The sequence below is a fragment of the Lactuca saligna genome, chromosome 5, assembly GCF_052625555.1.
Source record: "Lactuca saligna cultivar CGN05327 chromosome 5, ASM5262555v1, whole genome shotgun sequence".
Lineage (NCBI taxonomy): Eukaryota > Viridiplantae > Streptophyta > Magnoliopsida > Asterales > Asteraceae > Lactuca > Lactuca saligna.
The window spans coordinates 278,357,785-278,429,873 of NC_136421.1; the positions used below are offsets into that span (position 1 = coordinate 278,357,785).

General features: G+C 35.6%; 3 protein-coding genes and 1 long non-coding RNA gene across 4 annotated transcripts; all 4 read right to left on the reverse strand.

Annotated features, from left to right (window-relative positions):
• Window positions 1-32,485: 32,485 nt before the first annotated feature.
• On the reverse strand, window positions 32,486-34,122 carry LOC144998283 (uncharacterized). The gene is made up of 2 exons (XR_013660227.1): window positions 33,811-34,122; window positions 32,486-32,645 (listed from the first exon to the last, which is right to left on the reverse strand). It is a non-coding gene; the product is annotated as an uncharacterized LOC144998283 (long non-coding RNA).
• Window positions 34,123-34,745: 623 nt separating this feature from the next.
• Window positions 34,746-39,151, reverse strand: LOC145047967 (serine hydroxymethyltransferase 3, chloroplastic-like). The gene is made up of 12 exons (XM_078996341.1): window positions 38,934-39,151; window positions 38,152-38,366; window positions 37,259-37,454; window positions 37,009-37,183; window positions 36,805-36,922; window positions 36,600-36,712; window positions 36,375-36,497; window positions 36,108-36,212; window positions 35,941-36,027; window positions 35,753-35,860; window positions 35,398-35,470; window positions 34,746-35,253 (listed from the first exon to the last, which is right to left on the reverse strand). The coding sequence occupies exons 2-12, from the start codon at window positions 38,363-38,365 to the stop codon at window positions 34,976-34,978; spliced, it is 1,590 nt and encodes a 529-aa protein (XP_078852467.1). The 5' UTR covers window position 38,366; window positions 38,934-39,151; the 3' UTR covers window positions 34,746-34,975.
• Window positions 39,152-47,986: 8,835 nt separating this feature from the next.
• LOC145047968 (nascent polypeptide-associated complex subunit beta-like) lies at window positions 47,987-49,530 on the reverse strand. The gene is made up of 6 exons (XM_078996342.1): window positions 49,412-49,530; window positions 49,015-49,082; window positions 48,696-48,844; window positions 48,558-48,614; window positions 48,392-48,430; window positions 47,987-48,303 (listed from the first exon to the last, which is right to left on the reverse strand). The coding sequence occupies exons 2-6, from the start codon at window positions 49,080-49,082 to the stop codon at window positions 48,128-48,130; spliced, it is 489 nt and encodes a 162-aa protein (XP_078852468.1). The 5' UTR covers window positions 49,412-49,530; the 3' UTR covers window positions 47,987-48,127.
• A 19,140-nt stretch (window positions 49,531-68,670) lies between these two features.
• LOC145047969 (nascent polypeptide-associated complex subunit beta-like) lies at window positions 68,671-70,221 on the reverse strand. The gene is made up of 6 exons (XM_078996343.1): window positions 70,113-70,221; window positions 69,706-69,773; window positions 69,415-69,563; window positions 69,263-69,319; window positions 69,099-69,137; window positions 68,671-69,001 (listed from the first exon to the last, which is right to left on the reverse strand). Exons 2-6 carry the CDS (start codon window positions 69,771-69,773, stop codon window positions 68,823-68,825), a joined length of 492 nt encoding a protein of 163 aa, XP_078852469.1. The 5' UTR covers window positions 70,113-70,221; the 3' UTR covers window positions 68,671-68,822.
• Between the last annotated feature and the right edge of the window lie 1,868 nt (window positions 70,222-72,089).

Here is a 72,089-nt window from a genome sequence, read left to right on the forward strand (position 1 = left end):
AGTCCTTTCGGATCATTAAGCACAAACACATGGAGTTTGGTGTTTTAGGTTTTGAAAACCACCACTTAGGGACAAAAAGGGTATATAATGAAATAGTGATCAAGGTAGGGACTTTTCTACTTGAATGGAAGCCTCTTGCAGGGTAGATGTCGGATCTACTTCTCCTCCTTGCACTCTTCCACCTCCTTCTTCTCTTAAGCTTCAAACTTCCTTCACAAGGCCAAAATCACCCACAAGGACACAAAGGGGCTAGGGTTCCGCTCTACAGCTCTTTTGGAAGTGTTAGGGACAAAGGAGGCCGAGTTAGAGTGCTTAAATAGGGTGCAAACACTCGGGTTAGGGTTTTTTCCCAAACAAGGCCTACTCGCCGAGTCCGGGAACCAACTCGTCGAGTCCGAGGCTCAGACCCCGCGTCTCATCCCGCTCCTACTTGGTGAGTTGGTCCTTCAACATGCCGAGTCCAAGTCAATTTGCATGAATTAAAAATTATTAATCACAAGGAATACGTACCAGGAACCAGGTGCTACAGTATCAGGTCGCAAGATAGTCGGGTGCAAATGGATCTTCAAGAAGAAGACCGACAAGGATGGGAAAGTACACACATATAAGGCGCTACTGGTCGCGAAGGGATTTACTTGAACTCAAGGAGTTGACTATGATGAGACCTTCTCACCAGTAGCTAAGATTAAACATATAAGGGTTATGTTAGTCATAGTTGCATTTCATGACTATGAAATATGGCAAATGGATGTCAAAACCGCTTTCCAAAATGGAAAGTTGGCTAAAGATGTTTACATGAGCCAGCCATAAGGTTTTGTTAATGCAAAGTAACCTAATAGAGTGTGTAAGCTTAAGAAATCCATTTATGGATTGAAACAAGCATCTCTCAGATAGAATATTTGTTATGATGAGAAAGCCAAAGACTTTGGATTTTCGAGAAGCGAGGATGAGTCTTGTGTATATGTCAAAGCTAGTGGGAGTATAGTTAGCTTCTGGTGTTGTATGTATATGACATATTTCTCATAAGAAACGACATTCCAACCTTGCAGGAAATTAAGTCTTGGCTTGGAAAGTGTTTCGCTATGAAGGACCTTGGAGAAAATGCCTATATTCTAGGGATAAGGATATTGAGAAATAGGAGTAAAAGACTAATAGGAATTAGTCAAAGTACCTACTTGGACAAGGTGTTGAAGCGTTCCAACATGGTGAACTCACCCTGATGTGGGCTTTTCTTTGAGCACAGTCAGCAAATATCAAGGGAATCCTGGTAAAGCTCACTGGACTACAGTAAAGAACATTCTTAAGTACCCGCGGAGGAATAAGGACTGGGTTCTTACCCTCGGTGAGAGTGATGACTTGAGAGTGACATGGTATTGTGACACCGGTTTTCAGACCGACAATAATAATTTGCACTCTCAGTCAGGCTAGGTGTTTACCCTAAATGGAGGAGCAGTAACTTGGAAAAGTTCCAAGCAGGAGACTGTAGTTGATTCAACGTGTGAATCAGATTACATAGCAGTGAGCGAAGCATCAAAAGAGGCGATATGGTTGAAAAACTTCATCGGAGACCTTGGAGTTGTACCATCCATAAAGGAGCATGTGGAGATTTTCTGCGATAATGAAGGGGTGGTTGCCTTAACCAAGGAACCGAGAGATCATGGTAGATCCAGGCATACCGATATAAAGTACCACTTCATAAGACATCAAGTAGAAAAAGGACACCTCGTTGTGAATAGGATATCGTCAGAGGACAACCCAGTAGATCCCCTCACGAAGGGGCTAAGTAGGGTTAGGCACTTGCAGCATGCAAGGGGCATTGGGCTAACGGACGATATTAGTTTTAGTGATTAGATAAATATTTAGAAACTTGTAATAGCTAAATTGTAATTGAAATTTGATGATTGAATAAAAGGAGTTTTATTTATAAGTAAAGTTACAATCTTGTGTCAATTATTTAGTATTGTTTCACTTTTGCATGTTTTGACTTCCAAAATAATAGGATTATTCAAACTATCCATAGTCGATCATACTTTGGAAGTAGGTTATGAGGTTAGACTGTCATGAATTGGCTTGTAGATTGTCTAAGGTGTTAGACATAGCAAAAGTATCCTACGAAGTTCATGAGTGCTCTTGAAATAAGATTTGAGTATTGGATTAAACTCACGCTCATATGAATCACTTCATGGAATTTATCATGAGTGATTGTGAGACGATAATATCATATAATCTTCAAACCAAGATATATGAGTTATTGACTATGAGTTGGTTGTGCATTGATGATATGAAAACGCATTAGTAACTTGATGTTATAAAGCATATTGTTGTGCATGATTTAACGAGTAGTTAGTACAAGCATATAAGTCAAAGTTTATCTGTTCCTTTTATCCTAATAGGTTTAAAAGCGATATCTTGGGCCCCTCAATGATTTTGTTTTGACTTATGTGTCGGGCCCGGTCAAGACTAAATTGATGTGTTCAATTATGTTCTATGTTAGACAAATCGGAAATCGGGAAACAAACTGCAAGACAATAAGTATGACTATGTTCCATGTATTTGTCTGCACAATATCTTGTAGAAAAGAGGATTATACGATCCCTTATCTAAAGGATGCGTCACTGACTAGGTCAGAGTTCGACAACGGATTTTGAAAGCTACGATTGCTAATCGGATTTTGAAGTTACATTGGCAGTTATAGTTATTAGACTTTTCCAAGTGGGAGACTGTTGGATTAGGTGTCTAAGCCCATAACCATAACTGATATGTACTTGACCCGATAGTAGCAATTTGATAGAATGGACTTTTGAGAGAAAGGTTATTTGTGATTTATTAATATATTATAAGTATAATATATTAATTGAGAAATCATATTATTTAATTAGTATTGATTAATACTTAATTTAGAATTAATTTAGTGATTAAAAGAGACTAATTAAATATACGGGGACTGATTAAGTAAATCAATGATTCTTATAGTGTAGGCTATTGATCCATGGTTGATTAGGATGGTCTAAACCAATATGATAGTCCATGGAGGTTTAACCCATGGAGCCTAAGATATATGAAGGGTCATGGTGCATTAGGGTTTGCATGGATGAAACTCTAGCCTTTGTTACACTGTAAAAGCAAATCCTAACCCCAAAATCGGTTGTCCATTCATTCTAAGAGAGTGATAACTGATTTTGAGCTAACTAGCCTACTCTCTAAAGCCTCCTTTTGCATTTGATGTTTGTGACACATTAGAGGCATCACACTTGAGGTGCTAAAGCTTTTTAAGGCCATGAACTACAAACTACATCAAGAGGTATTCATCTAACTTGGTTTTTATGCTGTATATCCTCTATTGTATGCTAGTTAGGATGTATGCTTTGGAAAATTGAAATTGCATGTATAATTAGAGAAAACATAGATCCAAAGCATATAGGGTTGCATGTGCACCATAAGAGTATTATAGTGTTTAAAACCCAACAGTTAAACGTAAGTGTACTTTCAGAGTAGAGGAAGGGCAATTCCTTGGGTATCAGATATCCAAGGAAGGAATTCTTCCCAATCCCACCAAAATCCTAGAGTTCCTTGAGTCGAAAACTCCTCACAACCTCAAGGGTATGCAGGAGATCAATGGTAGGTTGATAGCATTAGGAAGATACATTGCCAAATCCGCAAAAAAAGTGTTCCCTCTATACCAAACACTTTAAGGGTGCATAGACAAAAAAAACAGTTCAAGTGGATAGAAAAAGCGGATGCAAAATTATAACAACTGAAAGATGCCCTACACCAACTACTGGCTCTCACCTGACCGCTATCAGGGGAAACACTACAGATGTACCTAGCAGCTTCCGAAGAAGCTATATCCTCTGTGTTAGTGGTGGAAAGGGAAGGCAAATAGGTTCCCATCCATTTTGTTAGCAGGGTCGTACAAGGACCAGAGGTCAATTACCTGGCCTTAGAAAAACTGGTCAACTTCGTGGTATACATTTCCAGAAGGCTACAGAGGTAAATTCGAGCCCACAAGGTGGATGTTCTGAGTAGTTATCCAATAAAGCAAGTGTTTCTAAGGCCGGAAAAGTCTGGTAGCCTGGCCAAGTGGACCATAAAATTAGGTAAACATGATATCCATTAGCACCCCAGACTAACATCAAGGCCTAGGCCCTTGCATACTTCCTGGTTGAAATTCCAGATACCATTAAGGGAGTGCCGATGACAATCTACGTCGACCCACTCGATCTTAAAGCCGGCAAAGAAATTCGGAAGCTATATACCGATGATGCAGCAAGCAAGGAAGGTTCAAGCGCTAACAGATCCTACAAAGCCCTAAGGGTGAAGAGATCACTTACGCCTTGTGATTTGACTTCCAAGTATTAAACAACGAGGTAGAGTACGAAGCACTCTTAGCAGTTCTGAGTCTAGCCAAGGAGGTTGGCACAAAACAACTAGTGACCCTTAGTGATTCGTTACTTGTCACAAACCAAATAAACGGAATATATGAGGCAAAGGACCCCAGGATTCAGAAATACCTAGATGCAGTCCGTAGCTTAACCAACAAATTCAAAAGTTTTTCAATAAAACAAATCTCCGGGGGAAAAAATGCAATGGCAGACGCTCTCATCAAACAAGCCTCTAGTTCATATGATCACCTAACAAAGAAAGTGTTAGTCAAAGAACTCCCGGAGATAAGTATCAATAACCAAAAGGTCGATATAATATCATCTCCTCCAGAATGGACCAAGCCCTATGTTGATTACTTGCGCCATGGTGTGCTCCCGGACGACCCAGAGGATGCGAAAAAATTCAAAATCAGAGCACTGCATTTTGCAATCAGGGATAATCAACTATACCGAAGAGGGTATTTAAGCCCATGGCTCAAGTACATCTCTAAAACAGAGGGCATACGTTCCTTGAAGAAAGCCATTCCAAGGATGCAACAACACACGAAGGCGCTCGCACACTCACAGGCAAAATACTCCGCCTAGGGGTATATTGGACAGGCATGTACAGCGATGCCGCAACCCTAACCAAGAAATGCAAAGAGTGCCAAGTATTCGCCCCTTTCCAAAATCAACCGGCCATGCCATTAACCAGCATCACGAGCCCCTGGCCCTTCCACTGGCACCAGGGGGCGTGAAGTTTTTGCTTGTAGCCGTGGATTCTTTTACCAAATGGATAAAGGCAGAACCACTGGCCACCTCCACTGGCAAGCATATGATAAAATTTATAACCAAGAACATCTTGGCCTGTTTTGGCACTCCGAGGATCCTCATAAGTGATAAAGACACACGATTTGAAGGAATTCCCTTCAAGGAGTGGTGCAAAGACAAGAAAATTCACCGCCGATTCACGTCAGTGGCGCACACTCAGGCCAACGGAAAAACTAAGATATCAAAAAACCATAGTTAATGGTTTGAAGAAAAGGTTACTTAGATCAAAGTATGCCTCGGTGGATAAGCTCTTACAGTGTTGTGGTCATATCGTACCACAACAAGGTTAAGCACGGGAGAAATGCCCTTTAGTCTAACCTATGGGATGGAAGCAATCCTGCCATTGGAAATAGTAGTCGGCTCCCTGTGAACAACGAGTTTTAAGGAAGCAGCCAATGAGGAAGTGTAACATCCTGTTTTCAGATCATCCGTGATTTAGGGTTCGTGGGCTGCAACCCGGGCACAAGGAAGCCTTGGGGATGCGACGAGTTAGTAGAAGCGTAGGGCATCTCGCCACCTTTTCGTAGATATGAGGTTCATTAGAAACAAACTTATAACGAAGAAGCTATGATGGTTTGAAGTTTTTTCAAGTTTAGTCCCTTATTTGAGAAAAGGTGGCAGCTGAGTATGAGGGGCGTACGTATACGTACACTTAGTGTACTAATGTGCGTGATTTGGAAGCGGATCCACCTAGTACATTGGGCGCACTAGGCACATGGTGAAAACCCTAAATGAGGGGTGTGTCCCTATTTAAAGAACATGATGGCCTCATTTTTGGCCACGATTTCCAACCTTCAACCCTCTCAAAACCCTAATTTTCGTTCCTTTAGCTTGAGTGTCTATTTTTGAGCTTCTAAGTGTTCTTTTAGTACCCTTGGAGTGAAGAAGGAGCATTGAAGAGAATGGAGTTGGATTCCAAGCCTTGGATCTGAGCTTTTTCTGTGGTTGGAGCATCATTTGAAGGTATAAAGCTCAAAGCTTCCTCATCCTTTTTTATTTGAGCATATTATGGTCCATTTTAGGGTTTTTGATCCCAAAGCTTGAAGCATTATGAGTTGCATAACTCCAAATCCTAATATTTGTCCTTTTAAGTGTATATAGTGGAGATGAATCATAAAAATGAGGTCTTAGAAATTAAAGCTACCACATGCATGATATATGAGCATTTTTGGGTGTAAAGAGTGAGTGTATTTGGGTTTGATACTTTATCAGCCATCCAAAGGCTTAAAGTCATGAACTTTATGGAGTGTGAGCCTTTAGGGAGTTCATATCTGAGAGTATAGCTATGGTCTTAACGAGTTAAGACCAAGAGAGTGGGAAAAAGCAAGTCTGGACGTACGTCGAGCGTAAATCCAGTACGCCCCGCGTACTCGTCAAGTGACCCTGATCAGGGTTCATGCATACGCTGAGCGTACCAAGGGAGGTATGTCACACATAACCTTGTTGTGGGCTTTTTGGGCTAAAACTCACATTGGGCCTTAAGTGTTGGACCTAGGTTTTAGGCTTATTATGTTGGAGATTTTAATCATAGAAATATTCTATATGTCTTGGGCTATTGTGTTGGACTTTCCATTTGGACTTAAGTTTAAGAGTTAGGCATTGGGAGAGCCCATTTAGTATTCGGCCTTGGCGGGCCCAATGGCTTGAGTTAATTGTGGGCCGAATAGTGTGCTATCTTTTAAACCCAAGGAGTGAGATTTGGTCTTAGATCTTAATTGGGTTAATTGTGGGTTTTGGTTCAGTATTAGATGTCGGTGTGCAGCAACAACATCTATAGGAGTTGTTCATCATCCAAGGTGAGTTTTATCACTATACTTACCTAAAGTGGTAACCTTTGTGTGACCGGAGGGTCTGGTGTGTATATATTGGGTATTGTGGTATCCTGCATTATGTCTTTGTGATTTATGTTGTGTATTATGTTGAGTTTTACTGAGTTAGGACCGGAGGGTCCCCCCGAGTTGTAAGACCGGAGGGTTCCACTGAGACACATTAACTGGAGGGTCTTATTCGAGATATAGTCACGAGAGGCTAATGATATATGTGTGGTATTTTGGGGAACTCACTAAGCTTTGTGCTTACCGTGTTATGTGATATGTGTTCCAGGTACTTCTCAAGATCGCGGGAAGGTGCCAGCTTGATTGTACACACGAGATGGAGTTATGTTTTGAGGATCCCGGATTTTCATTCAATGATTTAAGGATATGCGTGTTTGGATAATTTGATACTTTGGGGTTTTTGATGAAATGTGTTAATGAAAATAATGAGATTTTAAAATGAAAAAATTTGTTTGAAAATTTACGATGTTAGAGGAAGGGCGACACCAAGACCTAGACATGCTCGATGAAAAGTGTGAGGCGGCACAAATGCGTCAGGCACTATACAAATCACGAACTGAGAACTATTACAACCACCAAGTTCGGGTCAAGAACTTCAAATTTGGAGAATGGGTGCTAAGAAAGAACGATTCTAACCATGTTAAACCATTGGGGAAACTCAGTGTCACGTGGGAAGGACCGTACAAAATCTTGGAAGCCCATAAGAATGGTGCTTATGTCCTAGAAGCTCAGGACGGGCATGCCTTTCCAAGAACGTGGAATGTGTAGAGCTTGTGTCACTTTTACTCTTAAAACGAGTGTTAAAGATAGATTCAATGCTAGCAAAAGCATTGTACGTTAGTATTGACATGTAAATTACTTACTACTATCCGTCTTATAACACTTTAACAACAAACACTATAATAAACAAAAAGGGCAATTCAGATGCTCCTTATTTTCAAGCTTGACAAGTAAAATAAAGAGGCTGTGTACGTTTACCGTGCGACAACAAGGACTGGTCATCCAACGTCACACGAGCGAAACCACTACAAGGAGGCAGCTGGGGGGTTTGTATAAAAAAGGCTCATAAACTACCCCCTAAAACATGTTCATCAATCACATCATAGAAAACATAAAAAAGAACATATGACATGAGTGTAGAAGAGTCATAACCTTCCACTAATGAGAAAAGCATAATCGGGTGAGCCTTAAGATGACGATTTTGGCTACACCTAGGGTCTTTAAGCAGCAAATTAAAACAAATTTCTCAAATTCTAGCTTTAGTAAGGCATAAAGAGTTCACCAGTCCGAGAACTTAAACCAGGGGTACAAGCGAACCCTGCGTAAATACTATATGATGGCCAACATAAACCATACACAAAGCAACCAAACAACAATAATACATGAGGCAGTGAAAAAAATTCATACCCAATAATTGAAAGTAAACATTGCCATTGAGGGCAGCAAAGACAAAAGATAAAGAAAGAAACAAAAAAAATTGTTCACTGCAATTACATCACAACACATCAAGCAAGCAGCACTACTCATAGGCAGGGGTGTTACCATCACCAGGGGAAGGGTTGGGCCAGGGCCCGATCTGTCGCTATGAGCATCTTGGCAAAGGCCACGAAGCCCGATTATGTCCAGACTACCCAGGAGAAGATAGCAAGAAAAATCTGTTATAGTAAAAGCAGCCATGGCGCCTTCCATCTCGTGGGTCTTAATGGCCACGTCCACCTAAACCTCTAGATTAAACTCCCAAACAATCACTAGCTCCTTCGGAGCACTCTTTCCCTGCTCTACACCCGCCGACACACAAGCGGCTTGCACCTGAACCAAACCCTGAAGGAACTAAGGGCTTTCGATTACCCTATCCACCACCCAACTGTGCTCGTCGCTAAGGATCCACAAAATATCCTTCTCTAGCTCTCCTTTTACAACGTTGTCAACAACCAGATCAACTTCTAGTTCTGCCTTCCGCTCGCTCAGACCAACATTCCCCAAACTTAGGGCTCCCACTCGATCATTCAAGTGCCTCACCTCTTCCTCCAGCTTTGCCACTTGCTCTTTTAGGCTTGCCTTCTCGAGTAATGCCTCCTCCTGCTTGGCCTCCTAACTACGCTTGTTGGCTTCTATATTGGCCACCTGGTCTTTCAACTCTTCACATTCAATGCTTTTCCTATCAGAATCAGACTGGATGGTCTCCATATCGGAGATACGTTCAGTAGTTGCGACCAAGTAAGATGACACTTGGATGGTGGCGTAACGCAAGCAGTCGGCCATGTGCTCATCTGACAGTACAGTCAAGGCCTCAATTGTAGCAGGAGGAAACACGTGCCGACACCACTCAAGAGTGGTGTCGTGATCGAAGACAAGGTCTTGGGAAGTTGGCCTCTAAGATTGCGTGTGGGCACCCGATTGAGAACCTACAAAATGGGGGATGGTAGCGGTTTTACCCAAAGAAGTTGATGTGAGACCCTGGGAAGGCAAAGATAAAATATATTGTTTTGTCATAACTCTTTAGAGGATAATAATTACAGGTCTCCTAAGTTGATTGCAGGAGATAAAAAAAAAAATTATCAACCGGTTATGTATAATATGAAGTGTCAAAGAATCATACTGTGAATAAGGAGATCGATTGTGGGAAGGATTGCAAATGGGTATTTCTCTAATTTAGTTATAATAAAAATATTTTTTAAATTTTCATATAGATTAATTATATGATTAAATTAAGTATTTGGATGTGTGTGTGTGTTTGTGTGTGTGTGTGTGTGTGTGTGTATATATATATATGTGTGTGTGTGTGTGTGTTTGTAACTGTGTGTGAGTGTTTGTGAATGTGTGTGTATGTGTGTGTGTGAGAGAGAGAGAAAAAAAAAAGAGATTATAAGTTTTATATGGATATAAACATAATTATTAAACTTTATAAAAATATAAACGAAATTCTCTTTAAAATTTTGGTTATTAATAAAAGCTAGTATATCATAAAATCCTTTACATTTGAATATTTTGATGGCACTTTTCGACTCTCTCTCTCTCTCTCTCTATATATATATATATATATATATATATATATATTTACTATCTTATAAAAGAAATCTCACTATTTCTATAAATAGATTGAATAAAATAATAATATTTTTTAAGACGTCCAAACCATTAAGCTAATAGTACAAGTAACTGTTAATAAAATAATATTAAAATTTAACATTATCCTTATTTATATTAAATTGTACAAAAAATAATACAATTTATACAACTGGCCGATGCATGCTTTTCATAGAATCCCTTAATCTCCTGATAATCGAGTCTACGTGTGATTCCTGAGATCTCCCCAACTATCCCCAAATCTTGTGACTTTCTCCATTTTCGTGATCTCAATTTCAAAATCGAAAACCCTTTATGAAGAGCTCTCATCTTCAATCTAAGAAACCATAGCCCCAACACACCATGTCCACCTCTGATCTTCCTCTCCCAATTTCATGCTCAAAATCTTCATGCATCGCCACAATCCACTGCTTCCCTCAATATGTCTACCATCCAAACCTGTCCTCGTCTCCACCATCGACGACTTTCACCATTGCTCGACAGTCGGAAATCGTTGCTACCGCACGTCGACTGCAATGACCACAACCATCACCATCAAGACCAAAACCTTCACCACCATTGTTCCTCTACACGACAACCTTATCCACCACTAATTATATTCTCTTTAAAAAACCCAAATCCCAGGCCAGTAACCCTAGACTTCACCAGCATCCCTGTTCATTTCTTGATTAATAACCATTTATTTAACTCAAAATCGTAGATGTTTTTCTCCTTGCAGTTTGTAACATTTGCAGACATTTACATATAGTGAAATGGGATTTGGAGTTGAAAAACAAAATGACGAGGTTTGTATGATGACCTTCGTATGTGACTTTTTATCTATTTGCTTATAAAGATGTGAATTTAATTTGTATGATGAACTTCCTGTGCGTTTACTTTTTTGTATGTGTATTTAGTTCGTCTGGATCTTGATCTCTATGTGTGTTTAACTGTTTGGTGTCAGGAAGGAAGGATGGTGTCTTGAAATAATGGTATTCTCTCCTTATCCACACGGATCTAGGTAATAAAAAAATTCTATAAGTTTTCTGAACAAAGTTTAGAGTTTCTTATCTATTGCGGTGGTTTCATTTGGCGTGGGGTTTCAATTTTATCAATTTTTTTACCCTGTTTCGAGGAAAATATGAAGTTGATAAAATATTTTGGTGAGTATGATGTTATTTTGGGGGGTTCAAGATAGTTGTTTGTGGTAGATATGATGTTGTTTTGGAACATATGGGCTTGAATTGCAGACATTTGATTTATTTCAAGCTATGTGTTTGTATGTGTATGTTATATATTATGGTTTGAGACTGTGTGTGTGCATATATTATAGTGTGTGTATGCTAACCTGTGTTTGTATGTGTAGCTAACTAGCTATTTGTCATTGACACTTTTTTGGGTAGGTACCGATCTTGGAGAAAGTTGCTGGAAAAATGGTGTCATAGAATAAATCTTTCAACATGGGTTGACTGTTTGTTGGCATTGGCTAGAGAGGGTGGTCACATAAAAGTTGTAACAGGTAATGAACACATTATCTCCTTTTTAGTGTTTTTCATTTCTTTAATAAATCCTTTATGTTTGATACTAAATTTCTATACATCAAGTCAAAATGAAACACTAACTAGACTAAGGGGTTGTTTCATTTTTAACCTAACGAGCTTAGTAGGTTAAGCTGGCACTTAATCTTGATATCTATGCATGGTAATGTTATTTCTTTGACTTAATCTTGGCATAACTGACTTTGTTGACATGTTTTTTTTTTTGTAGGTTGATGTTAATGTTGGTTCTTCTACTGTAGCTGATGGGTTTAATACAAACAATCCTATGTGTGCATGCAACCCTAGTATTGGATCTATGTTTTCACTATTAGTTATACAGCTTTATGAACACCAAAAGAAACCTGGCATGCTACTATAATTTTCGAAATTCATATATAAAACTATAATACATACCTTTTGTTGTTATATAGCAATAACAACTAGTTCCTTGAATTTCCTTAGCTCTTGAAAGCAAGTACCACAAGTGTAGTACCTCTAATGGAGTCACAAACACCATATGCAACTTGGATGAAGAGGAGAAGAAAAGGAGGCACCAAAAACGACTAGAAACCCTAGAGAATCAGTTGTCCACGTTTTTGGGGCCTAAGGGGTCCTTTATATACTTGTGTGGGCTGCTAGGGTTTCAGTCAAAACCCTAATGGACAGCTTAAACTCTAAGCAGCCCATGGAACCTTTTGGACAAGGCTATGGACGAAAATATGATGGGCTTCCATCATAATTTCGTTCACCCCTTATTCCTTTAGCATTCCTTAGCCCAATAACTCAATTATCTAATAATTGCAGTCCAGTTCCCTATATTTAATTAATCTCTTTTAGTCACAAAATTAATTCTTAATTAATTATTGACTAATATTAATTAAACAATATGATTTCTCCTTTAATATATTATTCTCATAATATATTAATAAATCATATTTAAACCTTTCTCTCCTTAAATCATCCTACATATTGCTATGGTGAAGGCAACCCAAAAGGACCATGCTCATAATCGGGTCAAGTACATACCAAAATAGTTATGGACTTAGACACTAATCCAACAGTCTCCCACTTGGATAAGTCTAATAACTATTTTCCGTATGACTTTAGAACCTGATCAGCAATCGTAGCTTTCAAAAGCCGCTGTCAACTCTGATCTTATCAGATAACGTGTCCTTTAGATAAGGGATTATATATTCCTCCATTCTCAAGATATCGTATAGACATAAGACATGAATTTCAATCATTCTCTCTATACTGTTTCCCGACTTCCGATTTATGACGACTGATAACAGACTACAATTGAACACATCAACTTAGTCCCGGCTTGGCCAAGCGCTTAGGTGTCATCACTAAATCATCGAGAGGCCCACATATATCGCTTTTATCCCACTTTGGGTAAAAGGAATGTATAAACTTCGACTCAAATGCTCGCTTGCATTTACTGATCGAATCACACACAACAATAAGTTTTATAACACCAAGTTACTGGTGCGTTTACTTATTATCAATGTGTAACTGACCAACAAATAACAACTCACACGTCTCGGTTTCAAGAATATACAATATTATCGTCTCACTAATCACTCGTGATAAAACCGTGAAGTGATCCAAGTGAGCGTGGGTTTAATCCAATACTCTAATCTTATCAAAGCACTCATGAACTCCGCAGCAAACTTGTGCCATGTCTAAACACTTCAGACAATCTACAGACACATTCATGACAGTCTTTCTTCATACCTACTCCCAACGTATAACCGACTGTGGATGTTTGAATAACCTAGTTATTCTGGAAGTCAAAACATGCAAATTGAAACATGACAACAATACTTAATCCTATATGGCCCCAAACTTGTGAGAGTAAATAAAACCCTTCTATTTATCCACCATATTGATTACTCATTATTCATCATTTAATGTTTCGGATAATCAACTCATTACTTGAATTATACCAACAATTGTCCCATGCTCTAAACATGCACACTTTGTTTTCTATGGTCCATGCTTTGTGAAATAGATCACCTGAAAACTTTTCCAATGATGCTCATTTCACAATTCCTTAATCCTAATTATTAGTGTAAGAACACAAGGTTCTTGCCACTACTAGAATATGCTAGATTCTAACATTTTATGCAACGATCCCTTTGCAAAATCATAGCACAAAAGTCACCAAGACGTAGCTAATGAAATTACAAAGTACTTTCTTAGAAATTGTTACAAGACAATTCCATAGATGTGAAGTCTCACATTCAAAGTACATTCCTTTGAACATCCTTCATGCATAAAAGTTTCTAATCTAGGCATAGACTCTCAATATCCAACTCCCAATATGGAAACATTTCCATATTTGCCATATGACAACTCATTCTTAATAGAATCTTATCTATTCATAATAATGTCGATATGGTCCATCCAATACCATACTTCCAACTACTTACAAGCGATCAATCCTCAGCGAACTTTGGATCGTCCTTTGATAGTTGTTAAATTCTTTCAGTCAAAACCAATTCTAGTCCTTTTTCCCTCTTAATGCGCTAGACATTTGGAAAATTTTAGAATGGTAAAATACTATAGCATTTACAATCGATCCTATACCCGAAGCGTATGGGACACGATGCATAATGTCTTACATAAAGATATGATACTTTACCAATCTTTTGCCATAATATTTTATGTGTCATGTTCTCACAATTCGAACTATGAAGAGGGATGCCGTAATCATAATCGAATTTTAAGAACACACAATGTATCCTTTGACTGAAAATATTAAAATTTCTTAATCTAAGCTTTAGATTTTGAAACAGAGTATAATATTCTCTCCCTTAATTATAGCAAAACAACTTTTCAACCCATGCAACTTTGCAAATGGAATCTTTGTTTTTCTATAATTAATATTGCTAACTTGCAATACTCGCCATAAGCATAACACTTATGCTCCCACTATCATGATGATTATCATATAAGCATAACATTTATGCTCCCACTAGCTTTGACATGTATTCAGAAAACAAATGAACTTCCAGAAAACAATGCCTATTGAATTTCTGAAATTCATATTTCTAATACCAGATGCTTCGATAAGCCTTTATCTAAGCTTCTTAACCTTATACACCTTTGCCTTAGATAGCTCATATGTGTGTTTAAACAATTCATAACTTATGTTACTAAGTTCCAAATGTTGAAACTAATTGCCAAATCTCACAATTCGAACTATGGAAAGGGATGCCGTAACCATAATCGAATTTGAGAATACAATTTTCTCAATTGCTATCTTCTTAAAATCTCTCTTAGTGAAAGCATTTCCTCACAGTCATTTTCATGAAGGAGGGAATCTTATGACACTTAGATTTTATGGTGTATGAGTTCCTATCCATGTGAATTTGCCAAAACCAAGGTTTGCGACAAATCCAAACTCATATGGACTGAACTTTCTTAATCTTGATTTCTTGCCCTATGGTAACACGAGTGCCCACCATGTCTTCCAAGTAGTTTAGTAACTTGTCCTTACATATCAATTTACTTTCCATCGACTAAGGCTTTAGTGTGAATTCAAATGAGAACTCATAGAACTCATATACACAATTAACTCAATTGGAATGGCACAGAAACAAAACAATGTTAGCACGATAGGTTGTAAACCTCAAGTCGTGTGCTAGTGATGATCGATAAGGTTTATTCTTGATTTGTTCTTGAAACTTTTTAAGACCATTAAGACTCCCACTGACTTTTTGACATATAAGATTCTCTTGTCAAGAAACATTTCTTGACAAACAAATATTCAAGAGTTAGTGAAGCATTTATCAAGACAAAACACTTCACACAATTGGTCCTAGTTGGTCTTTGTCTTATCCAAGACAGCACAACTTACCAATTTCAAATGTGCAAGAATAAGAAAACTTTTCCAAATTCCACATTTGATGAGTGTTATAAACCTACTTAAGATTTTTCACTCAATGTCACAATCTTGACTCTAAGACTTGATATTGGAACGAAGTATGATTGACTTATTGATATATCCATTTCTACAATACTTGATACATCTTCTTAGACATGCAAATGCACTAAGACTCACTTAGAGGATCAATTGAGATATGGTTCTTAATCATTAAGACTTCATCATAAAACATAATAAAAGGTACTCTCCCTTCTTCTTAGAATAGAGAAACTTTTATCTTTCTGCCTACTTGATTCTTCTTTATTCGTTCTGCTATTCATTGAAACTTTTTCAATCAACTCAGAATTATACTTAATCTTATAAGTATAATCATATTTACTAAGCTTTAGTAAATCATGACGAATATCTTTGTCACTCTTGTGGTGGACTTGATCGACACACAACCTTGTGTACTTGATCTCCTTGTCCTTTAATTGACACTTTACCAAAGAATTAGTCTAAGTTTCCCAAATGTTAAGGTTTTTCATTCATCATACAATACACATTGCATGATTCCAAGTTTCTGTCCAATTGAAACTTAGGCGATGAGAAAGTCTCCCTATTTGGTACACTTTTGATATTTCCATAATTAAGAATCAAATCCATTTTGCTAATAATAGAAGTACATGAACATCAATTTTTCATATATTTCATTGTAAGGATAAATAAATAAGACAAAATCAAAATTTATTTTATTGCGGAAAAAAACTTGTCCTTACAATGTAATTCAATTGAAAAGCTATGTTGTTACATATTTCTTAACAATCTATTCTAAATCTAAGTAGCAGCTCAAGAATCCATTCTTCAAGTAATGCGATCGAAATCCATTTCTTCATGATTAGATTCAGCTCACTTCTTTTCTCAAGCTTCCTCTCTTTTCTTCGATCCTACAAAACATCAAAATGTAATCTTATCACATCATGTATTAAGAATCTAGAATAGGAACTCAAAAGAGTTAGATGATGGATTTTACCTGAAGTAGAGCCATACGTCTTGACTCTCCCATCTCTTAGATCTCTCAGGTAGTTAGGGCAGCTTCGTCTCCAATGCCCCTTCTCTTGGCAATAAAAGCAAATGGACTCCTTTGGCACAGCACATTGGACAATCACAGACTTAGTTCTTTCTGGACTTCCAATGTTGCTAGTATCCATTGAACTTTGGGAGTTTGATTCACTAGACAAAATTTGCTTGACCAGTACGCCAAACCATTGTTGATTCAGCTGCTATAAGCAAATAGGTGAGATCAATTAGGGTCACATCGTGGTCCATCATATAGTACTCTCTAACGAACTCACTATATGATTCAGGAAGTGACTGAAGAACCCAGTCAACAGCCAACTCTCTTGAAATCTCGACACCCAACATGTTTAACCTATCAATGTATGACTTCATCTCTAAGACGTGCGCACACACAGGTTTTCCATCTTCGTGTTTACTTGCCAAAAGGGCTTGAGTGAGCTTGAACTTTTCAAGCCTTTGAACTTGTGGGTCAGGGAGAATAATTGGAGGAGGTGGAGGAAGTGAAGCATGACTCTCATTTCCTTGATCGTATCTCGGAACGTCATCTTCATTTGGAAAGCTTGTTTCAAAGGATTTGGGAAGATCATTGTAAGATTCAGACATCTACAAAACGGGAGAAAATTCAAGTTAAGTTGATTAGAATTCTTGATGCAACACCCAAATGAAACATCAAGCTAGGATCCAACACAATACTCTACAACCTAGAAGAGGGATGTCGTAATCTAGTTGCAGAATATCTGAAGGTAGGTAAATGACGATTTACCAATTTCCACCATGAAAAAACGAAAAAGAAGTTTAAGTTTTAAATGAATTGAAACTCCTAGATCTTTTGAGACTCATTGAACTCTTCAATGGCATGTTTAATCTCGATTATGCCCTACTATTTGTGACTGGGATGCCGAGGATCACAAACAAGGTGTAAATAACCATACGAATCACGTGGTGCACCCAATGTTACTATCACCTAATCAATGTGCCGGTTAGCCACACACGCTCCATTGATCTATGACAAACATCGAGTCACCCTTCGCTACCAATGTCATCCCCAAATTAGTGTGCCGGTTAACCACACACGCTCCACTAACGTTTGACAAGGGTACGAAGTGTAATTCCATGGGTTAGCATACAATTTCACATTTTGCCTAAAGTAACTATGATTTGGGAATTTGAAAAAGCATTTAGTTACTTTGTACTTCATTATACTTATAATGGAAGGTTTCTGTCCTATCCTACCCGTTCGGCTAACGACCCTCCACTAGTCAAGAGTGCGGTGGGTAAGAGTGGATACCCATTCAATCGCCATTTTATAGGCAATTTCCTTAAACACCCCTTATAGACTAGCTTCGTGAATGAGGCATACTAACGGTAAGACTGACTTTTTAGTTATACATATATAATATTAAACTTTTAATGTTATATATAGTATAAGGGTGTATTTTACACTTTTAAAATACCAGGTGGTTTAAATTATACTTTTAATTAACCAAAATCATTATGGATTTATTAAATCTCTTTTAATTATACACTTAATTAATTTAATAAAACCATAAGGGTTTAATTTGAACTTTTCAAAATCAGGGTTTTGGAATTTAGACTTTCAAAATTAACTTTTAATCAACAATTTAAATTCCAAAACTTGAGGGCAAGTTTTGAAACTCTTCAAAACAATTAGGTTTTAATCTCACTTAAAATTTTCGAATTTAAGACATTTAAATTAAAATTTTAAATATTAAAACTCTTGATTTAATAATTACCATAAATTAAACAATTAATTTAAATTATTAAATCACAAGGGATTATCTAGATCATGAGGATAATTACCAATTATACATCTAAGATATCCTAATCCCATGAATCCCTCTCTAAATCTCGAAAATAAGGGATGGGATAATTCAAGATCTTTAATTACCATATTTAACAATTAAAAGATAATTACAAGATATGGGATTATCCAAATCCCTAAAATTTAGGATCTAACCTTGGGGAAGGAGGTAATTTCGAAATCCAAGGGTTGGATAACCCTAGATTTCAAAATCTTGGAGGCTAAGGAAAGGATTTGGGAAACCCTAACAAAAATCGCCATCTAGGGTTTTGCAACCCTAATTGCGAAAATTACCTAGCCTTTAGGGTTTATTAGCCATAAACCCTAATATGTCAAGTTCACAAATTTGAATAAAAGCTAATTGAAAACAAAAACCAATGTCTCTGATACCACTGATGGGTTTAATACAAACAATCCTATGTGTGCATGCAACCCTAGTATTGGATCTATGTTTTCACTATTAGTTATACAGCTTTATGAACACCAAAAGAAACCTGGCATGCTATTATAATTTTCGAAATTCATATATAAAACTATAATACATACCTTTTGTTGTTATATAGCAATAACAACTAGTTCCTTGAATTTCCTTAGCTCTTGAAAGCAAGTACCACAAGTGTAGTACCTCTAATGGAGTCACAAACACCATATGCAACTTGGATAAAGAGGAGAAGAAAAGGAGGCACCAAAAACGACTAGAAACCCTAGAGAATCAGTTGTCCACGTTTTTGGGGCCTAAGGGGTCCTTTATATACTTGTGTGGGCTGCTAGGGTTTCAGTCAAAACCCTAATGGACAGCTTAAACTCTAAGCAGCCCATGGAACCTTTTGGACAAGGCTATGGACGAAAATATGATGGGCTTCCATCATAATTTCGTTCACCCCTTATTCCTTTAGCATTCCTTAGCCCAATAACTCAATTATCTAATAATTGCAGTCCAGTTCCCTATATTTAATTAATCTCTTTTAGTCACAAAATTAATTCTTAATTAATTATTGACTAATATTAATTAAACAATATGATTTCTCCTTTAATATATTATTCTCATAATATATTAATAAATCATATTTAAACCTTTCTCTCCTTAAATCATCCTACATATTGCTATGGTGAAGGCAACCCAAAAGGACCATGCTCATAATCGGGTCAAGTACATACCAAAATAGTTATGGACTTAGACACTAATCCAACAGTAGCTAATGGTGTATTGGGTCTTGTAGTTGGTACCATCACTAGCCTTGTTGTGGACATGGCTTTCCTTGTACAGGTCTGTTAACAGTTAGATAACAAATTGTTAAGTTCATTAATTTAATGAGAAAGGGTAGTTTGGTCATTAATTTTGAAACATAGGTCTTGGGTTAGATTGAGATCCCTAATTTTTAACAAAAAAAACGTATAAAAGGGTAGTTTGGTCACATGCTGTTTATGATCGAAACAAGTGGTGAAAGGTAGTTTTCCATTAGTTTTTTTTTAAATATGGTTTTAGCAAGAAATAGCAACATACTTTGTTATTTAAAAAAAAATTAAATAAAAAAAAATTGAAAGTAAGTTGTTACTTCACTATGAACTTAAATGCTAACATATATTTGATCTTAGTACAGGATAGTCATATGCTTGGAAATATTTTACCATTTGTGCTGCCTCAAGCTCTTATTCATTTAATAACCTACCTCAACTTATGATGAACTGAATCTTAGTCAATGGTTAAGAGTAAGGATTTTCACACTGTACTCTAAGGAATCTAATTTTTATTAAGGTATGATAAAGTAACCCATGAATTTTTATATTTTTGTGTTGTTACAACTTAGTAAGTGTAAGAAGGTATTAGGCTAGACTTCATTAGTTGACATCTTGGTTTTGCTACTCTTAACTAATATTTACTTAGGTGTCTTAAGATGTTATCAGGTATTCAAGTATAAGGTATTACACCCTGTGGCTCTTTGCTTGGGAACCGAGACTCATTTCAGCAAATCTAGAAACAAGATCAACAAAAGTTAACTTTTATTTGTATTTTTTTATTTCATCAGACCTGAAATCAGAGATCCTTTTGTCAACTAAGGTTTTGTTTCAAATATTTGGTATACAATTTTCTAAACTCATCATTTAACTTAAACTATTAATTTTTCATTTATTTATCCGCATCTAAAGTTTTTAAGGATTATATAATGAGGTTTTTCCAGCACAGTAAGAGAAACATTGGTATAACCATGCTTAAAAAAAAATCAATTTTTACACTTTTTAATTAAAAAAAATCATTTTTTATTGTTTTAGGATGATATTGCCCCTACACACTGTGTTTATATAAATAAAATTCAATTTTTACAGTTTTAGGACCATATTACCCTTGCACAGTGTTTTTATTTTAATAAAATTCATTTTTTACAATTTTAGGACCACATTGTCCTTGCCCACTGCTTTAATATTAAAAAGAATTCAATTTTTATAGTTTTAGGACCATATTGCCCTGCACACTATTTTTATATTTAAAAAAAAACAATTTTACAGTTTTAGGATGTTATTGCCCCTGCAAACTGTTTTTATATTAATAAAATTAATTCTTTTACAGTTTTAGGATGATATTGCTCCTGCACATCGTGTTTGTGTGAACTCATTTTAAATATTATTTTTTATTTTGTAGCTTCCAAGCAGTTTGTGAATGCTAAAGCATGGAATAGTCGCATCAGGAGAGTTTAAACTATATTTTTAACTACACCTTTGCTAAAAATGTATGGTTTAGCTTTGGATTGGGCTGGTAGGTGGATTGGATGTAAACATACAATGATTTATGATAATCTATTGAGCTTGTGGATGATAGGAATACAATTCCTAGAAAGAGAGCGACTTGTATTTGGAACAAAATTTGGGGCTATATGTCGATTTACTCTAATTCATGATGTTATTATTTACTTTACTCTAATTCATGATGTTATTATTTACTGTGTTTGAGGTTGAATTTGATGGTTAGATATTGCTTGAATTCGTAGAGAAATGTAAATCGCCTCCCCAACATAGTGTTTTTATATTAATAACATTTATTTTTTACAGTTTTGGACAATACTGGATACTAAAATCTGTTTTTATATCAAAACACTATGGATTTTCACTTTTTTTTTACCATATTGCCCCTGCACGTTGTATTATTATTAAAAAATAAATTCTATTTTTATAGTTTTAGGACCATATTGCCCCTGTACAGTGTTCATTTTAATAAAATTCAGTTTTTACAGTTTTAGGACGATTTGTCCTTGCACGCTGTTTTTATATTTAAAAAAATCAGTTTTTAAAATTTTAGGATGATATTGCCCCTGCACACTGTTATTATATTAATAAAATTCAATTTTTACAGTTTTATGATTATATTGCTCATGCACACTGTTTTTATATTAATAATTTTTTTTTACAGTTTTAGGACAATATTGCTCCTGCAAATTGTTTTTATATAAATAAAATTCAAATTTTATAGTTTAGGAACATATTGCCTTGCATAATATTTTTATAATATTAAAATTCAATTTATATCATTTTAGGACCATATTGCTCGTGCACAATGTTTTTATTTGAAGAGAAACTATTTAATGGATCATTGACTACCGAATAGCTACATCGTGCTGATCGCCAAAATGAACAAATCGCCCGAATGAAACAAATCGAAATGAATCAATTTGATGACCGCTGAAACTAATCGGCAGAATGAAACAAATCAACGTCCGAAAAAAAAAAAAAAAACAATACATTATAGTAGATAGGTATACTAAATTCTCTATTTTAATCAAAACTTGGTTTTGATATTAAACCTTTTGCTATATGAATTATGTGTATAGGTACTTAGATATTTAGATTTTAAATATATCACTTACTAACTAACCGTTTACATGGTAAATAAGTAAATAAACATAGATACATAATATATACTAATAGGTTTTCAGTGTCAACTTGATATCAAAAGATTATTTTTATACTATTACATTAAAAAAAATCATGTCAAAGTTTCATTTGTTTATGGTTTGAAAGGTAAGCAAATTTGACTACATTTACCTAACTCATTGCCCACCAAAAAGAAAAAGAAAAAGAAGTTAATTATAGATGGAAAACTAATAGCTGAAATTTTTAATTTTAACATAAATTAGAAACATATTATTATTTTTAACCCAATAACAAAACATAGTTTTATTTTAAATCCAAAACACCCAAATACTTTTAACGATTAAGGATCATTGGATTTCGTTGAGAGCTTATGTTCTAATTTTTAAACTATACCATATATTATTATTTATGTCTGCATTTAGTTATTTTATCTCCTACAAATACAATAATATGATCTTCTATATTAAAAAAATAGATTATGCGTCTTCGTTTGTGACAACATAAACTGGATATATGAAAACTCTAAAATGAGATTTCATGATCAGAAAAAGCAACTCGACATACATTTGAAATAAAAAATGGGTTTAATATTTCGAACTCACATCGCACCAAAGCGGTTAAAGCTTCAAAACAAGTTTAGATGTTACAGTGATTTGTAGTTAATATTTTGAATGATTAATTGCAATTTGCAATGAAATGACACGTAAATGATTTATCAGGGACAGAAAAAACTAACGAATTGTGAATACTTAGTATATTGATTAACAGTTAATGATTTTTTGGTTTGATCTGATAGCTGCAATGAAACTATTCAATGAAATAAATTAATCGTTGCTGAAATTTATTCGCCGCCGTTACTTTGCGCGGGTAAACAATTAGTATATATATATACTTTGCGCGGGTAAACAATTAGTATATATATATATATATATATATATATATATATATATATATATATATATATATATATATATATATATATATATATATATATATATATCCAACATGGTATATAACTTTATAAAAAATCTAACTGAGAAAAAGGTTAAATAGATACAATAACAAAAATACATATTCCTATTCTAGACAACACATTTGGCTATACAAAATTACCACATATGTTAATTTTCATACGGTTCGATTAACATAACTTTGTTATTTTATACAAAATAACAATGTAATCAAACCACTTAGAATATGTCAATAACCTAGTTTTGCAAAAACAGAAAAAATGTGTATCTATTGTAATAAATGAAGATCAATTTATATATATGTCAATATCTTATAAATTTTGATACTTGTCATTTTGTTATATCTTTTAAACTAGATTATGACTCGCGTTAAACGCGGAGAATATAAATTAAATACACATCACATTAATAGATGATATTGTTTTAGCTGAAATTTTAATAAAAAAAAATGTTAGTTAGATTCATTTTGAGTTTTTAAACCAAACTTATTAAATAAAAATATTTAATATTTATATTAGAGCAATTAAGTGTTTTAATATAGTAATATTTAACATAAATGATCCACGTGATATTTGTTTTATCACAACATGATGCGACTCATTGATTAAAATATATTGTGTAGTAGCTTTATGAATTGATTTTGTTCGGTATACAAACCCCCATGGAGGCTTATATGGCACTTTTCATATTGGTCATGTAAAACCAAAAGCAACAATAAGTTCTTACATGTACCAATAATGTTAAATTCTGTAAATAAATTTGATAAACATTACAATTAAAGTGCATTGCCATAGCCATAAACATCAAACTCAAACATTGTAATTTGTTCAATTTCTAAAGTATATTTTCCTTATATGAATAAAATATGATTTTTCCGGCTACACCTAATCAGATATACATATCTTCCGATCAAAGAAATTATTACAAAAAAAAGCCTTGTTATGAACAAAAATATAATATTAGTTTCATAATTTGCCAAATGTTAACACTAATAAATAATAATGAACTTTCACAAATCTTGCATTTTGGTTACTGCATCTAACTAACAAATGAATTTCAGTTTAGAGGATTGATTCAAGAAGTACATTCATGACTTCTTGTAGCTGGATTTGGGGAAATTCTAAGACCTATTAAAATATGTAAGAATCGTCTATGAAACTACGGTTGGTTTCTGGAGAGCAATACAAATTCAAAATGTTAGCACGTATCTTTCCTTTAGTAGATTGATTAATTTTTTTTAATGACATCTCAACAGAAATATAGTAATAACAGGTAATAAGAACAGAGTAAATGCATGAAATTAGAGAAGAAGAAGGAGACAAAGTAAAGAAAAAAACTGAAAAAAAAAATGAAGAAGAAGATCATTATAAATCGTACGACTCAATCTAAAATCGTAAGAATAAAAAATTGAATGTAATTCTCTCTCTCTATCTCTCTCTCTCTCTCTCTCTATATATATATATATATATATATATATATATATATATATATATATATTATTTTTGAATAAGGAAATCATTATCTTCCAAAAAATTAGGATCCTAAGATATCAACTTGGAGATTTTCAGCTATTCATATGGAAAAAAAAATATTAGTTATATTGATTCAAAATTTCAAATTAATTAAATTGCTTATTTAATGAGTTTTAAAATTCAAATTGTTATCTCAAATTGATTCATTTTACGTGTGATATATTGAGAAATAAATTATGAATAATATTGACTTTAATTTTGACTCACAAATATTTTGCTGATTTAATGAGATTAGATTAGATTTTGTGGGTTAATAACCGAATTATTGATATGCTTATTTAATTAGTTTTTTCAAAAAATAAATAAATAAATAAATAAAAACGGGTTTGAATTTTGAAGCCAAAAGCTATAAATAAGTGAGTTAAATTAGAAACAATATTAATTATAAAATCCGATATCTCGTATATAAATAGAATGTTATGCTTCAATTGATAACATAATTGTTGAATTTAAAGATTCTATAGTTAAATGTAATTGTGATTGATTTTTATTTGGGGAAGATGATATCAACAATTTGATCTAAGAGTATAAAACATATGATTAAAATACAATTAAGGGTCATGATTGCTTCATTGATGAATTAAGGGTTTTTTTCTAATAATATTTAGATATGAATGAAACTAATATGCTTAAAGTAGATTGATTAATTTTTTTTCATGACCTCTCAACATGAATACAATAATAACATGTAATAAGAAGAGAGAGTAAATGCAAGAAATTGGAGAATGAGAAGGAGAATAAAGTAAAGAAAGAACCTAGAAAAAAAATTAAAGAAGAAAACTGCTAAAGAAGAACATTGTAAATTGTAGGGCTCAATCCAAAATTGATAGAATAACAACTTCAATATAATCGTATATATAGGGTGTTTTCGATTAATCAAATCATTATCTTCTAAAAAAATGGGATCCTAAGATATCATCTTGGAGATTTCCGGCTATTAATACAGAAAAAAAAAATCAGTTATATTGATTCAAATTTACAAATTAATTGACTTGCTTATTTTATGAGTTTTAAAATTCAAATCATTATCTCAAATCGATTCATTTTATATGAGATATTCTGTGAGATAAATTATGAATAATAGTGATTTTAATTTTAACTTTCAAATATTTTTGCAGATTTAATTGGATTAGATTAGATTTTATAGGTTAATAACCAAATTAATGATTTGCTTATTTAAAGAGTTATTTCAAAAAAAAAAATAGATTTAAATTTTGAAGCTAAAAGCTATAAATAAGGGAGTTAAATTAAAAACAATATTAATTATAGAAATTGATATCTTCTATATAAATAGAATGATATGTTTCAATTGATAACATAATTGTTGAATTTAAAGATTATATAATTGAATGTAATTGTGTTTGAATTGTATTTCGGAAAGATGATGTCATCAATTTGATCTAATGGTGAAAAACATATGATTGAAATACAATCAATGGTCATGATTGCTTCATTGGTGAATTAAGGGTTCTTTTTTAATAATATTTAGAGATAAATAATATCTACATGTCAATTTATGGGTTTTTTCAGTTTTTAAAATTAAAAAGACACATAATACTTTTACTTATATATGTAAAATATTAAATGTAATAAATATAATAGTAAATTGCAATTAATATATTTGTTCATTCTTTATTTCAAATTTTGTTTTAAAAAATACATATTATTTAAATTTTAATATTTTTTTTTATCAACCTATGTAATATACTGTCATTCCATTTATTATCTAAGTTGAAAAGAATTAAAAATTCTATAATATATTTTTAAAGGATGATGCACATAAGTCTTTTGACCATATCAATTATCATTAATTTATAGGCAGAAGTACATGCCCATCAATGTCTTGTTCTTTCTATATTTAGAATAATTCCATATCATTTACTATACGCAATTACGCATAGTAAACGCTTTGAAGCATCAAGTAGACATCCCAATTTAAGGAAGTGTCTTATCTTATTAAAAGCTTTTAAAAAATAAGATGTGACAAACCTTATACTAGAGGTAAAGAATTTTGTTGTTCTTTTATATATATATATATATATATATATATATATATATATATATATATATATATATATATATATATATATATATCTTTACTACTTATAAAAGAAATCTAACTATTTCTATAAATAGATTGAATATAATAATATTATTTTTTTAAGACGTCCAAACTATTAAGCTTGAAATACAACCTATTTATAATTTAAAAATATTAAAACTTTAACCATATCATTTATCCCCTAAAAATCTCGTATCAAATTAATAGAAGAATTCATTTGCAAATTGAACCCGTCAATCTCAACACTTCAGCCATTTGAAGCGGTCAATGTCAACAATTTATAGAGGATCTCTTCTCTCACATTGGTAACAAGCCATCTTATAATATCTATCTTCGTAATCCCTTCAAAGTAAGAAATATACGTACACTCTCTCGAATAACCCTAATCAGTAATCAAGACAGTATAACCACCACCACCACAGCCGCTCTGCCTCCTTTCGCCTTCAACCAACCACTATCACGACTACCGCCTTTCCTTTCACCCACAACATGAACTTTCTTTTGGAACATAACATTTTTTCTTTAAAAAAAATATCGTTGAAAGAAGCTATTTGTCCTCGCTGCTGTGCGCGGGTAACGACTAATATATATATATATATATATATATATATATATATATATATATATATATATATATATATATATATATATATATATATATATATATATATATATATATATATCCGCATGCATTGCTAATAAGAAATATAAGACCCATATTTAATATTTAATTTGACAATCTGACCCTTAAACTTATACTTACTTTAAAAACACCGAAATGTGTGTTGGAATACAATAAGGGCTACAGAGGCCAAGCCACCTCCCTCCCCCCCACCCCACACACACACAAAAAATAAATAAATAAATAGCTACAAGATATTAGAAGTTGTTAAATATTTCGAACACGTCCTAAGACATATATCGTTTCTTGCTACTTATTAACATCAATAAATGCTATTTGTTAGGTCAACTCACAAAATTTTGCCATATTTTTAGGATAAGTTATAGTATTAGTAATATGACACACATAGAGCTAATAATAAGACATTATTTAAGTTGTCTATGAAAGCTTGTTAGGTACTTATTGTGTCTAATATCACGTCCTACATGGTTTTGGACTTTTGTCCTATTTATTGTTATGAGTTTCTGTTTTCTCTTTTGTCGCGTTCTTTAGGGAAAAAAAGTATTCCATTTGTTTTTTCGTTTTTGACAAGTTGAAGTCTTTTGCTTAAATATATATTGTTAGTGGCTAGTATTAATCTATTATACTGGTGTTTCTCTTGTTGGATTTAAGGGGTAAGATAGATGTTACAATATTGAATGATAGTTTTTTTATTTGATATTATATATAGTGTTTTCCTTTGTTGGATTAAAGGGGCAAGATACCGATTATAATATTGAATAATAATTTATTGAGTTTTATTATTTTTAATAGATTATTGTATTATGGTATAGCCCCTTACGTTGGGTGGGACAGACTAATTGTTCAACGAATCAAGATGACTTGATTTTTCAAAAAGAAACGAGTCGACACCTAAACATTATTTTTGCTTTTTTTTTTCTTACATAATATTTGAATATTATTACAAAAGTATCTTATTCTAATAAATAAATATGTTTTTTTATCGTATGTCATATTCTTATTCATTTTACTGCAAATTATTTTCGGGTTATTTAAATTTTTTTTCCACATGTTATTTTATTGTTTTTTTCTATTTTATTAAATTTCACATAATATTTAAAATTGTAATAAATGTAATAATAAATGCATATCAATTTCATTAACTAACTTTTGTAACGTCCCAAAAATTTCAACAAATTTTAAACTTTTCAAAACGATCATTTTACTAATAAAATACTTACAAAAGTAGTGTTTTCAACACTAACTGAAAATCAGAGTTTCCCAATATCCAATTTATTGTAAAACCAAGGATGTGTATGGTCATGCCTCCGCATTGCCACTTTGATCATATGAGGAACCTGAAACCATAAAAAATATATATATATAAAAAAAATAAAAAATAAAAAATAAAAAATAAAAACTGTAAGCACAAAGCTTAGTGAGTTTCCCCCAAAATAACCCCACGCAAAACAAGCATAAACATAAATACTCATGCCTAGCCCAATCAGCCTCAAGCTGGAATACAAGGCATGTCCACGATGAGTCCAGTCATCCTCAGGATTGAATACCCTCGTATCATAAGCATATTGGCCCAATCAGCCTCGGGCTGAAATACCAATATGTCGAGTCCAATCAACCATCGGGTTGGAATACCTAGGGTTTATTGGCCTATCGTCTCAACCCTACCGCTCCTCCCGAGCCTCCGTGCCTACGGCCTACAGCCGACCCGCACCGGATATCTTAGCCTACCGCACAAAGCAGGACCACCTCAACCCAACCAAACACAATATGTCGACATATAAACAATCATGATCAAGTAGGTACATAATACAGGCAAACAATAATCATACAGCTCACTATTGCCTACTAATCCTCTCACAACATACAGTCCCACTACCAGCTAACCCCCATATAATGCATAACCATAAGTAACCGGAGGTGAGATAGCCATCCGAACAGATAGTGCTACTCTAGAGCCACAACCAAACGAGGAACATGCAAGAGATCATTGACCAAGAGTTCTCAGGCTATCCTACATAACCACCGACAATCCCTAAGGGCACACCATAGATGATAACCAGCAAGCACAGATAACATACAGTTCTACAAGTTATTACCACAAAGCAACAGACTCCATACCAGGAGACAGATCTAACTGATCACTACAACATATCAGCATACTCAATACCAGAGCACATATCTAATGGATCACTATAGCATTATATCATACTAAATATTAACAATCCAAGGAATGCATAACCGTGTATACTCAGAGGTGAGATAGTTACCCGGATAGGTGATCCTACTCTAAAACCACAACCAGATAAGGAACAGGTAAGAGAGCTTAGATCAATAGTCCTCAGTCTATCCTACATTACTATATACAATCCCTAAGTTATCCCTCTACTAGCAGATAATCAATACTAGTGGGACAACATTGGTGCATTCGACCCACGGGTACAGTGAGGCGAAACTCACCTTGATGTGCGTGTAGAAACCACTGTAGCAATGAAGGACTCTACCAGCTTCAACTCAATTCCAATCACCTATAGGAAGATACTTGAGTCAATACCTGATCACAGGTCATAGTCACATGCAACAGTGGCTACTTCACATGAAATTTCGAATGACGATTAGGGTTAAGTAAGAACACTTAACCCATTAAGGATTTAATCACTTAAGGGTATGATTGATTAATGTTTGACTTAGTCATTTTCGGTTGAAATAATAATCTAGTCAACAGCCCAAATACGTGCCCGATTATTGCCCAAAATAAAGCTCCTCGATTCTATGGTTTCTACATAAAACTAAGGTTAGTATTCCTCACTAAACCCATTAAGGACTTAATCCATTAACTCCAATATATCATCAAGTTAATTGTGAGGAATTATTAAGTTATTATTATAGGTTTAATTAATAGTTTTAACACGGGTCCCGATCAACTCCAAAATTAGGGTTTTCTAAACCCTAATTAGGGTTTCCAACTCCTAAAGTTGAATGATTATCTAATTAAATAAATATATAATTAATAAATTGGGCATCACCCACTGCCACCTTGGGCAGTGGTGGTCGGGGCGGTCCATGGCGGCAGCCACCCACACATGACGACAGTTTGAGTAATAGTTCCAACAATCCCACACCCACACCCACATACTAGCACCAAAAGAATAAAAAGGTCCAACACAACAACCAAAAAAATAGTGGTTGGCGGCGGAGGTAGCAGCCACCACCTCACGGTGGTGGTGGTGGTTTTTCTTCAGTCTCCGTTCAAGCAACACCCACAAATAACATCCAACGGAAATAAACACATACACACACACAAACACACACATCCACCTCACACGGTGGCTGGTGTTGGCAGAAAGGCAACACACGATGACAACCACCATGGCTGGCTGCCATGGTGGCTCTAAACGTTTTCCGGCCAACCCAAAAGCACACATGCCACACGAACTTGAAGCAGCAACACACATGTACTCACGTGAAACACGAACACGACAGCCCTTCGGGGTGGCAAACGATGACTGGAGCAGCGGAAGGAGGGTCATCGAGCGGCGGCGATAGCGGGCTAGCTGGTTGTCGTCGGTTCCATGCACGAAAGAAAGAGAAGGATTCACAGAAGACCATGCCCTCTCCGATGAAATGGATGCAACAGTAACGTCCCGTAATGTCCAACTTCGATTCCCTGGCTTCTCTTCTCATCAGAAGTGACAGCAGCGACATCAGCAAGGCGGTGGTTGCTCGACAGTTCACAACAGCGGCAAGGGGTTGACAGCGTTGACTATTAATGGTGATTGATGAAGCAGTAGCGCCTGGAGGCTGTCCTCCACTCCTTGTAGGTCTCGGGCTCTTCCGTTGGGGGGGGGGGGGGGGAGGAGGAGGTCGACGGTGGTGGTCACGTGGTAGTCTTTGTGGGACTAAGAGGTAGCAGCTAGAGGATGGGAGGTATATGGGTGGCGACTGCATCTTTTTCATTGGGTTAGGGTTTGTGCAAAGCTTTTAAACGAGACAAGAGATGGGAGGTGACATGTCTTAGTCCCGTCTCCACATATCAAACTTATTGCATTTCAACACTTTCAGTCCCTCCATCCCCTTTCTTTTTGAATTAAGTCCATATTTTACTCTTTAGCCCCTGCTTTAAAAAAACTATTCAATACAAGTCCACATATTCCCATTTAACCCTCAACATCCAGAAAATATAACTTTTAACTCTTGAGGCTAATACTGATAAATTATTATGGATTTAAGGCTAAAAAATAAAATATAATATACATCTCGAGGTTTTATGGATTATTTATTTATTTATTTTTATTATAGTTATTAATTATTTCTTATTTATTAAATTTTAAACAGAATGTTACAACTTTTCCTTCTAATTTCTAAATTTCTAAATTAAAACCTCATCAATTTCCTTTATTTATCTACCTAAATTATTTATTTAAAATTAAAAGAAAAAATACTTTAGCTTTAAGAGTTCAATATTTTTCTTATTTTCTTATAAATTTAAACTTTTCAAATGTTTTTGATTTTATATTTAATTTTTGTTTTAAATGAACTCATGTAATGCATGGGTGTTACACCTAGTTTTTAATTAAACAAATCTGAAAGTCACAATACTTTTAATAATTTTAAATCAAATGAAGAAGACTAAATTGCACAAATGGTCAATGTGTTTGCTTTAAACTGTCAATTTGATCCAAAAAAGTTTGGACTATCACCACAGGACCAAAGTTTTCATTTTATTACGAGTTTGGTCTAAAATTCTCAAAACTTTTTTTAAAGACAGATTTTCCCTTGGTATTTTGCCTTTTTCCTTTTTCTTTTTAATTATTTTACAAATTTTCTATTATGGTCATTTATATTTTTTATTAATGAAATTGAAAAAAGATACGAGCCTCTCTCTCTCTCTCTTTCTCTCTCTAGTACATATCTTCATCTAATTTTCATATAGAGAAAATATCACCACCACCACCACCGACCGGAGTTATAAACACCACCATGACCACCGTTCATACTGAAACACCCCAAAATTCAACCCAAAATTTTCAATTAAAACTTTAAGTATTTATTGAAATCACAATTGCAAGATCTTAAAACATTTATCAGAGTATCATTAAAAGTTATCAAATACACAAGTCCCCCATTGATGCGATGCAATTGAACCGTGCCTCTCCTTTAATATAAGAAAACCTGAAACATGCAAACCGTAAATTGTAAGCACAAATCTTCATTGAGGTTTTAGGTGGTATCCAAATCTATTATCTGAAGAAGACGATGTCGTCCTCCCTCTCAAACAACGAAGACGATGTCGCATTCCCCCAACGGACCACCCTTCGTCTTCTCCATTTCATAGATCTGTTCACTAATGTTCAACGATGAAGAGAGAGAAAGAATGGGAACCCTTTGTCTTCTCGAGTTTCTAGCTCCAATCTATGTCTGTCTTTATGCCTCTCCGACTGTTTCTCTTCATCTCCCTTCTACCGCCTTTAGGAGGTGGTGGAAGTGCTACCGGCAATATCCTTGGTGGTGGTGGTGGTTGTGCATTGATAAATAAACTTGATAAAAACAAAAAGGCAGATAACGAAGGAGGGGTGGGGAGGGGTGTTTAAATTTATTTTTTTTAATTTATTTTAATAACTAAACTTAATAAAAAATGAAAAAAGAAAACACCAAGGGTAAATTTGTCATTATAGATATTTTCAAAATATTTTGGATTAAATTCGTAACAAAATAAAAACTTTGGACCTTTGGTGTTAGTCTAAATCATCTGAACCATTTGTGTAGTTTAGTCTTTACTAATATCATATATGGATCGAAACAATCTCTAAATATCGGCTCATATATTCATATATAAGTAAATATATATATATATATATATATATATATATATATATATATATATATATATATATATATATATATAGATAATTTATTTATAACCGCTTAATTGAGCAAAATTAAAATTTTAACTAAAATAAAAAGGAGAAATATCATATTAACCCAACGAACTTGCTATGTTTGTTTTAAAATATCACTTAATTATTTTTTGTAGTTTAAGGAAATGAAGTCCATTTTAAATGGTTCAACAGATCATTCATTTAAATATGTTGTTACCCCTCTTAGTTGACACCCGGTTGTCAATGCTTATGTCCATGTGGCTATGAGATGGTGTCCACATGGACTTTAACCATGAAAAGTCCACCACCCTTGACCTTAAGAGTTCTCAACCCCAATCTATGAAATGCATCTCTTTCCTCCACAAATCCAAGTCTTTGACGAGCTTAATCACATGCATAAATGTCGATTCCACTTATTTTTGCACCGATCATATATCCAACAAGTTTTGTGAACTTACCCTGCTCAGTCGCGTCAATGAACCATCATTCCCTTCATCGAGCAACTCTTTGGGAGACACGTCGTTGTATAATCGTGGATCCGAGCACATGAAGATACGTTGCCCCTTATGAGAAACGTAGTTGTTGGACATTATGTTGTAGTTGTTGGACATTATATTGTCAGACCTACTCACTGTAGTGGACGATTTCATGTTCTGAAATCTCACCCATCAAACCTACAACTAAATGTGATCGATCAAACACACTGTTTCATACTATTCTTCCAAAAATGGCAAAAGCTTCAAACTTTGCTTGATTATGTGTCCATCAAACATTTTTTACTGGAACAGCAAAGATGTGCTTTAGCGACTTTGATAGCTATTTTTGTTATTTGAGTTTTTTTTTACTATTATAAGTAATAACAGTTTTGACTATATTTGTAATTTTCTCTTAAAAATATTGCTGAAAATAATGTTACTCTTTTAAAACAAATGAAAGAATGATTTTTAAAATGAATTTTTTTTACTTTATATTTTTTGTATGTTACATGCTACCATGAAATAAAATAGACGTCCCTGGGTTAACACTATAAATTTCCAATTAAAAAGAAAGATTTTGATTTATTTAAAATGAATTTTTTTACTTTATATTTTTTGTATGTTACATGCTACCATGAAATTAAATATTCCCTTAATGCTTGATATTTATTAATCCCAAAAATAATGCTTATTAAAAGATATTATAAATTAATAATCTATACCTTAGACCATTAATTTACAAACTCTTAACCCTGGACAAATAAAGACCGAACCGGGCAGACCATCAGCCCAATTTTGGTTCTTGGCTAGCCAAATTCGGCCTGGACTCTTTTCAAACCCCAGTAAGAAGTCCTCCAAACAAGATATCTTATTTGGTAAAAGATTTCAATATGTTAAATAAACAAGTAGACACGACATGAAATTAAACCTGTGAGGTTGGTGTCAAACTTTTTCAAGCTGTCATGACATGACATGTTTACCAGGTCTACTTACCCACAACATGAGCCTCCCTCCCTCCACAGGTTACAACTGACATGATCTTTTCAAGTGACAAAATCTCTTGATAAAAAACATGTCAACATTCTTAAAAAACCAACACATTCAACTTCACCCAATTTATGACATTTTTCCTAAAACAAGACAAATTTTACAAACCGGGGATCGGGAATTGAGTTGTGAGTGCCTCAACTCTCTTTCTCAGATCCGAAACTTGAGCAGTGAAACCAAAATCCGAAGAAGCTAAATACTTGATAAAATCTTGTACCTTTGATCCACTAGTCACAGCCTGTTTTATCTCACGTGTAAGTTGCACCCCTTCGTGAATAAACTCAGCAATATAAACAAATTCCTTTTCCGTCAACCCACGGGTCGTCATAGCTGGCGACCCGATCCGTATGCCACCTGGCACTAGTGCGCTTTTGTCACCTACAACATTTAACATTTAAATCAAAACAGTGTTAGTACAAAGGCTCAATTTTTTTTTCTTTTACGCCCCAGGGGTTGTTTTGTAAATAAGATCAAAGTTTGAGGGGGAAATAAAAAAAAAAAAAAAAGAGACTTGAACTATACCAGGTACAGAGTTCTTGTTCAAGGTGATGGAAGCCATGTCCAGAATTTTCTCTACCCTAGCACCATCAAGACCCTGCATTTATTCAATTTGGGTTAGGGTTAGGGTTAAATTCTTTCTATTACATTTTTGTACTTTTTTTTCTTATTAAAAATTCTGTCCAATTGCAACATTGTAATTTCGATTTTTTGGATAAAAACTTCAAAGTGAAATTAAAGTAGGATGCTATAATAAGCAATATCTTAGATTTTCAATTGTAGTTATGAGGAATAGAACTAATCCAGTAAACTATATATGGATGGGGGTGTTTCTTTTTGACCTCATTTATTATTATTTTGAAAGAAAAAAGTAACTTACTAATGGCCTGAGATCCACAAGAACCAAGTGGTTATCACTTCCACCAGAAACCAATGTGTACCCCAACTCCATCAATCTTTTAGCAAGAGCTCGACAATTAGAAACAACCTGCAACCCCATGTTATGTTACGTTATGTTATTAAAAAGATTATTAAAAAAAAAAAAAGAGAAAATGTAAAGAAAAAGACCTGGTTCTGGTAGGCCTTGAACTCTGGAGACTGAGCATGCTTAAGGCAAACTGCAAGTCCTCCTATTGTATGGTTATGTGGACCACCCTGTTATGATATCAAGTTTTTTTTTAATTATTAAAACAAATAAATAAAAACAGATTGAGAAACTAGTGGAACTAACTAACCTGCAAACCTGGGAAAACAGCATTGTTGATGGCGGATTCTAATTCGATGCCTAAAACAGGATCTTTCTTGAAGAATATCATGCCGCCTCTAGGCCCTCTCAGAGACTGGAAACATGATGGAATGGAATGGAATAAGTAAGGTAATAATAGAATGGAATGGAATAAGCAATTTTTATATGATGTGTAAGAGCAAAACATACTTTGACCATAAAACTAGGAATTTTTTATCAACTCAGTCAGAAGCAATGCAATATTACAATTACCTACCTTGTGTGTTGTGGTAGTGACAATATCACAATAATCAAAAGGATTCCCAACCACAGAAGCAGCAACAAGTCCACTAATATGAGCCATATCCATCATCAGAAAAGCACCAACACTATCTGCAATCTTTTCAAGTGCAACAATCATACATGTCATTATTATATAAGAAAGAAAGAAAAAAAACAACAATACTCAATATTTTAAAGTCAACATTCAAAAAAGGTATACCTTTCTCATACGAGGATAGTCAAAATCTCGGGGATAAGCACTAGCACCAGCAATTATAAGTTTTGGTCTAAATAAGGTAGCAGTTTTCTCAAGCATCTCATAATCAACCAGACCTATCATATGGAAAATAAAAAGAGTAAACATTACATTAATATAAAAAATAGTATATTTTGTTGGAAAAAGAAAGATAGACAGATTATAACACCTGTAGATTCATCAAGACGATAAGGCATAGATTCAAAATATATGGATGTTCCTGAAACCCGTCTTTTTGGTGTCATGAATCCATGAGACAGGTGTCCTCCATGAGGCAAGTCCAGCCCCTGAGTTTTTTTTTTTTTAAAAAAAAAAAACTAATTAAAACCAATATCCATCTCCATATAATATTAAAAAATAAAAAAATACACACCATTATACGATCATGAGGCTTCAGAATGGCTGTATAGACCTCAAAATTAGCAGGGGAACCAGATAATGGTTGAACATTTACACCCCATTTTTGTTCATCCAAGTGAAATGCTGCTAATGCTCTCTTTTGGCAAAGAGTTTCTAGTTCATCAATGTGCTCGTTTCCACCATAGTATCTGCAAATTAATGTATTTTATAAACAATTAAACATTATTAGAAAAATAATAATAATAAGCTATTTATAAATTGACCTTTTTCCAGGAAGCCCTTCAGAATATTTGTTTGTAAGGCAAGAGCCAACTGCTTCCATAACAGCTCTGGATGTGAAGTTTTCTGATGCAATAAGCTCCAAGCTTCTAAACTGACGTTGCTTTTCATTGTATATTATTGCACTAACTTCAGGGTCAACATTACTCAGTTCATGGTCAACAAACCCATTTCCATCACCTATACAAGTCAAATTTCAACTCAACAACATTATTATTATAAACAGATATATTCCATCAACATTAAAATCGTTCAAGATTGAGAAATTTTAGTCAGTTACAAAATATCTCTCGCAATTTTAGTCTGTATTTGAGATTTTTTCAGGTTTTTTATAAATACTTGTTATTTACTTATTACACAATTATTTTGTTAGATTAGGCCACTGCACCTCCCTTCTTCATGCCAGTGGAATAATTCAAATGACGACAAAAATGGTTAGACTAAACTCAGGAACCAAAAATTTAATTTGCTAATAAATTACTTTTTGGTCCCTGGGTTTCGCTTATCTTTGCAATTTGGTCACCTCTTGTAATTTTGGTTCTTATTTGAGGTTTTGGTCACTGTTCCAAGTAAGACGAAAATTGCACAAATCAGCTAAACTCGGGGGGACAAAATTGTAATTTACTCAATATCTGTTGATCTAGATATTTCTTGCAACAGCTTCTACCAATTTTGTTAAAGAGCTTCCTTTGATATCCTCAACTACTTCAAATATTTACTTTTATATATTTTGATTTATAATCTATTATAGCTAATTATTAATTTATTTGAAATCTTATATAAATATCACTATATATCTCTTCTTTAGGTGGGGCCTGCCCTTCTGTCTTATCATCATAACATGTCTGTAAACAACTAAAAGGTTATGACTAATTACCTCCTTCAAGAACTGTGATTGGGACAGAAGTAGTGGATGGCTTTCCAGTAACCAAGCTACCTTCAATTTTAGATAATTTACATGGCTTGAGTGATCCAAGATTCAGCTGATGTGGAAACTTAGTGAAACCATGTCTTTTTGGGAGGAATGTTGATTCCTTAATCCATACAGGCTGTTGAAGGGAACCCATGATAGCTCCAGAGCATGTATTCATACTGCTTAACATATAATGAATCACAATAGAAAGCCACATTAAGAGGAGTTACTAATTTTAAAGATTCATACGCATAGTTTAAGTGTATGCAAAATAAATAAGCAAAATACTAATCACCTAAGCATTACAAGTTTACAGCTTGTTTGATCTTATGAAACACACACAGAAGGGTAACGAGTGTTTGGAATTTTGATAGTTTGGACAAAAGTAATTGTTTTGGGTCAAAATAATCAGATACGGATATATGTATGTCAGAAGTAATTGTTTTGGGTCAAAATAATCAGATACTAACAAAATTTCCTCACACTCCATAGAATCTCGATTGTAGATAAGGAAGTATACAAACGATTCCAACCAAAACCTAACAAAAAGAGGCATAAATGTGAAAACAAACAACATTGGTGCATGCTATCGGCGCAAACTAACAAAGAAATGAAACATGTTTACAGAAACTACAGACATCAAAGCGCAAAGCTACCTTCGAAACCAATTCAGAAAACAGTGTTCGTTTAACGCATGCATGTGAGTACCAAATGAGCGAACGACAACAGATTGAGTAGAAAAATACCTGCGCTTGTATATTTATATGTTATCCGATGGAAATTTGACTTCGATAAACAGATGGTGAAGTTTGTGGCGAAAGAGTAGAGGCGAAGGAGCGAGGGTTTGCTGCTGGCTGCTGAGGCGAGTGAAGACTCGAGAGTAATGCAGCGAAATATCAAACCGCTTATATAAGCGATTGAGCGTGACCGGGTGAGGGAGGCTAGGGCAAAGACAATCGAACAAAATTCTTTGAGAAGTCCCGCTCAAAGGCTCATCTATGTTCCTTTTTATTTTATTTTTTAATATTTAATATACTAATAATTAATAAAAAATATTATTATATACAGTGCGTTTGTGGTTTTTTTATGGCTTTTGAAAATTAATAATTGCACAATACCATTTTGAAAAACATAAAACCTCACCTTCTACTTTCTTTGCGGTTGTGGTTGATAAGGTTTATGCATGGATCGATTTTGGATCCAAACCGAACCTAACCCGTAAACAGTTGGGTTCTGGTTTTCAAAACCCAAGAGGTTCAGTTTCTCGAGTTTTGAAGTCGGTTTTGGCGGCTTTTTGGGTTCAACCCATAAACTTACGGGCTATGGGTTTAAACCCATGGCATAGATTTTGGGTTTTAACCCATTTTCCTGTAATGAAGTAAGAAGTTAAATACTTCAAAAAACTCCAAATTGAAATTAAATACTTCAAAAAAAAATGAGTCTTACAACCAAATAGTCTATTACAAGTTATAACCAAAGCCCAAAATACTTTGTAACACCCGGAAATTTGAGAAGCAACTTTGGGTATAATTCCTTTTTGAAAATTTGACACGACGTGTTGGAGCCACCAACATGGCGTGTCTAGATAAGGAAAAAACACATGTTTCATTTGGGTAACAGTCGTGCTCCTCTTGAAACACGTAGTGTTGATGGTTGCGAATGAAACCCTAATTTTTTGGGTTTTGCTCTCTATTTAAAGGAAAGTGGAGGCTATGGTTTGTTCACCACAGCCCCCCATCAGCTCCTAAAACCCTGAGAGAACCCTAATCATTTTTCCCTCTCATTTTGAAGCTAGTTTGGTGTTTTCAGGAAGAAGGTGGAAGAAGGAAGTAAAGATCCAACAAGCAAGTCACATCCTTCAGTTTGGCACTCTTCTGGACCTTTGTAAGTGTTCAAGATCTGATTTTTATCATTCAAAGTTGCTAGATCTTGAGTTTTGTCCCTTGTTCTTCTTGTTCTTGGATGTTGGAATGGGTAGATCTCATAAAGTTTGCAACTTTATGAATCTCCATGTCAAGGTGACCTAGTAGTGCCTTCTATAATCGAGTTATGATGCCATGCTTAGAATCTAGGTCATAAACCCTCATTTTGACATAATATGGGTTCAAGACATACATTGGACATGTATGTCCAAAAAAACACCAAACTTTGGCATGGTTTAGGTGTTTAAATCACTTGTGGAAAGGATAGACTTTACACCTTAAGGATTAAGTGTGTTTTGGGTTAAGCCTTGCATCATCAAGCTTATGATTTGAGTTTTAAACCTGTTTGGTGGTCCCAATGGATAAAGTTGGAAATTTTATCCTTCTTAATCTCATTTCGGACTAGATCTGAGCTTTGGAGCTCTTGGAATCAAGGAAAACGGCTTAATGTATTAAGTTGTTGGAACTTCGACAAACACGACGTGTTTTTAAAGTCAAAACGTCGTGTTGGCCAGGATTTTCCTGACTATTTGGATGCAGGCGGAACATGGCGTGTTTCAAAGTCAACATGGACTGTTGACTTTGACAAGTTTGACTTAGAGGGGTATGTTGGGTATTTTGGTTGGTGTTTGAGATTTGGTCCTTTGGATGTTGATTATGGATAGGTAATTTGGTTGGATATGTGGCGGTAAGCTGAGGTTTGGAGTCAAGGCCTCACCAGCTGTTGATCAGATCGAGAGGTGAGTTTTCCTCACTGTACTTACGGGTCAAAGGCACCAAGCTCGGCCCTTTAGATTGTTTTCTTGGTTTATTGTATGATTGTATATTGTGGTGATCTGTTAGATTTGTATCATGGTAGATAGGATGATGATATGCCTAGTGGTCTGTAAGATCTATTTGTTATATGTTGGCTGGTTATTCGTATGTTTATCTGTAGCATTGTAGCCGTAGTACGGGTGGGTTGAGACTGTACTGCTTTGTGTTTTCAGTCAAAAAAATTGTAACGACTTTAAAAAAAATCATTTTAAATTTCTCAAAAACATAGTTCATAGCATCAACCCATGCCAAAATGTAATTGTCAAATACATAATATCGTAAAACAAAGTCAGTGTATCCCAAAATCCACATTAACCCTACTCATCAGGCAGGTGTGTACAATCATGTCGGTGTCTTCCCGCGATCCTGAGATGTACCTGAAACACATTTAATCAACACTGTAAGCATGAATCTAAGGGATCCGGTCAAAATCGAGGCAGTTATGCGGTGCGAGGTTCCAAGATCTCCCTTAGACATCAGAAGCTTTTTGGGTTTGTCAGGGTACTACCGAAGGTTCATACAGGATTTCTCCAAGATTGCAGTACCCTTCACTCATCTGACGAGGAAGGGGGTAGATTTTCGGTGGGGCCCTGTGCAGCAGAAGGCGTTTCAGATCCTCAAACAACGATTATGCGAGGCCCCAGTCTTGACCCTCCCCGAGGGAGTGGAGGATTTTGTGGTATACTGTGATGCATCCATCACAGCTCTGGGAGCGGTCCTCATGCAGAGAGGATGGGTGATAGCCTACGCATCGTGGCAGCTGAAGCCGCACGATACGAGATACCCCACACATGATCTGGAGTTGGGAGCGGTAGTATTCGCTCTCAAGATCTGGAGACATTACCTCTATGGGGTCCGTTGTACCATCTACATGGACCACAAGAGCTTGAGGTGTATTATGGATCAGCCGAACCTGAATATGAGGCAACGTAGGTGGCTGGATGTAGTCAAGGACTACGACGGTGAGATCCTTTACCACCTTGGTAAAGCGAATGTGGTTGCGAGCGCTCTGAGATGCAAGGCAGACAAACCTACTATTTCAGTGTCATGCATGAGGATATTAGTGGATTCCCCACTTGTGAGCTTGCTCAAGGAAGCTCAAGCAGAGGGTATGCGTCGGGAGAACTGGAAACTGGAGAGGATTAAGGGTGAGAACACCCAGTTTGTGCAGGATAGCAGGGGATTGTTGACTCGTTGTGGTCGGGTCTGGGTTTCGATGTCTGGTGGGATCAGACAGATTATTGTGGAGGAGGCTCATAAGTCTTGCTTTTTTCTATTCACCCGGGGGCCACCAAGATGTACCGGGATTTGTGTTTGAGTTACTGGTGGTCATGCATAAATCGAGAGATCGCTTGGTAAGTGGAGAGGTGCCTGACCTGCAGGATGGTCAAGGTTGGGCACCAGAGGCCACATGGCAAGTTGCAGCCTCTTGAGGTTCCCATATGGAAATGGGAGCAGACCACGATGGATTTTATCACCAAGCTGCTAAAGACGGCAAGGGGTATCAACGCCATATGGGTCATCGTGGATCGACTGACCAAGAGTGCCCACTTTCTGGCCATTCGGGAGGGCTCATCGGCCGAGAAGTTGGCCGAGTTGTACATCCGCGAGATTTTCGCATGACATGGGGTTCCGGTCTCTATCGTCTAAGACCGTGATGTTCAGTTCACCTCCCGATTCTGGCAGAAGTTCCACGAGGAACAGGGCACACGACCGCACTTCAGTACAACTTATCATCCGCAAACGGATGTCCAGAGTGAGCAGACCATACAGAATCTTAAGGACATATTGAGAGCCTATATTATTGACTTCGGTAGGAGTTGGGACTCCTACCTACCCCTCGTTGAGTTCTCATACAATAACAGCTTTCATTCCAGTATTGGCGCCCAATTGCATGTAAGGAGATGCCACACACCAGTCTGTTGGGGTGAGGTGGGGCACAAAGTGATGGGTCGGACCGAGGTAGTTCTACAAACTACCGAGAGGATTCAACAGATCAGACAACGACTGCATACCGCTCAGAGTCGGCAGAAGAGCTACGCTGACCGGCATCGATCTGAGTTAGAGTTTCAGGTCAGTGAGATGGTGCTCCTGAAGGTCTCACCCTAGAAGGGTGTGATCCACTTCAGGAAGAAGGGAAAATTGGGTCCCCGATTTATTGGACCATTTTGAGTTATGGCCAGGGTTAGCAAGGTTACTTATAGACTGAATCTTCCGGAGGAGCTCAGTCAGATATACAACACTTTTCACGTTTCCCGGTTGCAGAAGTGCATATTGGATGAGGATGTGATAGTGTCGTTGGATGATGTTCAGATTGACGAGCGCCTGAACTACCTCTAGTAAAGGTGCAATGACGGCATCAGAAGGTATCCGAGTGGACTTGGGAACCAAAGTCCGAAATGCAGGAGCACTACCCGGATCTATTCGCTACAGCAAACTTCGGGGACGAAGTCTAGGTCAAGTGGGGGAGAGTTGTAACATCCCGGACTTTGCATGTATATTTCGAATACCTCTTATTTATAGTAGTTGTCATTTGTGGTCTCTGGGGTTGGTTGAGTTGGGCCATGAGAAGTATAAGGGCTAAAGTTGCAACTTTGAGTCAGGAAAGAGTACGTTGAGCGTACTAGGCGCGCCCTAGTACGTTGGGCGTACACTCATGTACACTGGGCGTACTCATGTCAGGTGAAAACCTTAATATTTAGGGTTTGGGACTATATAAACACCCTTATAGCTCACTTCCTCTGATTATCCTCAGCCTCCATATCCCAGAAAACGTTCCAAACCCTAGTTTTGTGTGAGTGTGAGTTAGTGTGCATTTTGAACCTTTGAAGGTGAAGTCATTGAACCACGAATTTGGAGAATGAGAACAAGGCTATAAATCTGAAGTTCTGTTGTGCCCTAGAAGCTCCAGAAGGTAAAAAGCATGGAACTTTATACTTGCATGATATAGATCTAGTCATTGAACTTTATGGAAACATTCTTATCCCAAAAGTCCAAAAATGGTGCATATGATGATTTGGAAGAAATGGGTTGTCCTTTCAGACCTTAGAAGAAGTCCTAAGTGATAAAAATGAAGTCCCAATAGCTAGATTTGTTTCATGCATGAAGTAAGAAGGTCTTAATGGATTAAGACCATGTGTTAAGAACTTTCTGGACGTCCAAAGTGATAAAGTTCGAAACTTTATGGTTCTATGGCACATTTGGTTGATGGATCTGGAATTTGGGCTTAAGTGCTTAAGCCATTAAGCACTTATTAGGGCTTTCGTGAAACCCCGTGTACGCCCAACGTACGGGGTCAACCACCCCGATAGCGGTCAACATAGGGCAAGAGTACGCCCAGCTTACCGGAGGGGTACACCCCATGTACGTCCTCAGATTGGGCTTTTGACATTTGGGCTTCGGGTTGGGTCATTGTTAGACTATTTGAACTTGGGCCTTATTGGGCCCTAAATATTTGAAATTGGGCCATTGTTAGGCTTGCACATATGGACTTGGGGTAGTGCATTGATATCGGCCTTGGGCCCAAATTAGGGAAATGGACACTATGGACCCCTTTGGTAATTTTGAGATCCCACTTATTAATTTAGTATTCATCATTTTAGGCAGTCGAGGTGGTCGATGAGATAGCTGTTACATACTCTCAGTTCACTGGGCCCTAAATATTTGAAATTGGGCCATTGTTGGGCTTGCGCATATGGACTTGGGGTAGTGCATTGATATCGGCCTTGGGCCCAAATTAGGGAAATGGACACTATGGACCCCTTTGGTAATTTTGAGATCCCACTTATTAATTTAGTATTCATCATTTTAGGTAGTCGAGGTGGTCGGTGAGATAGCGGTTACAGACTCTCAGTTCAGCTTTGCACTACTTGCTAGGTGAGTTATTCTCTATATCAACAGGGTCTAAGGCACCAATGTCGACCCTTCAGATTGTATCCGGGTTTATCGCATGCTATGCTTATTGATTAGCACTGTGGTAGTTAGATTGATGGTATGCTTAGTGGCATGTTATGTTGGTATCCTAGTTATAAGATGTTGTTATGCAAATTGATTTATTAGAACGATTGTTTGAGATATTTATATGCTAGCATATGTTATTTATGTGCACATGATTGTTTGTCTGGTGGTTGGGTTGAGGCGGTCCTGCTTTGTGCTGTAGGCCAACATATCCGGGGCGGTCCGAATAGGCTGTAGGCCCTGTGAGGTAGTCCAGTCATGTCGAAGGCCCGACGAGCGGTCCAGATAGGTTGTAGGCCCTGTGACGCGGTCCAGTCATGCCGAAGGCTTGAGAGCGGTCCGGATAGGTTGTAGGCCCTGCGAGGCGGCCCAGTCATGCTGAAGGCTCATTATACATGTTGTTTGTTATGATTATGCGGGGTTGTATATGTTGGTATCTTTGGGGTAACTCATTAAGCCTTCAAACTTACATTTATTGATTATTGTTTCGAGTACTTCAGGTGACGATGGCAAGGCGAAGGCGTGACGTACACATCCTTACATTTTATGACTTGGATTTCTGGGAACTCTGATATGAAATCGTTTTGAAAACAATGTGTGAACTATGTTGATATTTGAATAATTTTATTTATCCGGATGGGTTTTGAAAAGTTTAAAATTTTTGGTAAATATTTTTGGTTGTTACAACAGTTCTTTTAGAACGTATTTGCAGTGATGGAGTCTCTAAAAGAGATCTACAAGTCAAGGTTGTGGATGAATGTATCATTTTTTTACTCATAGTTTGATCATGTTATGTTTTTTTTTTCCAGTAGTATAAATGAGACCATTCAAAATCATATGTTTAAAGATATTTTGTTTTCTCAAACCATACCATTCAAAACCATATGTTTAGAGGTGTTTTGTTTTCACAAACCATATTGATTTTAAACTTACATAACTTTTTATATTCCTTAATTAATAACATTTACAGTATGTATAAATTTCGAATAATTTTTTATATTCTCTTATTATATATGTGGTTATATTAGTATATTTTTCTTACAAAAAGTCATCATTTGGTTGAATATATTGTGATTCAATAGTTTTCATATAGTTTAACCATTCACGAATCAAATATGATGATTTGAAGAAATAGGTTATGTCGCATCGATGGTAATTGTAATATGATTTTTTTTTCTTTCAACCAAAACGAATGAAGCTTTTCTATTATTTATTTATATTCAGTTTTCTCATTTGATCTTTATATGTGATTTGTACATATTACTCAATCTTCAATGTGACTCTCCAAACATCAATGTTTTGCTTGGAATATATTTCTGATTCTTCTTTTTCAAGAAAATATTTTGATTGCAGGTTAGTGAAAAACTGTCATCAAGTTTCTATGGTTGAATGGTGTTAAATGATTAAAGAAGATTTAGAAAATGTATATAAGTTTTTTTTAGCAAAGTATACGAATGTTAGTTTTTTTCTTTTTATTTAAATGTATATTTATGTAACATTTTTATTTATATATCCAACCACTCAATGTTCTTATTTATTTGATTGTAATTATTCTTTTTTGATTATGCTTATTTTCTATTATTTTGTTGTTAAGTTATTCTACACAACATATTTACAAGACAATATTTAAAAGATAACATAAATTTTAACATTTTATATATAATTATGATTAACTTATTATTATATGTTCTTCATATGAAAGTAATTTATCCATATTAAGAATTATATATGACATTTACAAAAATATATATTATATGTGATCTGTTTAAAATGTATATATGCATCTATGTTTGTTATAAATTCATAATTAAATATCTTTATATTTAATAATTGAGGGATTAAAATGATACATCAATAATAATAATAATAATAATAATAATAATAATAATAATAATAATAATAATAATAAATACACATTTTTAAGTACTGTATTCATTTGAAACTCACACTACAAAAAGAGTTTTCTAATTTATGTATATTTATTAGTTACAATTCAAAAACTTTAACTTATGATTATTAATTAATAACTATTAATAACTTTTTATTTTCTTTTTTTATAAGGTTGTAAAGTTTAGCTTATTAAAAATATTAATATATTTGAAGAGATTTATGATTTAAATATAAATAGTTAATATAAATGTTATAATAGATTTTTTTAATGTTTTTATGTTATTAAAAGTTGTAGTGTTTATTTTTCATATTTTTATTATTCGTTGTATATATATATTTTTTAATACAAATATTATAATATATGTTTTTTTATTTTTATATTACTAAAAGTTGTAATTCATATTTTTGTTCATACATTTTGTTAACCGTTAATCTGTTATATTATCATTCGTTTAATATATAATTTACACAATTTTAAACGACTTATAAAATTATCAAATAATTACATATATCAAAATTACTTAAAAATTAAAACTATAATGTTTAATAAAACTAATATGTTAACTATATTTTTGATTTACTACTAACATTTTGTTTCAAAGTAGAAATACTAAATAATAATTTGGTAAAAATTACTACTTTAACTACATAATTGTTTAATAAAACTAATATGTTAACTATATTTTTGCTTTATTACTAACATTTTGTTTCAAAATAGAAATATTAAATAATAATTTAGTAAAAGTTACTACTTTAACTATACAATTGTATTCTCACGCAACGAGAATTCGCCTAGTTAAAATAATAAATAACTATGTTTTTCATGTGCTACTTTCAATGTGTTAGATTTTAAAAAAAAAAAATGGTTTTGAAGAATCACAGTTTTGGTGTTTTTTTGGTATTATAAATGGAAATGGCCTAATCGGCTTTTAAATAGTGAAAAAACGATTTACATACTCTACATAAACAAGTTAAATGAACTTTTGTATGATATATCACATGTCTATGTTATCCCTTTTAACTTTCCATTGACAAAATCATATTCGTTTCCTACCAAAAACTTTTAATGAGCTGATCCTTATACAACAAGGTTACTACACAACAACATATGCTTTAAAGTGTTGTACAGTATCCAAATTGTACAATCCTATAAAGCATAAATTGTTGTGAAAGGATAATTTCCCCTGACTTCTAGAGAAACAAGTAGACCAAGATGACTAAAAATCATACATATTCCTACAAGTTACAAAACAAACACATCAAAATGGAATGTATCAAATACTTTTTTACTGAACAAAAGAAAAAGGTTCAAAGCAATAAATAATGCAAATATAAAATGTGACCTCAAAAAAAGCCTATGATTTTTGTCCTTCTTCAGCAGCAGCTTCAAAGGTTTCACCTGCCACAAGTTCCGGGACTTCATCATCATCGTCCACTTGTGCTGATGTGGCAGCAGCGGCTTCAGCGCCACCTGGCACCTGCTTCTGGAATTGCTCTGCTAACTTTCTCAAGTTATCCAAGTTATCTGGCCCTGTAACAAACAATAAAAAAATGTCATCTTTTTATCACCAAAAAACAAACACAGAATCTAATTGAAAACATGGTGTGTTTAGACATACCAAGCTGGTTGAGGATACCAGGGAGAATATCTTGTAATTCTGAGATAAAAAAAAAATTAAAAACAGATATTATCATACACCACTCATATAAAACATAGCAATATCCCCCATTAAGTCTAAAAAAACATCTTAATAATATAAGCAAGATATATTAAAGGCAACTTACTCTTTGTTTGAGGAGTACCACTAACAACCCATGTGTTGGCAGCAATAGAGGCTTGAACTGAAGAAATATGAACAAAGATTATTGATTTCTCCTGTTAACTTATAGTTATAATAAAAGGATAAGAGTTAAAATTGGTACCTTTAGGGTTTAAGAACTGGATAACTGTTTCATCCTTAAAAATGTTAACTTCTTCAATTGCTGGTATTGCGTTTACACCTATTCTCTTCAAAGTGCTCTGCAGCCTCTTGTCATCTGTGGTGGTTGTTTTATGTACAGCCTTCTTCTTTCTGCAGGTTTAGGTCAAATTGAAGATGTAAACAATCAAAATTCAATACAGATACATTCTCTTTTGTCCATTTCCTTGTTATTTTGCAATTCTGTTGTCCAATAAGAGGTGATAAAAACAAAGTTAAGCAAATACGCATCTCTAAAGCACGACAACATATTAGAGACACACCTTCTCACGCTTCCCTTCCCACCAGTGCGCACAGCACCTGCCATCTTCTGTAGCTTTTCGACATTCATCTGCCACAAGTAATAAAAAACGTGTGGAATAACTAACAATAATCAGATGCATATGCAAAGCAAATTAATAATCTTCTAACCCTAAGTAACTTCACAAATGACGAACATAAACAACATAAAAAAAAAATCGAATGCTATACATCTCTAACAGTCAAACAGTCGATAATAACAATATCAAGCGACCTCGTAATTTGGGTTCATAGCTCTCAGTTATTATACCAAACTATAGAAACCGAATCGTTAAATTAGCTAAAGTGTTGTGCATAAATAGATTTACAAATAAAATTGATTTGTGAAATCAGATGGTAACGAAAGCGAAAAAACTGTACCTTGGCGTCGATAAGATATTGAGCGATGAACGGAAGCTGAGAGTGACGGAGAACTGAGATAACAGATAAAACCCTAGCATCGATCTTCGGGGTTTATATATGCCGCCCTAGATCTGATAGAAAAAGAAAATTACAGTATTACACTCCTACCCTGCAATAAAATAGAATTATAAAAATTTCTTTTATATTTTATATATTACTAGGTGTAAGAAATATTACATGGTTTTCTTTAAAAGAAAAATTAAATATGAAATTCGAAAAGTTTGAATTTTTAAAAAAAATAAATACAAATATTGAATTATTAAAATTAAAATATTTTTTTTTCTTAAATTTAAACAAATGTTTTAGATAAATAAATAAAATAAACTAATAAGACTTTAATTTTGAAACTAGAAGAAAAGTCAATTAATAAAATTGATATCCATTTATTATTATATTTATTGTAATTATTACATTTAAATATTATGTGGGATTTACTAAATTGGAAAAAACTATAAAATGTCATGTGGAAAAAACACTAATTTAAAATAACCACAAAATAACATGTGACAAAATTAATGAGAGTATGACATGTGGCACAAAAGTTCTTTATTTATAATAGACTAGATCTGACACTCATATATTACATTAGTTTATTTAAAAAAAAAATACAAAATTTTAAACAATTGAGAAATTTGAATTTATAAGAAAAATGAGAAAATATTAAATTATAAAAATTAAAGTGTTTTTTTTCTCTTTTAAATTTAAACAACTAAATTAGATAAACAAATAAAGAAAATTAATAAATCTTTAATTTAGTAATTTTGAAATTAGAAGGAAGTTCATTAATAAAGTTGATGTGCATTTATTATTGCATTTAAATACTATCTAGAATTTAATAAAATGAAAAAATCATATAACGACATGTGGAATAAAATTTATTTTAAAATAATCATAAAATTACATGTGATAAAATAAATAACAATGTGACATGTGGCAAAAAAATCTTTTATTTATTAGGAAGGGTATGGGTTAATTAAAAAATAAATAAATATAAAAGTCTAAATATTTAAGAATTTTGAATTTAAAAAAATAATAAATTATTAAAATCAATTTTTTTATCTTTTAAATTTAAATAAATAAACAAAATAAACTAATGAGCTTTAATTTGAAAATTTTGAAATAAGAATGTAAGATTATTAATGAAATTGATTATTACATTTATTGTAATTATTACACTAAAGTATTATATGAAATTTATTAAAATCGAGAAATTCATAAAATGAGGTGTGGAAAAAAAATTAATTCAAAATAAACACTAAATGATATTTGATAAATTGAATGAGAGTATGACCAGTGATAAAAAATATTCATTTATTAGAGTAGATTTTTATAATAGATTATATGAATTGTATGGTTTAGGTAAGGACTATGATCACTACCAACTCACTATAATAGTATTGTCACCTATACGTCACGTCAGCTTCACTATATGTCTACCACTAGCCCACTATCTATTGGAAATGGTTACCATTCCTTTGTATTTATCTTTTTTTTATATATTAGAATAATTTAAAAATAATTATTAAACAAAAATAAATAAATAAATATTAATTAAAAACATTTTACATTAATTATAACAAATATTTAAATTCTAAAATACTTTAAAAAACATAAACATTTAAAACCTAAATTACTAAAAAAACATAGAAAATATTATTCGTTGTCGTTGTCGTCCGCGTCGCAACCAACCCCATTTTCGTCATACGTGTCTTCGTCCTCGTCATTAACATCGTGTTGTTGGAATTGCATTTATCATATGTGCTCAGTCAAATCATAACGTAGATTGTGATGTGTTTCACTGTTTTTTGTATTTCCAAAAGTCTTGTGAAATATGTCGGGTCACCGACTTGTATTAGTGCAGGTGGATTAAGCATATCGTATAGAGTATACATACAAATAGTCCTACCCTCTTCTTCTATTACCATGTTATGTAAAATAACACAAGCAGTCAATATCTTCGTCAATTTTACATTATCCCATGATCGTGTCGGATGTTTGATAATGTTCCACTTTTGTTTAAGGACCCCAAATTCCCGTTCCACATCCTTCCTTGGCGATTCTTGTGCTAACTTGAACAATTTTCTTTTTTCATCGGTCGAAAATGAGTACGACTTGACAAACGTAGCGTATTATTGGTATATCCCATTACCAAGGTAACACATATAATTATATTAATGTTCATTCACAACGTACAACATGTTTGGTGCTTCACCCTGCAAAATTTCATTAAATATCGGAGACACTCCAAGCACATTCATATCGATGTTTAACCCCACCATACCAAAGAATGCATGCCAAAACCATAGTTCATGTGAAACAACGACCTCTAGTATAATAGTCGGCACACCGTGATCACCGCATGTGAATTGACCTCGCCATGCATTGGGACAATTTGCTCACTCCCAATATGTACACTCAATGCTACCAAACATTCATGAAAATCCATGTTTAGCTTTATGTGCGACATACAACTGTTCGACATCATTTCTAGTTGGATGTCGCAAGTATATGTCACCATAAAGCTCTATGACATACTCACAAAAAATATATGCACATTCTCGACCAATCCTCTCACATATTTTCAAATACTCATCTAACGCGTATGCGGCTAAGTCGCATGCCAATTGTCTAAGAGTTGTTGTGCATTTTTTTATTGTACTAAAACCACGTTTACCTCTAGCATCTCATCTCAATTGGAAAATGTATCCCCCCGGAGATCCAGGCTAGTCAATTTAGAGATAACAGGGGTCGAAAATGACTTTTCGACAAAAGACTATTTAGAATAAATAATCTTAACCAAGTTTTAGAATATTTCTCAATGGTTCCGTACATATAAAGAACGCCAAAATCTGAGTTATAACGAAGAAGTTATGGCCCGTCGAAGTTTTACGGCAAAACCGGCACGACACCGGGAAACGTAAATAGTGAATTTACGATAAAGGATTTTTTAGCCTTAGTGATCTAAACAAAAGTTGTAGTATACGTTAAACCAAGTATATAATGCCCAAATCTGATTTCGAATGAGGAAGTTATGAATTTTCTAAGATTTGGAATAGCAGTGCATGGCCCGAAACTCGAATTTTAGATCGAGCGGTTTTTGGCCTACACGACCTAAATGAGAGTTGAATGTCTCATTAATAGGAACTTAACGATAAAAAGACAGACAAAAACGGAGTCAATATGTAAAAGTTATGAATTTTATGCGGACATTTAACAATCTAATCTCACCTACTGTTAAATTAAAGATCGGTCGAGAATTAGCCAGCATAGTCAAAATGAAAGTTGTAGATCTTGTTTTTACCTACACGTGGATATAAATAACGGAAAAAAAGGAGCTCATATGCAAAAGTTACGGGGTTTAGAAGTCGGGAGGGTACTGCTGCAAAAGAGGTAGCGTGACGCAATGTAGGCCGCAGACGTTTCGCCACCAGAAAGCTGACAAGTGGCATCGACTCAGCGAGTCAGTGAGCCGACTAGGCGAGTCTATCAGGAATTCAGTCTATAAATAAGAGTGTCGACAAGAGCTTGAAGAGTTTCCACCAAGGGTACTTCACGATACTAAAGGTCACCCTTAAAATTCCCACATAACAACCCCTCGAGAGACCAAAGCCTCTCAATGCCTGCAAATTGGAACAACAAAAATCAAACAACTATCTTACTCCCCAAGGGAAGCCTCTCAAAGGGGGGAGGGGGCAGGGAAGCGATACTTACCGTCCTTCTCTACGTAAAATTGAGGCATAGAAGTTCACGCCCACCAAGCAACACTCATCCCTGCTGTCGCTGGAATGCAATCCTACCAATCTTCCCCGTTGAAGCAGATCCTCGTTAAATTTTGATCCATGGAAAAACTAGTGCCCGAAAACTGTGGCTCCCGACCTGAAGTGATAGGCACACAGGGATAGCCAGGACCAATCAATTCGTTGTTGACCTATAACTACTGGTCCTGCCATTTCTTCCAAGATATCTTCTGGCTAACAATAAATGCATGAGTATTATGACACTGAGAGAAAGTATGAATGCTAGATTGGGTGGATAAATTGAAAAAAGACTGGAAGGACCGAAACTGAGGAAGCACACCCAGGGCTCGGCAAGCCAACTCGAATCCAACGATCTTGTTAACAACATTGGGTGTAAGTTCGTGAACATAAAAAACCTTACTCTAGCATGACTTCATCAAAGAAATCTATATCAGAAGACAAAATCTTGTCTCAAAGATTGACATTGGACCCCGAATTTCCTTGTCGACGACTGGTAAATTATAGCCCCCTCTTGTGGAAACTACACTTCATGTTCAGACATAAACCCAAATCGGAAATGAAGGGACTCAAACTCTTCCGGTACTGGGTCACTCCTAGATCGGGCAAAGGCCATTGCAATCTGTGAATAGAGAACAGTATGGGAAGACAGGTAAAGAAGAAAACCGAGGTAGTCGAAGTGTAGGAAACACGAAGAATACGACCACCCCTAAATAGGGGGAGTTCAAAATGTGAAGCGGGAGAATCGAACGGTTTCTACAGTAAAAACTACTTGCACAAAATGGATTTGTCACAACAGATACCAGAATCATCTCTACCAAATGCGTGTCCAGATCAAGGCTGGAACAACTTGGCTATGTCACTCCAACGTAAAGGTTTACTAGCCTAGACGACTTGTTAATGTATCCCACTAGGAATACGCCAAGGATAACGAAACTATCACCTAAGGATGACCTAGTCATTGGTCGTTGCTCGAAAAAGGCTAGGCCCGAGCCCTCGCCTTTGCTGCCTCGCACTTATGTCTCGGCGCTCCAGCGCCAAGGCCAATCATAAGTTGAGAAACTTCGGTCTACAGCAAGACAAAATAGTACCACACATCTCCCAATGTGACAAGCGTAGCTCTTAGCACGCTAGCCTCTGGTAGTTTTACACCAATTGCGAGCAACCGCTAGTGGAGCACGATTCGCTAATAGTACCCCCCACATCATGTCGGCTCAGAAAGGACAAAAAGGTATTGTCGGGGGTTTGTCCCCGGGAAAACAAGTATAAAAAGAACCCTTCTCCTCCAAGAGAAGGGATCGCCTCTACCTTTATCTTAATTTAAACCCTTATCCTCTCATCTAGACACTAACTAGACCATTGGAGCTTCGCTTCGGGATCCCCTCCCGGACGATGTGACAACCCAAATTTATTTCCGTTAAATAACCCCGTTTTCACTAACGGAATTCATCGTTATAAATATATATATATATATATATATATATATATATATATATATATATATATATATATATATATATATATATCCCCGTAATATTTGGAGTCGTCAATAAATTAATATCTATTTATCTGTATTTCTCGACATTATTATTTTAGTATAGGTAAATATAACTTGTAAGTGTTAACCCCGTTAACAAAATAAAGTTATATTACTTTTCAACTACTTCTACCGGGTAAAAAGTTTAAACCCCGTTAAACTTGAGCATCGGGTAGTCGTGTACCGGGTGCAATACCCGAGGCATATTTAAGAAAATTTGATGCCACTTTACACCCTTTTACCACCCCAAACTTACACTCTCTAACTACTTTCTCTCTCTAGACCCGATTTCGACTCCAAAACCGCGAATTCCGGCTTCCAAACGTAAGAGATTCTTCCCTAACTTGTTCTAAACATACTCCATTGTATTTAGAACACAAAAATCATGTGAATTAGTGGAAAACAAGGAGTTTACGGCCTAAGAAGCTCCTTAGGCCGTAAACACCCCAAATCATTACCAAAGTCCCGTTTTTCCTTCCTTTAAGCTTGTATACTAATTAAGGAAATTACCTAGATGAGTTTGGACATTAAAACACAAGTTTTTAGAGCCTAAAAGGGAGTTTACGGCCCAAGCACAAGCTAGGACCTTAAACTCCCCAAAACATAACCAAATGAAGGTTTTAAACCCCCAAATTGGCCCTAGATATTCACTAGAATTATGGAGGATTGAATTAAGGCCTTAAACATCCATTTTGGGAGGAGAACAAGAGTTCACGGCCAAGCCTAGGGGCTTACGGTCGTAAACTCCCAAGGAGTGGCCTTTGGGCCGTAAAATCCAAGGGATTAAACTCTTGGACTCCCCCGTAAACCCTTCTTGGCCTTGTACAATCCCCGAGAACCACTTATAAGCCCTAAGACCCCGAATCAATGCTAGAATGTCTAAATGTTTTCATAAAAGGCATAAAATGATTAATTCTTTGTAAAACACATATTCCCCATGTTATTAGGGTCTTGAAAGGTGTACAAGTCCTTATTTGGCACCAAATGCTCAACCGACACTTTCACCCGATTCACCCGATTTACTCGATTTCAGGTGAGTTCATACCTCTTTAATGAACATTTCAAATGTTTTTATATGTTTTAGGGGGGATACAAGTCAATTATACATGTTTATGGAAATTAATCACATGTGATTCACTATCCGTAGTTCAAATCACATGTGATTTACCACTACGCCTTATAAAAGGATTTTACGTTTTCAAAACTAATTTGAATAAATAAATAACTTTTTAAATGTTCCCTTTAGACAAGATTTTTCTTAAATAAATTTTCTTATAAAATGTAACCACACTAATATATTTATATAAGTAAGACTTGAAGGACTTAGGACCGATAACTCGCCTTATTTCCTGTTCTTGTTTGATTGTGGGCTTAGGGTAGTTGTTATCCGTCCGACTATCGTTGATTTCTTAGTTATATATCATGTATATTAGTGTTGGATACGAGCATTTTCATTTCATCCGATGCTTAAACCACTAAATTGGTAAGAACTATACACACTAAGTTAACTATAATAGGTATAGTTAAGGCCATTACTACTCGCTATAACTACTACTCTACACACTATAATACACACTATTACGAGACGATACACTAATAAGAGAACACACTACGAGCTATACAAAAGACTACTACACTATATGTCACACCCCCAAACCAGAACGGCGGAAACGTTCGGGGGCGGAGGACGTCATATTCAGTATCATAACAGTTCATAGAAAAGAAAGTACACACCACCATATATATTAAAGTTTCCAAGATGTTTACATAATTGTATTCATTACATGTTCAAAAGATAAATACATAAACATCATTCAAAAGAAGTAATTAACGCCAGCGCGTTAATCCCAAAAGTTGATTCCCAAACCTGCTTAGCGGTTCCCTGAGAATACAAGTTATTTCAAAGAAAAAGTGTCAACAATTATGTTGGTGAGTTCATAAGTAGTTTAGAAAAATAGGATGCCATTCCAAAATGGGTGTATGTTTTCCAGAAAAACTCAGTATTTCAAGTGTGAAGAGTTGTGACTTGTTGTATTGAAAATGAATGTATTAGATCCAAAAAATCCCATATTTTCCCTAATGGATGAGATATGATTTGTTGTATCTTCCAAGAAAAACCCTTATTTTCTTATAAAAGTATGAAATGCATATGAATGTTCGTGTCACAAGTTGTAAATAATTGCACCAGGAAAATCCCTTATCTTCCTATTAGTTGTTTGGTTTGTATACAGGAAAAACCCTTATTTTCCTAACATGGCTGGCAGTCTCTAAGACCGAAAATCGCAAGAAAACGACGTTCTTAAAAGTTGTGTCATAGTTTTATAAAATAAAGCTATACGAAGATCGCGTTTGTTAGTTGAAGAATAGTTTTAACAGTCACTCGTTCATAAAAGCATAATACCATAATAATTGTATATCCGATGAGTTTTATAACCATACTAAACATAATATGCCTGTAACGACGTTCTTCAGGCGTCACAACGTTATGACAACTGTCACCCCAAAGGACGGACTGTACCTAACAGTCAGGGCGCGGGATCATGACTTCCCGTATAGATCTATACACATTTGACACGTTCTCCGAACGGGAGACTCTGGTTATAGACAGGACTTGCAACATTACTTTCTAATAAAGAAAAGTAACGTTTGAAGATATACACGTCTCATGGATTCTCAACTAAGCCTGTATTAAAGTGATAGTTTTTGTATGCAAAGTTTATCCTTTTTCACAATGTTTGACGAAACATGAATCATAAGTTTTTAGAATGTATAAAACGACTCAACAATGAAAGGTACTTTGAAATCATTATATACTTTGCATAAGTCTAATGCACACAAAGTATGACAGGAGTTTTCCATAATAGTAATGAGTTCCAAGTGATTTATTCGGTAAAACAAGTGAAGTGAAACTTTATAAAATACACGATAATAACCGTATGTTTACTTGTATTCCCCCCTAAAAGAGTATAAAAGCATTTAAAATTTATTTAAAGTGTGTTTGAAAGGGGTATGAACTCACTTGATTGAAGTGGTTGATTTGAAGTAGTCGAGAGAAGAATCGAGCAGAACTTCGACAGGAAGAGTTGAAAACGCGGGAAATATCGAGATTCTCGGGAATCTCGGGAACACAAAACCTTCCTTCGGGACTTGAAGGTGAAAACCGGGGCTTCGGGAGGGTCTCTGGGGCTTAAACGCAGAGTTTCGGCGCGAGAAAGAAAGGAACCGAGCAATGGAGCCCGGAACCCTTGAAATCTACTTATAGGGGCATTTTTGGGGTGTGCCACGTCGTGGCAAGTGATGGCCACGTCGTGGGGAGTCAAGCTTATCCTCTTCCATTGATTGGACGCCCTCAGTCACTTGCCGGGTCGCGGCAAGCTTGTGCCACGTCGTGGCAAGCCTGACAGCCTCGGATTTCGGACCTCGAACTTGTAAAATCCGTAACTTTCGCGTACGAGCTCCGTTTTCGACGTTCTTTATATGCACGCGTAGCTAAAAACATGATCTACAACTCTCGTTTAGACTTCATTGGCAAATTCTGACTTTATTTTTAATTATTTATTTTTAACGGGTCGGGACGCGATAATTCCGTTAGAAATCCATAACTTCTTCATCCGATGTCCGTTTTCGTCAGACTTTTCATCGTTGCGCTACTAATGTTGAGACCTTAGATTCTCATTTAGGTTGTTTTGGTCAAAAGTATCTTGAGCTCTATTTCGAGTTTTTAGCTGTCTACTGTTATACCCGAATCTTGGAAAAATCATAACTTTCTCATACGAAGTCAGATTTGGACGTTCTTTTTATGTACGCTCACAGTTTGAGGTTATCTATAACTTTAATTTAGATACTTAAGGCTAAAAAATATTGTATTGAAACTTCGTGTTTTTCGTTTAATCGGTGTTGCCGGTTTTGCCGAGAATCTTCGGTTGGTCATAACTTCTTCGTTATAACTCGGATTTTAGGGTTCTTTATATGTACGAAAACCTTGATATGATTCCTACTACTTTATTTAACCGAAATAAGATTTTAGGAAAGTTATATTTTGACCTAAATTTGATTGGTTTTACATTACATTGTCTCGAAATATCGGGTTGTCACACTATAATACAAGAAAAGACACTAAACAAAATATAACACACTAACTCACTACGAGATACTCTATTCGCTACATACTATGCCCAGAGTTTTTCCGACCAGAAGACGACACTACATGTATAGATCTATATGGGGCAGACACTATTACATCCCGACTGTTAACTTCAGTCCGATCCGTGCAGGCCCAGGGATGCCACTACTTCACTACACTGTGTATGACCGGGAAGGTCATGGGGTTCTCTATTGCTCACACTATCGGTAACATACAAGGAATACATTATATCCACACTAAAATACTAAACTAAAGTCTAATTTAACATCCCGAAGTAAATAAGTATCTATCACTAAAGGGAGTTTGCACCTCTATTACTACTACAGGCATATCCTATCTTATTACATTACTTATTACAATAAACGGTTTTCAAAGATGAAGATTTCTTGTTTCTTAAAGGTTTTCACTTACAATGTATTTTCTGGAAAATATAGGAGTTTCTAGGGTTTTCTACTACTTATAAATGTAATTTGCAGCTTTTCATACTATCGGTTCTAATGCATGTTATACAAAAACTCACACTAAACTCTTATGAACTCACCAGCTTTATGCTGATATTCGTTTTCAAAATAACTTGTATCCTCAGGTGAAAGATAGACAGGTATAGGTGCAACATTTTTGGAGAAGGTGGAGCATACAAGATCCATCTCTGATTTTTGTATTACTTTTGGTGTTTGTTGAAAGTTACAAAACACACTTGTAATTAAACTCACTATGTAAATGAAATGGTTGTATGCTTCTTGTTTTTACTATTATGCAATTTGATGATATTGTACATGACGTCCTCCACCCCGAAACGTATTCCGCCATTATCGGTTTTGGGGTGTGACAAATTGGTATCAGAGCATTGTTTATAGTGAATCAAGTATATCAACCTATAAAAGATATACGAACTATAAACGCTTCGGGACTAAAACACTATGACCAAGAATATATACTGATAACTATCTAAAAGATTTAACTAAGTATATATATACACACACCACTATAAAATACAGAAGTCAGTATCGCACTAGAACAGAACAAAAGTATTAAGATTATTGGATAGCACAATTGGACTTAGAGACATATGGTCACATTTGGGGGGATGTAGCCTGATCAACTACGTTTTCCTGGGAGTGACTAGCATGTGCCTAAGCTTGGTTGTGGTGTGCAACAAATCTAAAAACATACCAACACTACCACAATAACGTTAGCGTAAGAATACTATAGGAGTATTCTATACCTCTAGAATATACATGCGTGAGAACTAAAAAGGGTTGTTACTAGTGGAGTAATAGATGCTAAATGGATACTTTCCGATTACATATGACTAGGGCGTTATAGACTTAGAATCTGTGATCTTTGCTTGACTTCATGTTCCTTGTTTGGTTGTGGATTTAGAGTTAGGGTCACTTATTCGACGGATTATCCTGCCCCGGCCACATGTAATTAGTATGCATTATGCAAGTATTGGTCTAACTCGTGATGATCATCTTATAAGTATTTAGGTTAGTGCGTCTATTAATCTTCCTTTCCCCTTTTCTCGCATAGATATCATGGCTGGCTTCCACCTTCCAGGCGACCCGTACTACCCAAACCAGGGCAATGGAGGATGGCTCAACGAAGAGTCAGACGACGATCACCCAATCCCTCTGGATGACCACCGAGCAGAAGGCTTTTCGGATAACTCCGACTCCGAGCCAGAAGTTAATAACCTACCTCCCGGAGCTCCGAACCCCAACCCCCATCCGACATTTCAGGGTCCCACTCCTATGTGGGCCATATCCCAACACCGATGGAGCGAGGAGCAGGGCCAACCCTTACCTTACAATGGAGACCGAAGCTTCTACAACATAAACGAAGGAGGATCAGCGGACCGAGTTCTACCCATCATGGTCCGAAGGATCGCCAGGAATGTTGAGTAGGGTCAAGCAGCCATTGGTCAAGTTGTAGAAGTGGATGCCAACTCGAATCTCAACACTGTTCGAATCCGCCAACTCGAAGAAGCCATGGACAAGACAAGGAGGACCAACGAGGCTCTGCAGCATCAGCTAGCTGCATCTCGAGCTGAAGTTAGTGAACTCCGAGCACGTCAAAGGATGCATGATCGACACGTTCAGGAAGTTATGCGTCAACTAGCGAATCTGAGAGTTCGCCCAACAAGTAACCGTCGCCAGTAGAAGACGTCTATTTATCTCACTCTTTTGTTTAAAGGACTAGCCTTCCCTCTCTATGTTTTGTAGATCACTTTTCTGTAAACATTCCTATCTTTAAAAGTACTCTAACTAGACCTCTAAACCGCCAACATTTTCCTTATGATCTGATGTAAGACCTACTGTTAGGTCAATTTTCCATGAACTTGTATTACATCATCTATACCAGTACATTGGCAGTTGACTACTCTATTGCTATGACTCTCATTCTGATCTTGAATTATGTGATTTAATCCATGAAACACTCTATTCATATTCGCAATAGACTCTTACTATTGCTATCATTTCTATGGTCTTCCAGTGAAAGATTCCTCCACGAAAGCGTCCAAACAGAGGAAGACCAACAATTCAAACCCCTCCTCCACCACCTCCTCCTCCGCAGTCCAGTGTTGTTTCAAACGGCTGTGACTGCAGCTGTGACAGCAGCCATAGCTCAAGTGAACTCCGGTGATGCGAGCGGTGGCAACTCTAGATTTGGTGAAGTCCATCAAAGAGTGTAAGGATGCACTTATAAGGACTTCATGAACTATAAACCTACCTTCTTCGATGGTACCAGAGGAATTCTGGCATTATCCCAATGGTTCGAAAGAACCGAAGCTGTCTTTGAAATGTGCTTTTGCCCCGAAGAGAGCAAAATCAAGTTCGCAACTGCCACCCTCACTAACAGGGCATTGACATGGTGGAACGGCCATGTTAGTTCACTCTCCTTGGTTACAGCCAATGCCATGGGCTGGGACACTCTAAAGGATCTCATGAGAAAGGAGTACAACCCTAGGGGCAAAATTCAGAAACTTGAGGAGGAACTCTGGAACCTCAAGATGAAAGGGACCGACATAATAGCGTATACGGCCAGGTTCTGTGACTTGGCGGCTATGTGTCCCAATATGATACCGTCCGAAAGCAAGAAGATTGAACAGTACATATGGGGTTTAGTGCCCCTATATCGAGGAAATGTTCTAGCCTTACGCCCTACCACCTTCAACAGCGCCAAGGAATTGGCCCAGAGTCTGATTAACCATGAAATTTCTTCCACTCCAGCAACAACAACCACAACTACCACTACACCGGATTCATCTGACAGAAAGAGGAAGCGATGGGATAAGAAGAAGGGCAAGAAGACTCAAACCTCCTCCAGGGACCAGTAAATTGTGGTGGTCCATGCTGCCACTACTCCAACCGCTCCTGCACCGCCAAAGCCTTATAGTGGGAATCTGCCCAAATGTCTAAAGTGTCCTTACCACCATAACGGCCCCTGCCGTGAATTGCAGTGTTCCACCCGCGGTCGGAAGGGCCATACAGTGCGATTCTACAAATCCCCTCCCAAACCTATTTCGCAAGTTCCCGGTTCGGGAGTGACCCCGACGTGTTACGGCTGCGGTGAAGCTGGTCACTTCAAGAAAAACTGTCTGAAGGCTGCGAATGCTGGGGGAACCGGAAGACTACTCGCTATTGGTCACAATGAAGCGGTGACGGATCCCACAGTAGTCACGGCTACGTTTCTTCTCAAAAACTCTTATGCCTGTGTCTTATTTGATAGTGGTGCAGAAAGAAGCTTCGTAAACCAAAACTTTAAACACTTACTCAAACAATCCCCTCAACCACTAAAAGAAACATTCGTCATAGAAATGGCTAACGGGAAGACCGAAAGCTCTAACGAAATCTACGTAAGTTGTACCCTCACGTTAGATGATCACTCATTTCCAATCGATCTTATACCAGTCTCAATCAAGACTTTCGATGTCATTGTTGGTATGGACTGGTTGAGTTTTTATCGTGCTGATATCTTATGCTTTGACAAAGCTATTCGCCTAAATCTTCCGAATTGCGAAACCCTATTGATCTATGGAGATAAACCCGGTACGAGTCTTTGTATCATCTCCAGTATTCAGGCTCATAAATACTTACGTAAGGAATACCGCGCCTTCCTTGCTCACGTCGTCGACACAAGCCAGAAATCAAAGAACCCAAAAAACATCCCCGTCGTATGTGATTTCCCTGATGTCTTCCCAGAGGACCTTCCAGGTTTACCTCCCAAACGTCAGGTTGAGTTCAGAATCGACCTAGTTCCAGGAGCTACTCCCGTAGCAAAGTCTCCCTATCGTCTAGCGCCTGCCGAGATGCAAGAACTATCCGGTCAACTCAACGAGCTGCTCAGCAAGGGCTTTATAAGACCAAGCTTCTCACCTTGGGGAGCTCCGGTCTTATTCGTGAAGAAGAAGGATGGATCATTCCGGATGTGCATCGATTATAGGGATCTCAACAAACTCACGGTAAAAAATCGCTACCCTCTCCCTCGTATCGACGATCTATTCAACCAACTACAAGGAGCGAGCTACTTCTCCAATATTGATCTTAGGTTTGGGTATCACTAGTTACGGGTACTTGAGGAAGATGTTCCGAAGACAGCCTTTCGAACCCGTTACATGCACTTCGAGTTCGTAGTGATGCCCTTTGGACTGACCAACGCACCTGCAGTATTCATGGACTTGATGAATAGGGTGTGTCTTCCATACTTAGATCAGTTCGTCATCGTCTTTATTGATGATATACTCGCTTATTATCGGAGTGAGCAAGAACATAGGGATCATTTGCGACAAGTCCTGGAAACCCTACGATCAGAGAAGTTATATGCGAAGTTCTCTAAGTGCGAATTTTGGATCCGAAGAGTTGAATTCTTAGGACACGTGGTTAGTAAAGAGGGAATCCACGTGGACCCCTCCAAAATTAAAGCCATTGAGAACTGGTCAGCACCGAAGACGTCTACATAAATTCGTCAATTTCTAGGCCTCGCTGGCTACTACCGCAGATTCATCCAAAACTTCTCTCGGATTGCGAAACCTCTCACCATGTTGACATAGAAGGGCGTATCATTCAATTGGGAGGAGAAACAGGAGAAGGCATTCCAGACCTTGAAACAAGCTTTATGCACCGCACTAGTATTATCCCTGCCCGAAGGAGTTGAAGATTTTGTTGTATACTGCGATGCATCGAATCAGGGGCTCGGTTGTGTCTTGATGCAACGAGGTAAGGTCATCGCTTATACCTCAAGACAGCTAAAGACGCATGAGGTGAACTACACTACTCACGACCTCGAGTTAGGAGTGGTCATCTTCGCATAAAAAATATGGAGACACTACTTGTATGGGACGAAGAGCGTGGTATACACTGATCACAAGAGCCTCCAACACATACTAAACCAGAAGGAGCTCAACATGAGACAACGCCGATGGGTCGATCTACTTAACGATTACGATTGTGAAATTCGATATCACCCGGGAAAAGCCAACGTGGTAGCAGATGCCCTGAGTAGGAAAGAGCATTCTGGTCGAAGAACCAAATCGTTGACAATGACTATCCATTCGCATCTGTCCTCACAGATCAAGGAGGCTCAGCTTGAGGCCTTGAAGCCTGAGAATGTGACGGGAGAATCCCTGCGCGGAATGGATAAGATTTTGGAGGTCAAGGGTGACGGAGCATACTATCTCATGGATCGAATCTGGACTCCGCGCCATGGAGGTTTCAGAGATCTGGTCATGAAGGAAGCACACAACACTCGATACTCCGTTCACCCAGGTTCAGATAAGATGTATCTGGATCTCAAAAAGCTATACTGGTGGCCTAACATGAAAGCGGAGATCGCTACCTTTGTGAGTAAGTGCCTTACTTGTGCGAAGGTCAAGGTCGAATATCAAAAGCCATCAGGACTCCTCCAACAACCAGAGATACCGGAATGGAAGTGGGAGCGGATTACAATGGAATTTATAACCAAACTACCTAAGACAGCGGGTGGGTTGGATACCATTTGGGTCATCATCGACAGATTGACCAAGTCTGCACACTTCCTACCCATCAAGGAAACAGACAAGATGGAGAAACTCACAAGAACATACATTAAGGAAATAGTATGGCTGCATGGCGTCCCTATATCTATTATCTCCGATAGAGATAGTAGGTTTACCTCAAGAATTTGGCAATCACTACAAAAGGCACTAGGGATGAGGCTGGATATGAGTACAACCTACCATCCGCACACTGACAGACAAAGTGAGAGGACGATCCAAACTCTAGAAGATATGCTGCGAGCTTGCGTGATCGGCTTCGGTAAATCGTGGGATACACACTTACCTCTTGTGGAGTTTTCCTACAACAATAGTTATCATACGAGCATCAAGGCAGCTCCATTCGAAGCCCTCTACGGTCGGAAGTGCAGATCGCCTATGTGCTGGGCTGAGGTGGGTGACACTCAGTTAGCTAAAGGATGAGTTCCTGACAACGCTCTCACTGGTCCGGAGATCATTCGAGAAACGACCGAGAAGATTGACAGATTCGTGAACGATTAAAAGCCGCTAGGGATCGACAGAAAAGCTACGCCGACAAACGAAGAAAACCCTTGGAATTCCAGGTGCGAGACCGAGTCCTTTTGAAGGTCTCGCCCTGGAAGGGCACGATACGCTTTGGAAAGTGTGGAAAGCTGAACCCAAGGTACATAGGGCCTTTTGAGATTCTCGCTAGAATCGGCCCTGTAGCTTACAAACTCAACCTACCCCACGAACTAAGTAACATACATCCTACCTTCCACGTCTCAAACTTGAAGAAATTCCTGTCCGACGAGACTCTTGTGATTCTACTCGACGAGATCGAGGTCAATGAGAGCCTCAACTTCATGGAAGAGCCTGTGGAGATTATGGATCGGGAAGTAAAACGAACGAAACAAAGCCGCATCCCAATTGTGAAAGTTCGGTGGAACGCCAAACGGGGACCGAAATTTTCTTGGGAGCGCGAGGATCAAATGAAACTTAAATACCCCCATCTCTTCGCTTAGTAGTATTGTAATACTTATCTGTATGAATTCTAAATTTCGGGACGAAATTCCCCTAACGGGGGGATGATGTGACAACCTAAATTTATTTCCGTTACATAACCCCGTTTTCACTAACGGAATTCGTCGTTATATATATATATATATATATATATATATATATATATATATATATATATATATATATATATATATATATATATATATATATATATATATATATATATATATCCCCGTAATATTTGGAGTCGTCAATAAAATAATATCTATTTATCTGTATTTCTCGACATTATCATTTTAGTATAGGTAAATATAACTTGTAAGTGTTAACCCCGTTAACAAAATAAAGTTATATTACTTTTCAACCACTTCACCCGGGTAAAAAGTTTAAACCCCGTTAAACTTAAGCATCGGGTAGTCGTGTACCGGGTGCAATACCCGAGGCATATTTAAGAAAATTTGATGCCACTTTACACCCTTTTACCACCCAAACTTACACTCTCTCACTACTTTCTTTCTCTAGACCCGATTCCGACTCCAAAACCGCAAATTCCGGCTTCCAAACGTAAGAGATTCTTCCCTAACTTGTTCTAAACATACTCCATTGTATTTAGAACACAAAAATCATGTGAATTAGTGGAAAACAAGGAGTTTACGGCCTATGAAGCCCCTTAGGCCGTAAACACCACAAATCATTACCAAAGTCCCGTTTTTCCTTCCTTTAAGCTTGTATACTAATTAAGGAAATTACCTAGATGATTTTGGACATTAAAACACAAGTTTTTAGAGCCTAAAAAAGATTTTACGGCCCAAGCTTGTGCTTAGGCCGTAAACACCCAATTTCCATGTCAAATTGTCCCAAAAACTCATCTAAGGCATACTAGAATTTAGTTATGAGTTTAGGAAGTGCTTAGGACCATATAACAACTCATTTTGAGGGAAAAAATGGAGTTTACGTCCCAAGCACAAGATAGGACCGTAAACTCCCCAAAACATAACCAAATGAAGGTTTTAAACCCCCAAATTGGCCCTAGACATTCACTAGAATTATGGAGGATTGAATTAAGGCCTTAAACATCCATTTTGGGAGGAGAACAAGAGTTCACGGCCAAGCCTAGGGGCTTACGGTCGTAAACTCCCAAGGAGTGGCCTTTGGGCCGTAAAATCCAAGGGAGTATACTCTTGGACTCCCCCGTAAAATAACCACATGTCATTTTGTGGTTATTTTGAATTAATTTTTATTCCATATGTAATTTTGTGGTTTTTCTATTTTATTAAAATCTATATGGTATTAAATTTAATAATAAATGCATATCAATTTCATTAATAGACTTTCATTATAACTTCAAAATTTTAAAGAGAAAATGACAAAAATAGCCAATTATACTAATTACATTACAAAAATAGCCAAAAAAAAAATCGAAATTGCAAAAATAACCCTCAATTTCGCAGATGGAATTGCCTCATCTGCGAATGTACAAGCTGCTAAAGCACAACTGTGCTTTAGCAGCTTGTACATTCGCAGGTGGGTTTTTTTTTCTGTATATATATTGAAAATGTAGGGTAAAATCGCAGATGGAATAACCCCATCTGCGATTTACTCTCATTCCATCTGCGAAATTGTTATTTATTTTTGTTTTTTTTTGTTTTGTTTTTTTTAATTTGACTATGAAATCAATTGGTTTGACTACGAAATCATGTTGCTATATAAAAAGTTTTGTAGAAAATTATCAGTTTGATTTCATATAGCAACATGATTTCGTAATCAAACCAATTGCTATATAAAAAGTTTTGTAGAAAATTATCAATTTGATTTCATATAGCAACATAATTTCGTAGCAACATGATTTCGTAGTCAACCGAATTGATTTCATAGTCAAACTATAAAAAAAAAATAACAATTTCGCAGATGGAACGAGAGTAAATCACAAATGGGGCTATTCCATCTGCGACTTTACCCTATATCTTCAATATAAAAAAAAAAAAAAAAACTATGAATGTACAAACTGCTAAAGTACAATTGTGCTTTAGCAACTTGTACATTCACTGATGGAATGATCATTTCACAAATGGGACAATTCCATCTGCAAAATTGAAAGCTATTTTTGCAATTTCGATTTTTTTTTTGGCTATTTTTGTAATGTAATTAGTATAATTGATTAGTTTTGTCATTTTCTCAATTTTAAAATAAAATCTCATTAAATTGCTTTAATTATTTTATGTAAATGATTTGTTTAAATTTAAAAAAGAAAAAAAAACACTTTTACTTTAGTAATTTAATATTTTTTTTATTTTTCTTATAAATTCAAAATTTTCAAATGTTTATATATATTTAATTCTTTTAAATACACTCATGTAATACATGAAGCTCACATCTAGTATATAATGATATAAAATGACATTTAGGATAAGTTTTCTATAATTAATTAAGGAATATTTAAAAAAAATAAACCCTTAAAAAACTAGTCTAAGTAGCATTAAACATGACAATTTTAAAAAGCTCAAAAAAATATATTAATTTATCAGTTAGCTGTGACATCAAAACACAACAAACAAAATTTGATTTTGTGACTTTTAATATGTGATACAAAGCAGGTAGATTCACCAAGTTAGTAAGTCAACTTGAGTCTATTTTATGTGTAAATTTCATGATTTGACACTTGAAAGTTACAATTTTGGTTTTTTTGGTAATATAGTTAAAGATAGAGTTACTTAGTTAGGGGATTATAAACAGTGGAAAATTTTACAAATAACTTTAGAAACCGAATTGATCAAAACAAGTAGAACAAAATGACTAAAACACCATACATATTCCTACAAGTTACAAAAAGAACACATCCAAATGGAACGTATCAAATAAAGAAAAATAATGGTTCAAAGCAATAAATAATGCAAATATAAAATGTAACCTCAAATAACCTACGACTTTTGTCCTTCCTCTGCAGCAGCAGCCTCAAAGGTTTCACCTGCCACAAGTTCTGGGACATCATCATCATCGTCCACTTGTGCTGATGTGGCAGCAGCTGCTTCAGCGCCACCTGGCACCTGCTTCTGGAACTGCTCTGCTAACTTTCTCAAGTTATCCAAGTTATCTGGCCCTGTAACAAACAATAAAACAAAATGTCATCTTTTTATCACCAAAATACAAACACAAAATCTAATTGAAAACATGGTGTGTTTAGAGTTTAGACATACCAAGCTGGTTGAGGATGCCAGGGAGAATATCTTGTAATTCTGAAATAAAACATATTAAAAACAGATATTATCATACACCATTCATATAAAACATAGCAATATCCCCCATTAAGTCGCAAAAAACATCTGAATAATATAAGCAATATATATTAAAGGCAACTTACTCTTTGTTTGAGGAGTACCACTAACAACCCATGTGTTGGCAGCAATAGAGGCTTGAACTGAAGACATATGAACAAAGATTATTGATTTCTCCTGTTAACTTATAGTCATAATAAAAGGATAAGAGAAGTAAATCAACTCTTAAAATTGGTACCTTTAGGGTTTAAGAACTGAATAACTGTTTCATCCTTAAAAATGTTAACTTCTTCAATTGCTGGTATTGCGTTTACACCTATTCTCTTCAAAGTGCTCTGCAGCCTCTTGTCATCTGTGGTGGTTGTTTTATGTACAGCCTTCTTCTTTCTGCAGGTTTAGATCAAATTGAACATGTAAACAACAACAATTCAATACAGATACATTCTCTTTTGTCTATTTCCTCATTTAAAGAAAAACAAAGATAAGCAAACACACTTCTCTAAAGCACGACAACATATTAGAGACAGACCTTCTCACGCTTCCCTTCCCACCAGTGCGCACAGCACCTGCCATCTTCTGTAGCTTTTCAACATTCATCTGCCACAAGTAATAGAAAGGATAGATGTGTGGATAAAGTATCAATAATCAAATGTAAATGCAAACTTATAATCTTATATTCAGTAGTAACTTCACAAATGGCGAACTTAAACATCAACATATTATATGCTAAACATACATCCCGAGCACAGTCGATAATCACACTCCTAAATCAAGCAAACTTTTAATTTCGGCTCATAGCTCTCAATTATTAAAAACAGACTATAGAAACCGAATCGTAAAATTACCTAAGCTATTGTACAGAAATAGATTTACAGTCGAGATATATAGAATCGATTTATGAAATCAGATGGTAATTGAAGGCGGAAAAACATTTACCTTGGCGTTGATAAGATATAGAGCGATGAACGCACACTGAGAGTGACGGAGGAGGTCTGGGATAATAGATAAAACCCTAGCGTCAATCTTGGGGGTTTATATATGCCGCCGGTACAAAAAGTTTCACATTGCCACCCTGTAATACAGTAGAACTTCACAAAATTCCCTTGTTTTCTCTTGTGTGATGTAAACAGCAAGTTTGATCAATCAGACAATCATCACGTATCTATGACCAAATTACGAAATTCCGTGTTATTTACTTTGTAACCTAAACATAATTGTCATGTATAATATGGTTCATTGCAAAAAAAAAAAATCATTATATTATCATAAAAATTCGATTTGATATTGTTTTTTTCTTTTTTTTTTAATTATGTCACTATATTTATAATTTGGTTGCAATATCAACCAAATGACTAGTTCTTTCTATTCTTTCGGTAACCATTTTTCCGGAATTGCAATGAAATCACTAAGTTTACCAAATTTTCGATTTTGACTCCGAGTTTAAGTTTGCAAGAAAGTTACTATATTACCACAAAATAACATCTCCTAAAAGGGTGAGTATGTCCTTTCTACTGACTTTTAAGTGAGTTTGAACCACCGGATTGACCTTTAGATGTCATTTGTGAAAAAAATACTCTGACGAAAATTAAAAATCAACCATTATCATAAAAAAAGTTCTACCTAAAAGGGTGAGTATGCCTTTTTCGTTGGTTTTTAAGTGACTTTGAATCACTGAATCGACCTAAAAAGATATGTAAAATTGGGTTCGATGCAAACCCTGTATTTAAAAAGGGTTTAGATGAGGAGTTGTTTGATCTTTTAGCTCACTAGAAACCTCTCAATGGGTTGCTAATTTTTGGAAACTCTAAGCCTCTCCTTTTCTTCTTCTTTTTTCCATTTGGTGCTAGAAATTAAGATGCAATCAGGAAAATCCCAAGGTATGCTAAATTTTTTAAAGAACTTTTCACTAACAATAGAAAACTTTAAGGACATGAAAATATTTCATTGAGTGAAAATGTTTCTGCTATTTTACAAAGAAAACTCCCACCAAAATACAAAGACCGCGGAATGTTTACCATTCCTTGCAAGATAGAGGATGTTACTATTAGTAGTCTAATGCTTGATCTTGGTGCTTTTATCATTGTCATGCCCTATTCGGTATATGAATTGCTAAATATCTAACCTTCAAATAGAATGGGTATTACTATTTAACTTGTGGACAAATCGAGTGTTATCCCTATAGGTGTCTTAGAAGATGTTTTAGTTCAAGATAATCAACTAATCTTTCCCGTGGATTTTATATGATTGAAGTAGAGTAACAAGCTTCCTCCAAATCGGCTATAATCTTGCTTGGAATACCATTTCTGAAAATGGCTAGAACAAACTGTAACATCCCAATGATGAGGTACTTCTAATTTTGACCATATATTTGAATAATATTCCATTTTGACCCCCTGAAGTTGAAAAGATTGCAAGATCGGTCCTTAGTGTCATTGTGGTAAATTTTGGACAGGATGTTTGTACGTAAGGCATACGATGTGTACGTTGAGCGTACTAGGGTGGATCCCAGTACGCTAGGCGTACGTCTCGTACCCAGGGCGTACGTGTAGGATGTCTAAACCCTACTTTTGAGGGGTTTATCATATATATATATATATATATATATATATATATATATATATATATATACACACACTAGTAGGATACCCGCGCAATGCAGCGGGCCACGAATAGGATGTCGGTTAATAGTTTTTCTTGTCGATTAATTTCCTTACGACGCGTCGAATCAGTTTTTTGGTGAATAGTCTCATACATGGTTCTAAAAGGTGTGTCACTACGCATCAAGGATTGTCATCGCGTGAAACATGATGTACCCGTTCCAAAAACGTCAAATACAAATTTGTTTAACGTGACGTCCAAGTTACGTGTCAAGACGTGCCTTATCGCTTTATGATGCGATTCTTTTGATTTTTG

Excerpts from the sequence above, each read along its gene's own strand:
- LOC145047968 (XM_078996342.1), bottom strand. The coding sequence starts at position 49,082 with ATGAATGTCGAAAAGCTACAGAAGATGGCAGGTGCTGTGCGCACTGGT. Across the intron at positions 48,615-48,695 it reads CCAGTTCTTAAACCCTAAAG|TTCAAGCCTCTATTGCTGCC; the intron begins GTACCAATTTTA and ends ATATTTCTTCAG. Across the intron at positions 48,431-48,557 it reads TGGTACTCCTCAAACAAAGA|AATTACAAGATATTCTCCCT; the intron begins GTAAGTTGCCTT and ends TTTTTATCTCAG.
- LOC145047969 (XM_078996343.1), bottom strand. The coding sequence starts at position 69,773 with ATGAATGTTGAAAAGCTACAGAAGATGGCAGGTGCTGTGCGCACTGGT. Across the intron at positions 69,564-69,705 it reads GGGAAGGGAAGCGTGAGAAG|AAAGAAGAAGGCTGTACATA; the intron begins GTCTGTCTCTAA and ends CTAAACCTGCAG. Across the intron at positions 69,138-69,262 it reads TGGTACTCCTCAAACAAAGA|AATTACAAGATATTCTCCCT; the intron begins GTAAGTTGCCTT and ends GTTTTATTTCAG.
- LOC145047967 (XM_078996341.1), bottom strand. The coding sequence starts at position 38,365 with ATGAATACATGCTCTGGAGCTATCATGGGTTCCCTTCAACAGCCTGTA. Across the intron at positions 37,184-37,258 it reads GAAGGGCTTCCTGGAAAAAG|ATACTATGGTGGAAACGAGC; the intron begins GTCAATTTATAA and ends ATTAATTTGCAG. Across the intron at positions 35,254-35,397 it reads GAACAAGAACTCTGTACCTG|GTGACAAAAGCGCACTAGTG; the intron begins GTATAGTTCAAG and ends TAAATGTTGTAG.